The 60,948-nt window shown below is 41.6% G+C and overlaps 4 protein-coding genes across 8 annotated transcripts; 2 read left to right on the top strand and 2 right to left on the bottom strand.

The window, feature by feature from the left end:
• Window positions 1-26,903: 26,903 nt before the first annotated feature.
• Window positions 26,904-29,952, bottom strand: LSM3 (LSM3 homolog, U6 small nuclear RNA and mRNA degradation associated). 2 transcript variants are annotated; one of them, XM_042016651.1, is made up of 4 exons: window positions 29,841-29,952; window positions 28,790-28,900; window positions 27,606-27,701; window positions 26,904-27,318 (listed from the first exon to the last, which is right to left on the bottom strand). In XM_042016651.1, exons 1-4 carry the CDS (start codon window positions 29,859-29,861, stop codon window positions 27,238-27,240), a joined length of 309 nt encoding a protein of 102 aa, XP_041872585.1. In that variant the 5' UTR covers window positions 29,862-29,952; the 3' UTR covers window positions 26,904-27,237. The 2 variants fall into 2 exon arrangements, with proteins under 2 accessions (XP_041872585.1, XP_041872593.1); XM_042016659.1 differs by lacking the exon at window positions 29,841-29,952 and adding an exon at window positions 29,080-29,109.
• XPC (XPC complex subunit, DNA damage recognition and repair factor) lies at window positions 29,899-39,414 on the top strand. Of its 3 annotated transcripts, none has more exons than XR_006014121.1 (16): window positions 29,899-30,082; window positions 30,682-30,883; window positions 31,074-31,204; window positions 31,492-31,615; window positions 32,118-32,202; window positions 32,691-32,848; window positions 33,059-33,179; window positions 33,365-33,454; window positions 33,886-34,818; window positions 35,252-35,412; window positions 35,640-35,721; window positions 36,102-36,297; window positions 36,790-36,959; window positions 37,177-37,270; window positions 37,483-37,572; window positions 38,123-39,414. XR_006014121.1 is itself a non-coding variant. In XM_042016590.1 (16 exons), the coding sequence occupies exons 1-16, from the start codon at window positions 29,899-29,901 to the stop codon at window positions 38,330-38,332; spliced, it is 2,970 nt and encodes a 989-aa protein (XP_041872524.1). In that variant the 3' UTR covers window positions 38,333-39,414. The 3 variants fall into 3 exon arrangements, 2 of the variants coding, with proteins under 2 accessions (XP_041872524.1, XP_041872514.1); XM_042016590.1 differs by having other exon boundaries at window positions 36,163-36,297; XM_042016580.1 differs by having other exon boundaries at window positions 29,974-30,076; window positions 36,163-36,297.
• Window positions 39,415-39,796: 382 nt separating this feature from the next.
• On the bottom strand, window positions 39,797-50,927 carry TMEM43 (transmembrane protein 43). 2 transcript variants are annotated; one of them, XM_042016628.1, is made up of 12 exons: window positions 50,811-50,927; window positions 49,957-50,106; window positions 48,859-48,993; window positions 48,056-48,150; window positions 47,269-47,318; window positions 45,701-45,770; window positions 45,252-45,322; window positions 44,965-45,086; window positions 44,290-44,364; window positions 44,107-44,208; window positions 42,650-42,767; window positions 39,797-41,703 (listed from the first exon to the last, which is right to left on the bottom strand). In XM_042016628.1, the coding sequence occupies exons 1-12, from the start codon at window positions 50,820-50,822 to the stop codon at window positions 41,501-41,503; spliced, it is 1,203 nt and encodes a 400-aa protein (XP_041872562.1). In that variant the 5' UTR covers window positions 50,823-50,927; the 3' UTR covers window positions 39,797-41,500. The 2 variants fall into 2 exon arrangements, with proteins under 2 accessions (XP_041872562.1, XP_041872552.1); XM_042016618.1 differs by having other exon boundaries at window positions 49,957-50,109.
• Window positions 50,928-51,060: 133 nt separating this feature from the next.
• Window positions 51,061-60,100, top strand: CHCHD4 (coiled-coil-helix-coiled-coil-helix domain containing 4). Its single transcript, XM_042016641.1, has 3 exons — window positions 51,061-51,290; window positions 53,192-53,290; window positions 58,941-60,100. The coding sequence occupies exons 1-3, from the start codon at window positions 51,269-51,271 to the stop codon at window positions 59,228-59,230; spliced, it is 411 nt and encodes a 136-aa protein (XP_041872575.1). The 5' UTR covers window positions 51,061-51,268; the 3' UTR covers window positions 59,231-60,100.
• Window positions 60,101-60,948: the final 848 nt, after the last annotated feature.

Consider the following 60,948-nt stretch of genomic DNA (forward strand, 5'->3'; position numbering starts at 1 on the left):
ATGGTTTGGTGAATACAGTGGGACCACACAGAGCTGTAATTTCAGAAAAGGTTGTACTTTGACTAGCAAGCCAATAATGCTTTAGATCATTGTTCTATTAGTAACTATTTTCTTCATATTAGTAAAACAATTACTACATTTTCCAACAGCTTCTTACAGTTGTATCATGGAAATTATTGCCTGTAAATTATATAAATATGGCTTATCGTATTCTCAAAACATATAACTGAATCAGGCAACTCATTCACACCTCCTGTTCCCACCTATGGATGGTATTTCTTGGACGCTGATGACCTTGGCAATTAAAACCCATTTCTATATACATGATACATAGGAAACACAGAAACATGTTCAAGTTGTGTCATCATAACCTCATCTGCTGAAGATGTTACTTAATGCTGTATTCCAAGGATTTGTGCTTGCGGGACTCAAGGTGAATCATTTGCCTGGAATTGTCCTTCTTTTCTTAAAATGGGAGTTTTGTTTTGGTGCAACTGGGATAGTTACACTGAGGTAGTTTGGCTGGAACTGGGAAATTTAGATTTGAATGCAAACCCCAACTACATTATAAGCTGTTGAAATCCCAAGGTTAGTAGACAGACAGGATGACTTGAGCTCAAATTTCCCTAAACTGTGATTATGTTTGGACACAGGGAGAGTAACAGACTTGTGTAATAAGAGCAGGAGTTGTTGAAACAAATCTGGATCGACCATGCCTCCCTGGGCCTGCTACAACTGTACCTCCAGGAAGTGAGTAAGAGAAAACAATTTCCCTGACATGATGCTTGCTGCTGTGCCCCCATTTGGGACTGTTTCAGGATGAGCTTTGCAGAGCAAAGCAGATCAGTGACTGCCTAGGAGCACAGGTGTGAATCTTTGAAATTGGTCCTTACACTCCTCATCACAGTGGCAGTGTCTGGGGAGCAGGCAGGCCAGGGGAGAAAAGTAAAAGGCAATGTCCAGTACTGTGCCTTCTCCTCAGCCATCCCAGAGGCCTGGTGACATCACCAAGAACTAAAACACTGCTCGCTTCCTTTGGGAGCTGAAGCTGAGCCTCCATTTCTTAAGGAACAGGAAAGGCTGGGTATCTTTGCTGCCTCAAATGGAAGCTCACTGATGCTGATGATCTGCTCTGTGGCTATTGTTTGAGCCTTCAACAAATAATTTTCTCATCATCATCTAATGACCTTATTCGACCTAACAGAATGGTACTGAAACTAATTTCCCATAGAATCTCACACCCAAACTGTATTGTTACAGGTCTCTGTGGACTTGCACTGAAATTACTTTTCCATGTAAAGGGACATGGTTCCTTCTCCCTGCAGACTTGAAGCAATTTTCTTGTTACATCTCACATATCATAGTGTCCATAGGCCACCTCTCTTCAGAACAGTTTTCCACAGAATTTCACATTTAAAATGCTATAATCAATAACCTTAGTCTAGCACAACGTTTTTCCCCCCTAAAATTGCACATTCAAACAGCATCACTTCTGTTCCCTCCAGACTTGCATTTACAATCCATTTTCCACCCTAATGACATTGAAAAGGAGATGTTTCAGTTGGTGCTGCATTAATGTTGCAGGCAATTTACACTCCTATGACTAGAAACTGCCATTCAGAAGCTTGTGCCCTTTATAAATGCCAGTCCAAATGGGCAAAACACTGCCATTAGAAAACAACATTCAAAACAATATGCCATGTAGCTTACACAATAGAGCTGCAACAACCTCACTGATGGTATAGTAATGTCAGGCTGTTAACTCGAAATGATCTCATTTTTATCATGCTAGAATTTGCCCTCTTTTTTATGTTGTTATTCTTTCAGTTTTCTCAAATCCTTTCCCTCACTATGAAGCCTTCGGTCCCTCATTCTTTTCCCTCCTGTGCTGTTTACAATTGGTGCTTTCTCTGAATATAATTTTGCATTTCTCTGCTGGAATGTAATTTTAAAGACACTTGCTGATGGCCTTCTCATTTGCCTCTTTGGCCTCTTGCTTTTCAAAAAGAAGGCTCAAATTCATAGTCTATCCTACAGTACAATCAATTCTCACCTGTCAAAACTAATCACATGGGTTAGAAATCAGGAGCTCTCAGATTTGCTTGCATGCTTTGTGTTTGTTTATTCCTCCTCTTCAATCTGCTGTTACCTGAGCCATTGAGGAGATTTAATTTCTAGACTTTTCTCTGCAAACTTGGGCCCAGAAACTTTATTTTTATGAAAGTCAAATGACAGAAATCGCATGAGTTGAGGGGCTGTGACTTTAAGAACATTAAATATCTTGAAAAGTGGAGCCTGAAGTTGTCATGAGAAGTGACTATGTAGAGACCATAGCAGGCAGAGCTAGGAAGTTTCTGTCTGTTTCAAACCCAAAGAGCACATCAAGAATTGGGCTGGCTCCAGTATTTCTACATCTTATCTTCAAGTCCGTGAAACCCTGGATTTAACAATCCTGTATTAGGAAAAAAGCCTCAGATTCCTGGAGAGCAGAAAACAGCAGAATGGCTCAAAATATGAAATATATGTCAGAGAGGTGAAAAGTCTGATAAAACCTGCTTTTCTTCCCTAGAATCAACAGATTTCTCTTGAAGTGGACAAGAGAACAATTTCCCTTTGGAGTTCATTTGGACAGAAAAACTTGCCATTGCCTCAGCTGTACAGATACTACTACAGGGGGTCCTGTATTGAGCACACATCCTGTGAGCACTGGAACCTGCACAGCTGTTTCAGGGTTTTGTCAGCCTTACTCTGTCAGCTCCTAAGGGTGGTGTTTGGGTCCACACTCAAACACTTCTTGAGATGCCATCAACTCCATGGCACTGAAAGTACAGGTGCAAGTCCCTTGCTTATGGCAGGGGGGTGTTTGCTCGTCCCAGAGGGCGATGACATATTTTGCCAATGAGCTAATTTCCAGACAGAGGTCCTGGTCAGCGTCAGGGTCTCCCTGTACCTGGCACCCTACAAAGGGAGTAGAGCAAAGCCATTGCCTCCAAGAGCCTGCTCTGTAAAAAAATCAAGCTGTAAAAGCCAGGGCTAGGGGCCAAGAGTAGGAAAACACCAATGAGCAGAGAGCTCCACCTGCTCAGTGTTCTGTGTGCTCACAAAGAACAGGGAAAACACAAACTCAAGCCCTTGTTCTGCCTGAGTCAGGCCTTGGACTTGCCCTTGGGTCATTCAACTCAGATATCCCAACTATTATTGTTTCATCATTTTCTGACCCAGTCTTTCTAGTTGAGAATTTCTATTTTGTATAACTAATTAAAAGAAAATTGAGCCAAAAACTATGACAGCATGTGTGTACATGTGAGAACATGGATTTCAGCCTGGCAGAAATAAGCTGAAGTCCTTCATGGTGATTGGATTTGAGTTCTATCTCAGTCCTCTTGCAGGTGAGGTCTGTAGCACTTTTTCTTCCAGCAAAGCTGGTGTAGTGCTGACTTCCATACCTGCTCCAGCTGATTCTTGATAAACTAGCATTTTAGAAAGAAAAGAATCTTGTCAAAAAGCTCCTGAGGCATCCCTTAATGTAAAGCCTGCAGAACCAGACAGTTTAGCTACTGTCCACCTGAATGACTCTGAGTCATCTTATCTCCAAATGCTGCTCAACTCAGCACCATTATTGGTCGATTTCTCTCAGGCATCACAGCAAGAGCATAGCTCAGGCTTGGATTTTGATAAATCAAGGCAGGTCTTATTTTTAAAAGCAAGATAATCAGTGTAATACATCTGGTGGGAGAAATACTTTTGCCGTCATTCAGAGACACGAGTCAAAGTTTTCCAAATCCAAAAGATGTGCTTTAGGTAACCTTTTGTTTCATCCTGACCTATGTATTGAATGCAGCAGTTGGACCCTTTGATTTGCCCTTTCTTCCTTCAGGCATTCAATTTGTCTCTTGGCACAAAGTGCACCTTAGGCAGTTCTAAAATATCACAGCACTGCAGTGAACTCTTCAAGATGTACACGTGAATGCCTGGTCCCCTTCACTAAGATCCCAGTTCAGATCATGGCTTCCCAAAACCTCATGCTGATCACACACTTAGTAGGGAGAAATTCTAAAGATAATGTTATGCAGATGAACATCTTAGCTAAGAGTATCTGAAGTTATTCTATGAGAAGCCCTAAGGAGTATGAATTAACAGGAGAAGCAGAGCATGTGAAAAAACCCCTCTCAATGTCACTTTGTGCCGAGTATTCAAAAACCACACACAAACTGCATATAAACTTGGTAAGTGCTCCAAGGGGCACAATCATCATAAATCTGGGCTAACACTCCAGTCTATTCAAAATGATTTTTAAAGCACTGTTCTGTTGATGATGTCTTTGTTTTATTTCATCCAGCTTAGGCCATTCTAGACTGGCTGTGTTTTTCTTTTGTTTACAGACAGTGTCTCAAAGCCATAAGTCTCTGAAAGTCATCAGGATTATTATTTCTGGGGAGACACAGCTCAAATGTGGACAGGCTGAGTATACAAGTGTAAGCTGCAAGTGATGCACATGTATCCCTCAGCAGCTACAGGACTCAGTTCTCACACTTGCACTCCTGGAAAACTCTCCGGGTTTAGACTCTGTTCCTCATGTATTAAAATGGGTTATAGGTTGGCCATATTGCTACCTTCACTTTCTGCCTAGAAAGGTGCATCATTCATTTGTTCTTGAAATAAGACAAACAAACCACTCAAAGCCATCTAAAGCAGATTCAAAACAAAACAAAACACAACAAGACACAGCACAACAAAACAACTTAGTTACCAAAGCTAAATACTACTCTCAAACCCTTTCCAGCAGTGTGTTTCCAGGTGACATTATACTGTGGCTACAGTTTAGGATCAAATCAAGCATGGACACACTATGACATAACACTACACAGTGTCAAGTGTCCAACCCCAGATTCTGCAGCTGATGGCTTGGGGAGGATATTAGAAAGGATGAGAGTGACAAGCCATATGTAGGGAATGAATCATGGTTTCAAGGTTGTTTATGGCCATGCAGAAAATTAAACATTAAAAGTGTCCCATGGACTGCACTCAAAAGTCAGTTTAGAAGAAGAAAATATAGTGTTTGTCTGTTTTAAAAATAAGAGTATTTATGGCTTGGACTGCCCCTAAATGTACTTAACTGTACCATCTGCAACAACTACCACTCAAGAGCTGAGTCTCTCAGTGAGAGAGGAAGAAAGGAAGAACATTAGTGTTTTCTTTTCCTCCTTATTAAGAGTTAGTAAACAATTTTCTGATCTTCTTTAACGACAAGAATATTACTTTTTGGAAAATGCAGATCGAATGAAGAAAGTTATGTATTTCAGTTGCATAAGTCCTTCCCCTGCTTGTGGATAAATGGTTTGGGTTAAATACTAAATACTTCTTCTGATATCAAACACATAAAAACTGGGCTACAATTATCCTACCCACCAGCAGCTCACTGACAGCTCAAATGTTGTGTCTTATGCCAATCAAAGGGAGCAACATAGGAGGTGCAACATATATTTAAGAACATGTGCATGCCTCAGAACACAGACAAGTGAAGAAGGTAAAACAAGAGGGAAGAGGTATCTCACAAATAGATTAATATGGTACAGAACATGTCCAGTAAAAGCATTTGCTGTCTCTCCTACCCAAAGAGAACAAACATTAGCACAGTGCTGCAGCAAGATCACAAGTGATTTAGAGGAGCTGGCACTGTCCCTGCAATACCCTGTGTACTGAGGCAACAGAAGAAACAGTGTGAGGAAAAGGAGAGATATATCTGGAGGCATCGAGAGCAATTTGAACAGATACTTGGTGAAGCAAATGATTCCCAGGACTGATTGCCCCTCATTGGGCATGCTACCATTGTACTCTGGGAGAATAGAATGCTTTGCACCACTGAAAAGGAGATGTAATCTCCTCTAGCACAAAATGTAGCCTTCGGAGTTTTTTATTGACCAACTGTCAGCCAGCACAGCCAACTGGAAAAGGGACTAAAGAAGGGTCAGGAACCTTCCATTTTACCCACCTGTAAGGAATAGCTGAAGGTCAGTGAGTGAAAAGTCATTCCAGGTATGATCTATGTGAGAGAAGAGAAATCTTTCTAACAGGAAAACTTTTACGGAGACACATTCCTGATTCTTATTTAACCTATGAAGTCCTGAAAACTTCCCTGATTTTTTTTTTAACTACTGTTTCCCTAGATTGAAATAATCATCATTGCTATGTGGTGAAAAGGAGTTGGATCAACTCTTTGAGACAGTACACTTAAAATGCTGGAGTGATGAGAAAAATGTCAGGGGAGTACAGCTCAGGGACAAAGATAGTGTTTGAAGTCAATATTTTGTTAAGATCACACAAAATTGGTAGGTAGAGACAACAAAGCCACCATTTGTAGAGTTTAAATCGGTTTAAAGCAGTATTTACATGAAATCTTTCTGCCAGCTGCTGGCAAACAGTGTAGAAAACAGACAGTTATTTAGGAGAATAGTCTCCTTACTTCCTGAAATCATTCTCCAGCCCAAAACTCCTGCTGTCCACTGCTACTATCTAAAAAAAAAAAAAAAAAAAAAAAAAAGAAAAAAAAAGGAAAAAAAGAAAAAAAAGAAAATCAGCTGCTCACAGGGAAAACCAGGAGGTATTCTATTCTATTCTATTCTATTCTATTCTATTCTATATTGGCTAGTCACTATTATTGAAATCTTACATCAATCATAAATTGAACCGTAAAGAAGGGTTTTAACCCCTCTAAAGATTAATCTGAGCCATGAAATTAATTCCTATATGCATTTCCACAAATTTTAAGCTTGTCAGATAAAAGTTCGTTTGATTTCAAATATGTACTGAAATAGTCCTAAATTGCAGATCTGAGTTTGAGAAGGAGCGTGAATTTTCCTTAAATCTGAAGAAAAGTATGGCTTGAATCTACATTTATGTCCAGAAATCAGTTGAGGGGGAAGATCCCATTCTGACAAACCCCTTTGCAAGACAAAGCTGCATTTTAACCAAATAGAGCTCCTGCCTCTAATTTGTAATTCCTTGCAGTTGGTCTGTAATTTATATCTGAAAAACCAATCTCAGAACATATCATCACCTACACATGTACAAACACACCCTCAAAATTAAGATAGGCTCAGCTTTCAATAACCTTTACCCACAGATAGATTGTGCTCATTTTCACTGCTGATATTCTTAACACCAGATTAATGTTATTTAAGACTGGAGAGTGACATTTTGTTTCTGTAGAAAACACTGCACAGGTAAGAGCAGTGCCAGTTACCTCACCTCCCTACCATCTCTGCTGATTTTGATCTCGATTGGATTGCTCTAATTGACGAATATATTCCTGTTATGCTGGGAAAATGCATTAACTGTGCCATCTATTCCATGGGTTTTACTACAGACACTGTTGCCAGCAATACAACACACACAAACAGTGCCTCTACAGGTGCACTCAAAGTTCAGACTAGTCATGAATTACACCTATGAATGAGAATTAAGTAGAACATTCCTTTCTAAGTACTTAGAGGTTGGCAGTACAGGCTTCTTTAGCAACGACGATATTAAACCTGAAGGATTTGGCACTAAAATAGAATCTCTTTCTGGGACAGAGATGATTTTACTGAAACATTTGGTAATTGTAGTTACTATAAGGAAGGGTTGGTAGAATCAATTATTACAAAGGTTGCTTGACACTTCCCATTCATTATAAAATCCTCTTTTCAATTGCTGCAAACATTGCCAACCTTTAACTAGGCAGTCTAAAATCTTCCATGCTGAGTCTCTCTTTTAGGCTGACTTATTTATCTAAAGGAAGATTTTAGCCACAACAGTCTGCCTTTACCAAGAATGAAACTGGATAAAAATACATCATTTTGGCCATATTTAACGAAAGAAAGTGAACTGGAAATCCATATACTTCAGACAAGATCCTGAAGGAGAAGAGAGAGTTTTTATCATTGAAGTGTCTTGTGCTGTTCTTGTGAAACTCAGAAATTGTGTTGCATGGACTTTTATCAATATTTCTTGAAGGAGAAAATATCTGCAATACTAGGTAAAGGTTTGTGAAAAACGCAGTATCTGTTTTCACTGCAGATCTTTGTTCCTCTGCAGCACCTACATGGGAAAGGGGTGTATGTGTGTGCCAGCATACCTAAACCCCTAAACTGAGCTTGCAGAATTCAGGACTGTTGGCGGACCTGATTTTCTTTTCCCTGCACACTCTTATTCCTATCCCATCCTGGCGTCAAAAGGCAGGGAAGATCCTCAGCTGCCCTATGCTTCTAATGACCCCCTCTCTGCTAAACCAGTAGCACTGATGGGGAAACTGTCCTGACACAGAGGGTAAAAAGTACACGAAAAGCAGGAAAGGAAAGAAGGTGGCTGAAACTCTTTGGAGAGGCAAGAACTAGAAGATGGTCAAAAACTGAGTACAGTTCAGGATGAGTGTGAATGGAGGGAGGGGGAAGAAGACAAAACAGCTATTGGGACTTGGAGCCTGGAAATGCACTGAGTGGGACCTAAGGGCTGCTGGCAGACATGGAAATGGAGGTCATTTACACTAAGTTCCACCTAGTGAGGATGGTGTCCTTCGGACACCTCTAAGGCCAATCGGGAAAGCCCTTGTGCCACTAGGTTGCTGGTAATGGTGACCAAATTAAGGTCCTAATTTGAATTGCCTTCTGGAGAAACATTTCTCACCAGGGAAATGAGTCTTCAGAGGGGAAAGTTAGATTGTAAATGAAAAGCTGTGACAAAGGCAAAGGGATGAGAAGATTCATTGCCAGGTTTCAGCTAGAGAGAGGGGTTTGGGAATTCATTTGGGGGTAGAGAAATTCAGTTTCTTCTCCTGCTTATCAGTCCAGGTATCTCCTACAGATGTGTGAGTGCTGATCCTGCAAGACTAGACTCCACCTTGCCCTCCACCACAGTGTTTTTGCGTGTTGCTAAGCAAATGGATTATTCCACATTTCCACAGCTTGTCAGTTGTCCTCTTAGGGATCCAGCAGGAGACCCTAGAGTCTGATCTGCAAAACTGTTGAATATTCACAGCAAGAACCGAAATTGGTAGGAACTATTATTTAAATATATAAAATATTCTGTGGTGTCATGAAGTCAGAGAAAAAAAATCAAATCCCAGACAATCAAAAACCTTTGTCAATGTTTACTCTTCATATATCTATTTTTCATCTGTCCAAATAGAGGTGCAGTATCCCCTCATTTCATTGAGGCATTGTGAAAATAGATTATTTCATGTCTGTGAAGCATGCAGATACAGTAACAATGACTGCTGAAGAAAAGCTCCCAAGGAAATTAAGAATTCTGTATTCAGAACAGACTTTGAATGGTGTGCAGTAAATAAGCCATGGGGTACACATTGAACAATGAAGATAAAAGGAAATATTAAATAGCTACTCATTAAGTGAGCAATATCCATCCTGCACTTTAAACAGAGCAGAGATTTGACAGTATGTGAGCCTGTGATTAAAGACAATGCCCTAATGCATGTGACACAAAGGCTCTAGTGAATTTGGAACAACAACCAAGTACTCTTAATTTAGCCCCCCACAAAAACCAGGACATAGATCAATAAATATTAGAAGGGGGGTGGGTTCCAAAACTGGCCCAACACAAAGTCCGTGGGTGTCTGGATTTAGTTCACATTAGAGAAGAAAACTGACCACAGCTTTTTATCTGGATCCAGATGTCCTCAAATTTCAAGACTAAACAAGACTTGATTCTGCTTTGGCATCCTCTGTACTGATTTGTCCTCCCTAAGCTGGGAGAGTGTTTCTGTGGACCTCTTCATTATCTTGGCCTTCAGAAATGTTGCAGTACTAATCCTGACATTAAATTGTACTTACTCTTGTAACATTTAGAGGATCTTGTCTAGCAACATCATTACAGAAGTGTAAGGTGGGTATAGGTCTTCCTAAGCAACTTGGGTAATGCAGGACAAAACATGCATTGTTCACCGTGAGATTCAAAAGGACAGGACAGAGGAGATACCACATCAGGGGCACAGGGCATCCCACCGGGGTCAGGATGGAGCAGGAATGGATGCAGCCCTGTTGGAACTGGGAATCTCTGAAGCCTTGCAGGCATTCTCATGTCACACCTCCTGGAGCTCTCCAGCCACACCAAAACAGGGGACAAGAGGAAACCCAGGAAAAAGCAGTGAGAGCCACAGGGAAAGGTACAGGAGTATCATAAAAATGTCTTGAGAAGCTGAGTGCCATAAACTGCCATCCAACTGCCCACAGGGAATATTGGAAAAGCAGAGGCTTAAAGAATAGGAAATCAGAGAATGCACATAGAAGGTCTCATTTCCAAGGCAGACAAATCGTACAGCTGCACCTGCTACTACAGCCTGCAGCACCACCTTGAAATTTGCTTCAGCTCTACCACGTGAATCCATAGACAAACAAGAGACCATGTGCCATTTCGCATAACAAACATTTATATTTGTCCTGTCCTCCAGGCTGTTGGCTTCTGAGCTTACAGGTACACAAACGACAGAACCCACACTCAGGTCGTTGTGCACCTGGAGTTACACAGAGGTCAGAAAGTGCTCATTTCAGAGACAGAATCACACCATTCCACATAAACATGCTCCTGAAGGACCGCTTTTTTCAAAGTCTTTACTCTTAAAAACTTACACAAAATGTAAAGCATCTGTAAAATTTTCTTTTATACAATAATTTATGCCAAAATTCTTGAAAAGAATGTCAACAAGAATGATAAATTGCAACACTGTATATTAAAGGGCTTTGTTTTATGGTGGCTAAAAGCATTTGCTTTTATCCAGTATGAAACTGTCAACAGTCAGGAAATGATATGGATGTTTATTCTTAAGTTCTGAGAGAGAGGTTAGAAGCTCTTGATCCTCTTCTCTTGTTTTATTCACTATTACATAAAACCTTCACTATCTGTCCAGGAATGATAGAAACAGCACATCAGAGGACAAAACTATTGACATAACTGAAAAAAAAATGCCCAGCAAAATCAATTCTAATCCATCCTTCTTGCCCCTGGACTGGCAGCCAGAATGTTCAATATTCTAATCTTTGCTACTGAATCCCATTTCCCATATGGGAACATGGGCAATAGTGCTTTCTAATATCCGGAGTGCCACATCTGCTTAAGACCTAATTCCTGCTCCAAGGAAGAAAATTTCTATGTTTTCAAAACTACAGACAACTCCCGCTGGCCTCTGGACCATGAGTAAGCAATAATCACATTATATATGTGCACGGGGATGTCAAGAGTTACACAGCCCTGCACCCTGACCTGCTACTGCAGGTATCACAGCAGAGGTGGCACTCCACCCTTATCATAGGGACGTTTCCATTGTCATGTGGGATCTGAGTCCTGTCTGTAGCCCCACATCAGCCAGCCAATACTTTTGCAGCACTTTGCAGTGTCTTTTCATTCTCAGCTTTCGGCTATGCAGTTATACAGCAAATCCAGCACCTGCTAAGTGCCCAAGTCCTGCTACTGCTCCGTGTCCCGAGCGCAGCTGCCAAGGCTGCAGCGGGATCGGCACGGACTTTCCCCAGCTAACCTGGTACAACACCGGCATCTAGTGGAGGCCAGCCTGGAGCAAGCAGCTCCGTGCCGAGGACCTGCAGTGAGGAGTGGGAACTCCTGAGCATCAACTTGCTTCTTCTCACTCATAAACTGCTGTGACTATCAAACTGGAATCCCGTGCTGTTCATTCTTTCTTGTTCTCATCCTCCCCATAAACCCATTTTGAAAAGGGTACTAGAAAGAAACATGTTTACTGCTGCCTTACTGGAAGGTTCTTCAAAGCAAGTGCTAGAGGTCTGTGATTCAACATGTTTGAGCACAAACTCTTTCCAGTGCTGGAATTTGGTACATTATGAACAGGCAGGTACCAGGCTTTGCAAGGCAGAACAGTCCTGTTCAGACAAACTCTGCAGAAACAAAACCTGATTTTGTGTGGAGACCATAAAATGGCTTGGGTTGGAGGGGAACTTAAAGATCATCCAGTGCCACCCCCTGCCATGGGCAGGGACATCTTCCCCTACCCCAGGTTGCTCCAAGCCCCGTCCAACCTGGCCTTGGACACTTCTAGGGATGGAGCAGCCACAGCTTCTCTGGGCAACCTGTGCCAGCATCTCACCACCCTCACAGGGAATAATTTCTTCGTAATATCTAAGCTGAACTGACTCTCTATCAGTTTGGAGCTATTCCCCCTTGCTGGATGCAGCACTGCAAGTGGGGCCTCACCAGAGCAAAGCAGAGCAGAGGGGCAGAATCCCCTCCCTCAATCGATGTGAGACCAGTAGAACATTTTGAAAGTCTTAAGCAGGTCTGTCTTCTCCCCAGACGGCAAAAAGGAGTATTAGCACCCACTCACAGGTGGTGAAATCCTGTTGCTTGGATCCCACTCCAGCTTCTTTAGATTTGTTGTTTAACAACACACGCAAGTTCGTCTCTTCAGTTTTCTGATTTGAGTGGCTCACTCAAGAATTTTCATAACACACCTTGAGATTGCTCATTTTCCCCAACCCAACTGAACATAATAAAGAATTTGGTGCTTGCTACACTTGAGAGATTCGTGAGCAGGTGTTTCATGGGGGCAAACCCAAAAAGCAGAAGCAATGCATGTCAGAGTCCAGCAGTGGCTCATCAATTTGCTAAAACAGTGGCACTATTAGCAGAGTGGGTCTGACTTCTTCCTTCTGCTATAGTGAATGGAGCCATAGCTAGGTTTGTGCTAACCTACGAACCTCAGTACACAAACATTGTGACTCCTGGTAAAATTAACTGTCCAGGATTATCTCAAGTGAAAAGAAAACTTCATTATCATATCCCTTATTTGGGTTACAAAGTTCCTTTTTCTCTAAATACATAATCTAGTTTTCCAATGCCAGTTTTATTATGCTGATTCCTCAAGTTTAAAGCAGAGGATATCTCAGAAGGAACATCACAAAAATACAGCTTGCTCTCAGAATTTAGGTGTCTCCTGTAGCCTTTACACAGCTTTTTTTAACAATGGAAGCTCAAGAGGATTTTGTGTTCTTCCCTCCCCTGCTTTTAACCCAGGGAAGGCAGCATTGCTAATAAAACCCACAAAGATCAACCCTAAAAATAAATATCTGCTGTTGGTCTAGACAGCTCTGGCTCTTGAAAGAATTTGATCTGGGTGGTAATTACACTTCACTTTCGCTCCATATATGAATTCAGTACTGGTAAGATATGTCAGACTTTTATCTTTCTATCCTCCCCTGATCCATCCATCAGCATTTACAAAGCATTCATCATAGCAGAAAAAGTGCTGGAGATTGAAGCCTTTTGTTCATTCACACAGCAAACAGCACAGACAACAATACTGGAAGCTTCTTCTTTACATTTCCCATCCATCATTCTTGCACCATGACCAGAGAGAACAAGTTTAAGGGTGAGAAAGCATCCCTTTTATTAATCAGCTTATGTTATAAATTTGCCTGTCCTTAAGGTGTCTCAGGGAAGGCAGACTGCACACACAAATATCTAATAAAAGATCTCATCTCCCACTGAATGCTGAGCTTCCATTCCATCCCCAGACCACTGGCTATTACATTACTGGTAAGTAGAGGACTGGGAGGTATCGATTTTACAAGAGAATGCATGCCTGATGATAACAACACCAAAATCTGGTGAGCTCTCTGTTTAGACACAAGAAAGAGAAAGCAAACCCTTTTACCATTCATCTCCTCTGCTATTCCAGACACTGTCTCTATGTTTACCTTCTGGCCTCGAAGAATCAGCAGAGCAGCTTACTTGGTGGTGAACAGATTTTTGTTCTTTCAGCTGATGGCCTTTAGAAAATTCTGTCCTCAAGCTCCCAGATCTTGGTGCAAAAATAGGTGAACAATGACTAATCAAGCATCAGAGACTGGGGAAGTATTTTTGTGATGACTGGATTTCTCATTTGGAGCACAATGACTCTCCTAAGGTCACTTCACTAGCTTCTAATTTGTCAGTTGCCAGATGATAAGGGTTTTTTGATAGTTAAATAATTCTTTTCCTTTTCTCATTGTTTCTGTAGCTATTTCCACCACCTCCATTTTAAAAACAATTGAAAATCGGAAAAACCAATCTAAGTCTAAATGCCTGCCTTTGCCTCTCCACAAAGCCAGATTCTTCTCTTTCATGGTAAAGATCTTCATTAATTTCACTTCAAGGAAAGAATTTAAAGGGAGGAATAGTATTACTCATTTGCCTGCTGTTCTTGGCAGGCAGCGACATGTACGGAGCAAAGCCACAGGTCCTGTTATTGCCTTTGAGTTAAAGGAAAAGAGAGAGAGAAACAAAGGCATTACTGTTTCACAGAAAGAGAAATGAGTAATGGATATTTCGTGGGTCACATTAACCTGTATGGGCACTTCTGAGTAATTCTTTGAATCCTGAGGTCTTCAGGAGGTCATTTGTTTCTTAAACATCCATTTACAGTAAACTTAGAAAACATATAGCTCTGGATAAAGTGGATCTCAATTCTCTTCTACTTTCTGTTGAAAATTGTTTGCAATCATGTCAGGATCACTTGTCTAGTTTCAGGTTCAGTTGTGGGGCTTTATACCAATATCAGGCATTACAGATAAAAAATCACGTCTAAAGTTGTTTCATAAAGTGAAGAGAATGTTTTCAATCTTCAAGAAAATGTATCTTTGGGCAAAAGCTGAACTTGAGAACGTCCACTGTTTTCAGTGAAGCTGTGACAATTCCTACCAGTAATCCTTTACATTTAATTCCCAATTTTGTTTTGATGCTCCTTGCTGAACTCAAGACAGACTGAAGACAGAAACATGGTGAGTGTGTTAGCACAGCACCTAACACAATGGAATCCCAATCTCAGTTTGAGCTTTCAAGCACTACCAAAATATGCACAAGAATAATTAACAAAAAGTAATCATGTTTAAGGGCCTTCTGACTAGACGTGAATACCATGGCTGTCTAGATGAGACAGTGACAGCCTACAGACCATATCTGACCTATGGGATGACTTTATCCCAGTCCCAAAGGACTTTGCACCATATATTTGCTAATATATTAGCCTGGGAACTGTGACAGTGCAAGAAAAGAAAAGGGCAAGGATATGCAGCAAAACCCACCTGAGAGTGTAAAGCTGATCCTTGATATATTACAGGGTTTAGAAGCCCTCCAAAAGTGGCCAGAAACTAAACATTGTGTACCAGGTAACCCTAATTCTGGTTCACAATTCCTTCACTTGTACCTTAAGTAAATCACTTAGTAGCCAGACTTCAACTTTGCACATCAAAATTGCTTATTGACAAAACATTTAGGAGAGAGCTGGAAGGGAGATGTGAAGGTCAGTCAGCATTCATTTGCTGCTGAAGCTGAGCAATCTCCAAGCGATCCATGACTGCAGTGAATGAATCTCCAGTCCCTCTGAAGGTTTGTGGTTGATTCGGGGGGGTCAGAATTCTGTGTGCAGAATTGATAGCAGCTACAAACCAGCCTTTCTCGAGAATTCAGCCCTAGACATGTTGAGACAGGGGTGAGGGAGTTTTGGAAGGGTTGTGTGGCTATGAATACAATACAAGGAGGACTAATAATGCTATGAGCCACACCACTAGAGTCTGAAATCAAAAGTTTCCAAGAACTTGTGACATGTGAGAATGTAAGAACAATCACACCGAGCCAGCCGACAGCTCTCTTTAGCCCAGTGCATTGTTTTCAACATAAGGTAAAGAACACATGAAACAAGGTGTGTGTGTAGAGCAATTCTTCCCCAGGGACAGCCTCCTACTCTCTAGCAATCAACAGTTTATCGCTGAGAGGTCACACCAGAACTACTGTGTTTAACAGTCACAAACGGACCAACCCTCCATAAACTATCCTAATACCATTTTTAACCTACACTCACTTCTGACCTACACACCATCTCATGGCAACAAGTTTCTAAATGTAACTAGGAGTTGCACAAAGGTGTAGTTCTGTGTTATCAGCTGTAAACACAAAACTGGTCAGTGCCATGTAGCTAGTGGCCAGAGCAATGCTCACTTCAGCACAAAGTACTAGACTTCATTAACTTCCTGGGTAATTATGACACCTTAGAGTGCTTTCAAATAATAATGATTCAACATAGCCTTGAAAGAAAAAAAAAAGGTATTTTCAAGAGCAGGCAATGTTGGGTATCATCCAAAATGCCTCCTCTAGCAATGCTCCCTACCCACTGTCTAGACCAACAATATTCAGATAAGAATCTGAATCCTGGTCACTACACTGGAATCTTAGGCATGTAGATCATCACACATCCCTAGCCACTCTCTCCCTGCTACATGCCACTGCTCTGAGAGCAATAGGACAGCCTGCTGCAAAAAGTTATATTAAAATCCTGTAACAGATGGAGGGGAAAAAGCCTCCTTTGCCTTCTGCACACAATTGCCTCAATCTCTCCCCACCAGAACTGTTATGTCTCAAAGATAGAAGCCAAGAGATGGCTGCACAAGCTGTGTTCACTTCTGTGTCTGCCTGCAGCAACCCAGTGGATAAACAACAGCCACTTCAGCTGAAGAATTAGGAAAGCTATCTAAGTGAATTGCTCATTGGTGGCATTTCCAGGGGAGCGCAAAGCAGCACAGGGTGAAACAAAGAGAAGCAGAACCTTCTGCAAACAGAGATTTCAGCATCTGCATAGCTCACAGGAGTATTTCACATTCAGCATCTGTCTTTGAAGGTGAAACTTTCTATACTGGTCACTGAGGGAGCAACTACATGCAAATAAATTGACACCGTTCACTCAACAGGGTGTGAAACATATGGGGACAAGTCAGTGGACTTTTTTCTTCCAGAAATAAGCTACTTCTATCATGGAAATAATGTTTGCTGACACTGTAATTAAGAATTAAAGCTGCAGAAATATGTGAGGTTTGCTAAAACACAATAGATATCTTTTATCCATACAATATATGGCACCAAAATATGCACTGTTCTGGGGAGGATAATTAATCAGTGTTCTCTTGCCGAAGTTCTTTTAATTGTCTATGATGGTCTGTGTTGGGGAAGGCTATTGAGTTTTAACAGGGAACAAGATCAGGCACCATGGGGAATACTTACATGAATAAAGATTGCATGATCAAGATTTTTGATCTGGGAATTGCTATTCTGTAATCATCCTTAAAGCACCAGGAGTGCCCCTGGCACTGTATATATAATCATAAACTATTAACAATAAATCATGTAATTAAATCTTCACTTCGAACATTCTTTTCATAATTCTTGCTTCAGATTTAAGTTCCCACATCAAACATGTTAGGTCCTCATAATATTATTAAAGCTCCTACACTTCAGCTTTTAAAATTCCCCTAGGGATCTATTGTTTCTTTGTTTAATGTGTTTATGAGCCAAAGGCCCCATTAAATACAATAGGGAAACTCCCAGACCTTTAAAAACTTTGCCACCAGAGACATTTCTTAGGAAACAGGACCATTTTTGTCATTCCATCATGTAACTATTGGAAAGTCGATTGATCAGCGAAGTTCTAGGAGAAAAACAAAAAAAATATTCCACTTCCATGGATCACCAGGTCCTTAAGGCCACAAAACTATACAAAGCAGAACTGCTGCACTCAGACAGTTTTCTCTCCTCCATTGCATCTGGTCAGTCACACAATCCCATATTAAGAATATTTTCTATTATGATTGCTCTTTGTGCCTCATTGCCTTTGTAGATGCTGTCTGTAAGGATAAGACCAAGCCCACTTGTATTTCCTTGGTCTGGAAGGTAAGGAAAGGGGCAGATGCTTATGTTCCTCTAAACCCACACAGTACATTGTCCTCTACAGATTTGAATAGGACATTTGGTCTGAGACAGGATATGCTGCCAAAACCAGTAGAAATTTCAATGATCAAACACTGACTTTTAAAAGTGAATGTCCATCTACCTCCAATGGGACTGAAACATGGAGAGAGATCTACAGAGAGCAGAGGAGAAGGATGAAGCCACTATCAGTGTGCTGAAAAAGCTGATGTTCACCAGAGACATACTGCATGGGCTGAAGCCCTGTTGAAATTTTTTGACACTGTAATCCAGTGTGTGTTCTGGTTTATTTTAGAGGGGTTATCTTACTGAGTTGCCAGATTCTCCTCAATTGCTTGCCTCATTTCTCTATAAGGTAAAACTCATTCAGAATTTATTTAAGTCTCTTTGGTGAAGCTACAAAGGACAAGCTGAGGTGCTGTGACTTATCAATCACAATTCAAAGAAGGCACAAAGCTAAGTGGAGAGTTCACACTTGTGAAAAATACACTCAAGGGACATGCAGGGTTCCTGTGTAACAGCCTAAGCCTACAATGAAAAATGCCTGGCAACACCATGCCCGTGAAGACGGTTCATCTGTAGTCGAGTTGACAGCTTCTCAACATAAAAGAGCTTAGAATGAGGTTAGTGTGAGCCATGGGTGAAATGGAAATTCCTTTCGCCTTGACTAATGCATTTTAAGTGACTCCCACTTAGGGTCAGAAAATTACAAGTTCTATTTTGTTAAACAGTTAAAAAACCAAACATAATCTGCGTTAGGCTGGAGAGTTCTACATTCCAGTGAACATGAGGGATGGTGAACATAGCCTGTGGGCCAAACACAGCCCACGCAGAGCTTCACACTGTTGAAGCTTTCATCTTCAGCACCCTGAGGTCCAGCCCACAGACACTACAGGATCTCAACATGCAGTGCTCCATCTTGCTCCAACCTAATGTATTCCACATGCCAGGACCTGTATCTCCCATGAGCTGCACTGTCACACCAGAACTGAAGAGGCTGACAGCTCACTGTGCAAGCATTCAGGAGGTGGGGGGCTTCATTTGGAACTTCAAGAGGGTGAGACCAAGGTGCAAGTTCTGTGACCAGCACAACTCCCACAGGGCTGCTTCTTATTCAAGAGTTACTAAAGGACAGTGAATATATTCACCCATCAGTTTGCTGATTCCTCATAAACTACATTCTCATGTAACGTATGTCCCATGCTAATATTTACAAGTCACTAAAAAATACAAACCAAGTGTGTTTTTCTCCTGCATATCCCTCCTATCTCTCCAAATTCATACAGAAATCTAGTATATGCTTGATTGTGAAGATATCTGAAGGAATAAGGTCATGCAAAAATTCACATAACCAAAGGAATTTTCATGGTAGGTAATTTATATCTCACGACTGAGTGTTAAATAAGGAGGAGTGTTAGAAAAATGAAGCTTGGACAAATGAAGTTGCAGCTGTATCTCTGTAATACCTTTACAGGAGTTCATGGTATTAATGTAATGAAGAGACCTGGTATCATAATCTACTTTCCCAGATTGCTAGTGGAAAGCTATTACTATAATTAATACAGATATGGTGTCTTACTAAAAAAAAAGTTGCAGACAAATTCTCCATACACTTGTGAAATGGCTACAAACAGGGTTTGCACGCCAAGAGTTTCAATCGAGTCAGTTGACTGCCTCCAAAGCTACCAGTACAAAAACCCTTCTAGAAGGAGCAGTTGTGTTCATGACATCCAAGTTATTTAGCTGTGGTAACAGAATAAGAAAGGACTAGAATAAATTTGTAATTTCTGATTCCCAAATCTTGGAACAAATCTGAGGATCACATTTTGTTTCTTAACCTAGTATTCTAATCTGTCTTTTGAGTCACCTTTTGTTGAGTTGAGCTTTATAGCAGTCTGATCAACCATCAGCTCCCTCTCTAGAGGGAAAGATTAGAGATTGAGTTATTCAGGATTGATCCTTTTTTGTTTGTGAGACTTAAGGAAAAAAAAAAAACCAACAGTCTCACACTCAAAAATATATTTTCATCTTTTTACTATTAAACCCACATGGAAACTGAAACTTATACTCTACTGACATTAATCACTTTTGTTTGCTTTATGTATTGAAGGAAACTAAATTTTACCACGTAGGTTCAGTTAAATTCCTCCTCCAATGACTTCAGTATTGGAGGTTCCAGCGTTCTCCATGTTAGCAGTTAACAGTGGAAACAATGATCCATGTACTCATGGCCCAGGCTGCATTCCTGGCCTCTATAGGGTTTAAGAGACCCTTTACAGAGGACAGGGGTGTACCCTGTTTGCAGTTCTGCCATGGGCTCAGCATGCAGCCTTGGACAAAATGTTTAATTGTAATATCCTGCTTTCTTTTCTTCAGATGAAAGAAATTAGACAATAATTTATAGTCTCCTTTTTAAATGCTCTCAGATTTATGAATGAAGCAATTCTCCTTCCCTTTCTACTGCATTCCTGTGATGGCTTTCTGTTGGAAACAAAGGATGTTGGGTTAGGAGGGTGACTAATAAGCAATCTAAAAACAAAAGGAGTCTAGTACTAGGACGGCATGACCTGCAGTACAGACACACACCAAGGATTAGCAGTCACCCCACACAACTCCCTCGACCATCAGAACAGTAAAAAAAAGGAAAAAAGAAGAAAAAAAAAAGATAAGATAAAGCCTCTTGTCCCAAGCTTACAGCTCAAAGGACACAAAATACTAAGTTCATTCCTAACTTATAGAGTATTTATTTGGAGGAAACTCTGGGAAGGAATCCTATGGAAATGAACACTCGCTTCTCTGGATGCTATTACTACATGCAGAACTTCCACAATTCTCTAAAAATTCCCAGTCCTTAGAAGCAGAAACTGCCCTGATTGGTTTCTCATGTAACCTCCAGCCCATAAACACCAGAGCCAGGCTGGAGGGAACAGTTATGCAACAGAGCCCATGAAAGAGAAAAAACTGCTTGAGGCCAATTGGCTGCTTACATCATATATTTTCATGCTCTGTTTACAACCTCTCTGTATAGGCATCTCATGTTCTGCTGTATAAGTTGTGGGTGAATATCTCTTGATAAAGTAAGAAAAAAAACCAAACAAGTTATTGAATGTTCACCTCAAATTTCAACTCAACAATCTTTTAAGTGTCACATGTTTAATGAAGGGTTTGTTTCATTAATAGGCTGAGTATGATGAGTAGGGATACCTTCCACATAACTCCTGGGAATTATTCTTTGAGACCACAAATCACATCACATTTAGTTCTTCTTAACTCTTTTGTATATATTCCTGCTTGACCAAGAACCAGCAGATCTCTGTTGCAAGTGTGATGATGGGACTGTTTCTCTGTGTGATTCCTCTCTGTGCAGCTGAGCCAGTTGAAGAACACTTCTCCCCTGCTTCTCAGAGCTGTGTATCAAGGCTGGCACCAGAGTGAGATGGAGAAATGTCTGTTGGGGAAGCTTCATCCCGGCTATGTCAGAGTCCTTCAAAAGAATGAAACCTTTCACCCTGTTTGTAGGACAACAGTACTAAAATAAAATCCAGAGGAAAACAAACATAATGGAAATTTAAAGTGTACTTCATATTCAGCACCTGAAACACCACATATAAAATATTTCTCCTTAACTCATGAGACTGCACATGAGAGAGGAGGAAAAAAAAAAAAAAAAATCACTGTATGGACATCACAGTGCCTCAAGAATGCAAAAATAGCACCAACAGCTGGCTTTAGGATTGAGTACAGAGGACAGAGATCTTGTGTTACCCACAGGATGTTGCAAACCTGGAAGCTCCAAGCAAACAGCGTTGCTGGGTTTAGATTGGTTTTCAGGAAATGAATGCAGGGCAAGTAAGATCTAAAGGCCTAACATTTAAACATGAAAATAGTCTCCATTATACTAGAAAATCTCCACTGAGATTAGAGCCTGTGATTTATGGACAGGACCACACTAATTCAGAAACAATCCTGAATATTTGAATTACACCCACAGGCAGCAATAACGATCCGAAGGTTTGGTAGAAGAAAGTTGTTAAGAATTGTGTTCAGTTTAACTATAGTGTATCCTCCTGGGTTGCAGTGGAGCTTTGGATCTCATCTTTTATAAGCAGCACGTCAGTCAACAAGAATTTAGCTTGGAGGAATGCATTACAAATGTAGAACAAATCAAATTAGCTCTCAGATGCTATCTGTTGATATCTCATTTCTTCCTCAGACTTTTAACCACTGGAACACAACATCTGGGCAGTTGGGGGAGGCAACTGTTTTACTAAAACATACTAAATATAGGTGTTATAGAACAAATTACAACATGCTGCATTGCCACACCACCTACAGCACAGGATGAACCAAGAACAGCTACCTGCTGTGAAAATGGTAATTCAGTCTAGCGAATGTTGTCACCTTTACAGCATAAAAAGCCAGCTTAATCATTGCAATTATGTGCTAAGGATGAGTGACAAAGTCATCTGTTGCAGCAATTATTTAAAGAAATCATGATTTGGAGCACCATTTACTTGTTTAAAATTTTCCCTGCCACTGAAATTTGAAGGCTCCTGAAGAATTCAATAATACATTCCATGATGACAATTACAGGCTTTCCACTTAATATTCTAAATACTTTAACATAATAAATTTAGAGCAGCATTCTTTCTTCTTTTTAAATGTAAATAGTTTGCTTACCTGAAAGTTCTTTGCAATGTCCATGGAATAGACTGGGGAAGGAATTATGCAAACTGCTTGGCCAAAGTTTTACACAGCATTTCATCCCGATCAGCATTTAGTGACAAGCTCCAGTGACACACATACTTGATGCCATGACGTGCATCACACTGGAGGTTTTACTGCCCAACACTTAAGTGGATTCAAGAAGAGCAAATGAAAATTTACTGTAGCAGAAGTGCCACATCTCTAAGTTCTGTTACGTAGCAATTAGACTACGAATCACATAATAAACTGCTGTTGATAGCAGAGGCTTTTGCAGGCTCCCTTACCCACAAAGATGATAACTTTTCTGTGCCACAGCTGAGTGCTATGAGAAAGGAACATGAGTAAGTGACCTGCAGCACTAAGGTTTCCTTTAGAGGCTAAAATGGATCCAGTATTGCAATAGAGTTTAGGAAATTCAGGCTTTGACTTTTCTAACAGTTTAAAGCCCCTGGTAAAGGTTCCTTGCTCAAATCACCCAGAAATAGGCTAGAGCACTACATCATCTACTGCGGAGAGCAACTGTGCACTGGCATGGGCTTTGGGTGACATGAACCAACAGACTGTGACCCAAGAGCACCATGTTTAGACAGCACAGGTGCATAAAACGTAAGTCGTTACCAAAAAATTAATTAAACATCTAGTTCCAAAAATCTACAGCAATTTTCATCATTAAAACCAAAGAGAAAGTCGCTAAATGTGCCTACATTTGAATATCCTGATGCCTTCCATGTGCACCTTGAGGAGGCAAATCTCCATGTTTACCATGTGCCACCCAGAGGAAAACTTTGCTAAAACCCCTCTTTGTGATCAGGCATTACCCAACTCTTCCTAAGGTTTGTGCAGTGCTTTCTACAACAGTCTGTCCACCCAGCCAGCCAGTGAGCACGCCTGCCTCATCCCCTGCTGGTGCAGGCAGTCACATCATAAACTGATCAAATGCCATTGTACAACTCAATAGGCTTTTTGGACTAAGCTTCCAAAATTTGGGAGTGGGCCTTTCTTCCATTCAGACTAATTTGGGCAACAATGAAAAAATTCACTCATGAACAGGGTTTCTGACTACATCTTTTTCCGTCAGTGGTTCTTGTTTTCCGCTCCAACCCACATCATCTATTCTCTTCCTTCCACCCATTCTTCCCCCCAAAAAAGGCTGGCTTGGACACTGTGCTTCAATTTTCTGTAGAACTTTCTATTTTTCTTTCCCATTCTTTTTGTTTAGTATATGAAAGGAGCTTCCTGTTTAGAAACATGGGAGCCCTACACCCTCAGTAATGATGTATTCAGCCCATCAATGATCTTGGCATGAATGCCTTAAACCTTAATATGCCTGATGGAATTTTCTGTACATGTCATTATCATCATCAGATCAAAAAACAATGCACAGCATTTGTCATCTCCCACTCAATCAGCTCCCTTCCCAGTACTATGGTTCTAGTAAGAAAAATCTAGTAAGAAGGCTTAGAAGTTTCCTTCTCTTAAATATTTCAAATTATAGATTTCCAGTGAAACCTGTTCTACAGAACAGAAACAGAAGCACCAAGAGGAGACAGTGTTGTTGCAGAACTCCCAATGTGATCAATACTGTCTTACTTTTCCAACTTTAAATCCCTGTTGCAGCCTGCCAATGCTCACACTGCTCAAGGCTTACTATAACTGCATTATCCAATTCCTGGGCTTGTCCTGTGCTAGGGAATAGGAACGAAACACGTAACGTAATCCCTGTTCAACTTCATAAAAAACCAAACAAAACACATCCCCCCCAAACCCTACATGGCCTACAATAAAACTCTATTTTGTTCAAATATGTAGGATGGATTCAAAATCTATTTATACAGGTTCAAAAAATTGTAGCAGCGGGACGGTGACTTGAAATAAACTGCAATATTTGTCTCTTCAGGAGTTTTATGTACAGAAACACCTAAGCACAGGCTGGTCCCCTCTGCTGAATTTTAACTGCAGTGAAGTTCTCCAGTGAAGGTAGTGGACAGCACTTGAACCAGTGGGTGCAGCAGCAGCCTTGTGAACCAACACAACAAGGGCTGTTCTTCTCCAAGCAGGGCCCAGCAGCACAGTGGTCAACCACAATTTATTCTATATGGTGCAATTCTTCAGCTAATTCTTCTCTGAGAAAAGCTGCCAGTCTGAAGCTTGTGCATCTTAACCTCTGACAAAGCAAGGCACATACACTGCTTCACTTTAACTCTTGTGGGGACTTGCTCTGTGCCTACATAAACATCAAAACATATTTTGATTTTTACTTATGGGTGAGCAGCAGAGTTAATTTACCACTGTTGGCAAGTGCCATCCTAATTAAAAACAAATGACTAATTATACAAGTACAGGGCCTGTTGACACAGGCTACACATATCAGTCAAAGCCAACCAAGCTTGAATTTGAGGAAAAGCAGCACCATCTAGTGCCCTACAGTAGTCAGAGATCCAAAAATCAATTTCACAAGCCCACACAGAAGTTTCAAGATAGCCAACACTCACAAAAGCAGTAGGACACCAGAGGTTTAACTCTATCAGCACTTCTGATAAAGGGAATTACATAATAAAATTCTTGTTAAAAAAGAGCTGCAGAGAATGAGATGTTTTCAGGCAGAACAGAAATTCTTTAAAAGACAAACTGAGAAGTTATTCTGCCATCTATAAAAAAGATGCAGTAAAATGGCTAAAACTTACCAGAAGGCTACTACTGTCTATAAAAAGCTACTAGAAATAGAAAGCCAAGCTTCAATAAGTTCAATAATATTAAAAGTTCTAGCAGACTCACAACATAAGACAATATGAAAAGGGATTTGAGAAACCTTGAAAAAACATATGAGAAATATAGGAGACTATATATATTATAAATTCTTCTTCAAACTCATCAGGAACAGAAATGGTTAGTACAGAAAACATGATCAAAAAGTAGAAAGAACAGTAAGAAAGAGAGCAGACTGCAAAAAGACTTTTCAAATGTTTTGGGGTCTGGGGTTTGGTTTGTTTGGGATTTTGTTTTGGATTTGGCGGGGGGGTGTTGTTTGGCTTTTTAGGAGTCCATTTAGGGTGTGTTCTTTTGCTGTTGTTTGTTTTGTTGGGGGTTGAGTTTGTTTGGGAGGGGGTGTTTGTTTGTTTTCTGTTGTTTTTTAATCCACATTCATCATGGAGAGTCTTAAACTGGCTCCTGCTCTAGACAGCTCATTTCAAATTAGAGGATCAAGGATGCTACTGGACATTTCAATGACACAAAACAGTAACAGATGTTTGTAATTACACAGTAAATACCCAAGAAATCAATTAGACAATAATTGAGCTACCAACCACCATAATCTCTCACTTAAAACTTCAAAAGAAGCAGGTGACAAATGGGACAATTTTTAATAGAGCTTTCCAGGGATTTATGCAGGTGAGTTGACCTCTTTCAACTGTGCTGATACCCTGTGATATAAAAATACTGTACAGATAAATGTATTATGCTGGCAAAAATGGCTCAAGTAAAGGGTATGTGGGACTCACATTCATTATCATTCTCAGAGTCTACAAGTGTTATTAACAGATGTGAATTATAAAACTTATCAAGGTAGAACTTCCTGATTTGCCAGCATTTTGAGCATCATGTCAGTCCTCCCATACAAAAATTCAAGTACAAAAAGGAATGGAGAAAAAAAACTACTGGCAGACCTTGCATTCCTCACCACTGTTTCAAGCTATGGGCTAAGTTATGAAGATTTTTAACTGTAGGAAAAAGTGCCAGAGCAAGTTGCTTTTGCTAACCCTACAGAGAACCTAGATAACTAAGTTTATTAAGTCAAAAGCCAAGCTTTGTAAGAAGTGCAGACCTACATGACTCTACAACATAATTACAGCAGAAGTGTCTTTTTTCACACAAAAATGAAAGTAAATTACAAACAAGGTGGGCCTGAGAAAGCATATATTAAAAAGGAGATTTGTTCAGGTTCTAGTGTACCTTCCCTGCAGAAAACTTACGAACATCTTAAAGCATCCAGAAGAATTCAATGTATTCCATAACTGAAACATGCCACAAACAGTGGGAAATGAATGCAGGAAGCAACTCAACAGCATGTGAGCAACAACCTCAGTCTCTACTTACTGCCTTTCAAACCATAACTGTTAACAAAGCCACAATGAAAATATCTGAAAACACTGCAAAGAAGCCCATCTTCTTCATCTTAAGTGGAAGATTCATATAAACACCATTTCCGTACAATGAGGATATGCATCACAAATTTGAACACAGAGCCGTAATTTACAGCACCATTGATTGATGTAGTGTTGTCCTCAAAACCAGTCATCTGCAAAACTTGGGTATTAGTAAGAAGTTAAAACAACAAACTAAAGATACCACTTTCTCTGACAGAGAGGCTAACTAGAACTTAATTAAGCACTAGCTCTACAGAAGAACATATACCCTCATCACAAGAAACATGACAAGTCAAATTTCAAAGATAAACCAAAATTTATTTAAAACAACAAAAATAAGACATTGCTACTGTCAAGATAGAAAAAAAAGGAGGATTCTTTTACTGAATGTGACAAGACAGCCAATTTACAGCAGTTTACATTAATTCTGAGATCAGGTTGGGTTTTACACTGCTTCAATTGACTATATGTACTTTCTGCAAGACAAACTGGTTCCCCTTCCCTCCCCTTTCCGAAAGAACTGACAAAAATATCCTATAAAAAACATATACAGAATTTTGAGACATGATTGAAACATGAACCACTGTCCAAAAGTCTGGAACTTTCCAAGAAGGTTGGGTCCTTTGTGGCTTCAACCAACCCTCAACGGGGGAGCTACAAGCACAACACCATCCCCTCTGACAAAGAGCATTGGAATATTCCTTTTGGTAGACTGTGAAGAAGGAAAGAAAAGTTTACATTTACAAAACATTCATTTCAACCATAAAAACACACCTGAAACAACTCCAACAAACATGCAATGCTCTGGCATACTGAAGAGATCAGTACAATTAACACCAAGTCTCTAGATACCCTGTGTACTTTCATAACAATTTGTCCAAAACCTCTGTTAGAGCTTGATTCAAAAAACAGTCAGCAATTAACTACTTTAACAGTATAACAGAGTGTAGTTTTAAAAAAAATCTCTGACAATAAATAAACTACTTTTCTAGTCCTTACTTTATAAATTTCTTCATAGGTTTCTTCATCAATTTCTATTGTAGTCACAGTTTCTTCCACATCACCCAAAATCATATTTAAGTGCTGATCATATGCCTGTAGGAATTAAGTTAGTTTATTATGTTTTCCAAAATACAAACATGAGCTTATTAAAATGAGAATTTTAGAAAGACTTTCAGACATAAATAGCTTAGTCTGATTTTGACCAAAGCACAATAATATCAGTTCTAGTTATAACTCAACACAAACATAAACAAATGAGAACTCTGCAGCAAGAAAAAAGGCACAACATTTAGATTACTGGAACACTCTTGCAGGAAATAGCTCTGAAGCATTCTGTGAGAGCACTGACAAGACCTCAGAGACTAAACCAGGTACAGACGCTCTGCTGCCAGTCTGGCCTCCTGGAATTGATTGCCTGGGGCCAACTTAAAGGATATGAAAGCTGCTTCTCCTACAGTGCTACAAAACCTCAAACATATTCCAAAAACCTTACAAAGCACGTTGCAAACCACACATGTTCCTCACGGATCTCTCATTACCTCTGTGTTTTCAAAGGAGCTGAGGTCCAGATAACACATGGTGCAACTGGTTCTCTTCCCCAGCAGAGCACAGCACTCAGGGAGGATGACTGACTTAACAAAAAGCAAAAAATCTGAGAACCCAGCTGAGTACATATCCCATCACACCTGCCAGGGTGTGCCTTAAGGGATTCTTGCTTGATAACGATGACCCCAGTCTTGAAGAGGCCTCAGGGTACATCACAAGAAGAGGCTGACAGCATTATTACTTATTTCACAGATACAGAAATGGAAGCCAAAAAGCAATGAAATGAGTTGCTTAGTATCATTCAGGAGACAAGAAAAACAAAGTACATCTCTTGACTTTCTAGGGAAGCTGTTAATAGCAGACAAAGCACTGAACAAATTAGATTTTTCCAGCAATCACATTACACTTCTGGTACCTAAGACAATTCTTAGTGAATTCACTATTCTTAACCTACTTTCTCTAACCACTTCTGCACTTTCAACCAGGAAATGCAATTACTCATGTTTTAAAACTAATTTTTTCAACAAGCAGTGGAATGCTACAGGTAAACTTGTTTAACAGTCTGTTGTACATAAACAAAGGCTACCCAGTGCTTCACTGAGTGAGTGTGGCAACATTCTGAAAGCTTTACTTACGTGTAATCTGCCTCTAAGCTCTCTGTCATTTCTCATTTTGACATAGATTCGCTCATCTAGACTGAGTCTGATGAGATCAAGTGGCTCCTCTACAGTATTTGTTGTTTGTTGCTAAAAAACAAAACAAAAGCATTATTTGTACAGAAGAAGCCGGTGAACTTTTCCATTCCTCAGTGTTTGTGAGACACAGAAAACAAAGGAGTGAGAACACAGATGTAAATACTTTAAATCATTCCTTCACATCCTGGTGAACCTGAATGCAGCTGATTTACCACTCTACTGATACTCACCAGCCTGAGCAGCATGAGTCAAAATATTTCAGTTTATTCTTGCAGTAAATCATTCCTCACACACAGGGGGATTAGAACTAGATGATCCTCAGGGTCCCTTCTAACACAAACCATTCTATGACTCTGAACTGTTTTTCTTATCAGCAGCCACAGTTTACACCGCAGCACAGAGCCCTCACTGCGTGAACCAGCACCACACCTGTGCCATGGCAGGCTGGAACAGCCGAACTCACGCTGACACCGGTGCCAGCACAGGGAGTTACCCGGGCACACCCTTGGGTGACCTCAGGCACCCGGGCACACGCTGCCCCCACACACTCACCGCTCCCGAGCTCTTGCTGGGCCACACACAGCCAGGCCGGGCCCCGAGGCTGGCGTGAAACCCCAACACACACTGGCCTGAGGCTCCCTTCTGTGAGAAAGGCGCACTTTGAGGATCGTAACTTAGAAAGGCTGAAGACCTCCGTGCATATCCCACATCTTCCCTATCTCATATATATCCCATATCTCCGTTCCAGCTACCTCCTACCTTCAGAGCCAAGAGCACTGCCCTCGGCAGCTTTCCCCCTTCCCCTCCTGCGGCAGCGCCCGGGACCAGCCGGCCGACTGCGGGCCCGCCACAAGCTCCGAGGCCGAGCAGGGATTTAATCTCGCACGGAAAGCGCTCCCTGGGAGCTGCGCCTCACGGGGGGCCCGGGCGCACCCGGCCCAGCCGCGCAGCCCAGAGCCGGCAGCCGCTGGAAGAGGCGAAAGCCGCTCACCTGGTCCACCTCATCCGCCATCTTTCAAACCGCCTCCCGCGCCCTCCCGCGAGACTTTATGGCCCGGCCCCTTCCCTTCCCTTCCCTTCGGCCGCGCGGGGCCGGGCCGGGACCTGCCCGCGCCGGCAGCAGCATGGGTAGAAAGCGCAGAGCAGCGCCCTGGCCCGTGGCCGGCAAAAAGAGGCGCTCCGGGGGGCTGCGGGAGGAAGATGAAGATGAGGAGGACGAGGAGGAGGGTGCGTGTGAGTGCGACAGGGAGGCCGTAGTGGGCCGGGCTCTGCGCCGCCGCCGCGGCTCGGGCCGCTCCAGGCCGCGGGGGTCGGGGAGCAGCGGTGCCAGCGCGCCCTTGGGAAGGACGGCCACGCCGGGCTGGAGGGGATGGTTATCGGCTGTGTTATCGGCTGTGCTGTGTTATCGGCTGTGTTATCGGCGGTGGGATCAGTGCCCCAAATCCCGGGCGTTAAACCCGTGTGTGACGCCGACGAAGGCTGAGCGAGTCCATGCGGGGTTGTTTTATCTCGGCCGCGCTCTCCAGAGCAGTTTCACGTGGTAATAAGTTGTTGTGAGTGGCAAGCACAATGCTTGGTTTCCCGCCGATCCCTTCGGTAGGACTATAGGAATCTTTAAGTCATTTCTGTGAGTTACATGAGTATTTTCCTCAAACAAGTCTCGCTGTTCAAATCTTCCCTATTTATAAACAGTGACATGCTCAGCATTGTCAGTGCCCACATTCTTCTGTAGCTGCCTCTAATGAAATCCGTGGAGGTGTTGTTTCACATGGGGATGAAACTCCATTCTCTAACATTAGTTTAATAACATTCATTTCTTTTGTCACATGCAGATGATTTTGAAAAGAAAAAACCCAGTGTAAAGAAGAACTCAAAGGCTCCAGCTAGGAAAAAGGAAGAAGATTGTGATACTGGAGTTTCCAACTCAGCAAAAACTTCCAAACCTTCAAAACAAAAAGAGGCAAAATCACAAATAAAAGAAAGTAAAAGAAATGGTAGGAATAAAGAGAATTGTATCGAAGAGGAAACATGCAGGTAAATTTATTTATCATTCAAGTCTGTGGAGCTTTTTCTTCATCTTACTTCTTTGTGTGGTTTGATTGTCAGTTACTCAGTGTGTTGTTACTGATGCAGAGGTCACGCTTCATTTATTTCCCTATTTTTAGTATTTGATAAACAAGCACCTGCATTTCATGGTGATGGTATGTTTTGATGATTTTAACAGTGACTCACTGAAGTGTCCTCAGAAGGAAATGAAGACAGAATCTCCTGTTAAAAAAGAGATGGATGAAGACAATACTGATGATGGTGGTGATGATGATGATGAAAGTGAAGATGAATGGGAGGATGTGGAAGGTAACAATTGCACAATATTCATTTTAAGCACTTTTTAAGAGCTTGTGTATCACAATGATTCTTCAACAGAAGGCAACCAGCATCCCACAGTTATTTGAAATAACTTAGCACACACAGTGTTATGGAAGATCCAGGAACTGGTAGTTAATGGAGATGTTCTGTTTAAAGGTTGTTTGAACACTTCAGAAGGAAACACTTTAGAACATTTCAGAAGGATCTCATCATCAGTCCTCCATGGGAATCTATTCCATGTTTACTTATAATTTAGTAATATTTTGTTTTTCCAGAACTCCAGGAACCTGCTACAGATAAGTTAGAAGAAGCTGCTGTTCTTCCATCAGTGGGGCTGCCAAGAAATCCCGTCGAGATTGAGATTGAAACCCCAGAGCAGATGAAGAAAAGAGAGAGGAGGTAAGAACAAGGAGGTGGTGGAGGGCTGGAAAAGGCTGAAGTTAAAAATACCATAAGTCTTGACTGTCATTGACTTGCTGTGTTCTGGTTGAAAATGCCCACTTGATGCAGGCCATTGAGTTGGAATGTTGCAGGGTTGTGGGATGAAGAACAGTTTACATACTGACAATTCTACCAAAAATCTTCAGTGTAAGTTGGCAGGAATTGAGGAGGTTTTTCAGCTTCCTTGAAAATCAAGTGTGTAACTTCATTGTGTTTTACTATCTCCATTTCCAGTGAAGGGACAGCAGTAGATCTCTGCAAGGAGAGCTGTGGGTGAATGGCACTGTGTTAACTGCAAAATCGTAACAGCCTGTTCACATAGCCAGTCACTAAACCTTTCCTTAAGTGTGCACAGAAGATTCTCTGGGATGGGTTCTGTTCGTGAGCTGACCCAGTTCAGGAATCTAGAAAGGCAGGTCCACAGAAATCCCACAACATCCATTTCTTTTGTAATCTGCAGAGAAAAAAGAAAAGCTGAGTTTGAGATGTACCTTCGGAGAATGATGAAACGTTTCAGCAAGGAGGTTCGTGAGGACACACATAAGGTATTTGTCACAGGGAACCATGGCAGAGAAGAAACTGAGCATAAAGATGTCTGAACTGATTTGTAATCAAAAGGAGCTAATTTTTATCAAATAACACGGGGCCATGGCTAGAAGTGAAAAAAACAGAGAGGCTGTAGTCCTGACAGATGCTTGTTAAGATTCCTCCTAAACTGTGAGTTGGAAACACCAGTGCCTGTGTTAGTAAAATTCTAACTCAAAGCCTGTGTGAGTAGGATGTATATTTCTCTGTGGAGGGATATCTTCTCATTCTGTCACAATTAAACTGTCAGTCATGTAGAGCAGGAGACATTTGCAAGGACTTCAGTGCTTTACTGTCTTCTGAAGACAGCACTGTGAATGCTTGGGAGGCTTCAGTGTTGCCTGTCTCAGTTAAAAGGAGCAGTGAAGTATTCCTTGTCTTTACCATGGACAGTAGTTCCAATAAGGAAAATCTCTTGTGAACTCACTTTTAAACTTTTCTGTCTCAGGTTCACCTGCTGTGTTTGTTAGCAAATGGTTTCTATAGGAACAGGATCTGCAGCCAGCCAGATCTCCTCGCTGTTGGTCTGTCCATCGTCCCCGCCCGCTTCACCCAAGTGCCCGCAGGCCACATGGGCCTCGTTTACCTTTCCAACTTGGTGAAATGGTAAAACTCTCTTCTGATCATGCTGTCACATAGAATGTAGAGCTACGGTTCAGGGAGAGGGGTAACTGTAACTTAACCATTTTCTGTGGTTTTTTGGATTTTATATACAAGGGTGAGAGGCTGTCTTTTTTACAGAAGGAGAGGGTGAACTCTGAAGTTTAAGAATACAGTCACAAACACTGGACAGTAAGCAAGTGTCTTGTATTTCAGGTTTGTTGGAACCTTCACTGTCAATGATGAGCTTTCCACTGAAAAAGGAGAGTCCCTTCAGTCAACACTGGAGAGGAGGTTTGCCATCTATGCTGCACAGGATGATGAGGAGCTGGTTCATGTAAGAGACTGGGAAGTACAGGGTTGGTGAGTGTGGATGTTGTGTGTCAGGTCATACACAAAGTGGTGGGAGGGTGGATTTGAAGAAAGATCAGTGAATTAAGTGATTCTGTAGCTTTTTATTTTCTTGTATTTTTATCTGGAGAGCTCCTGTGATTAATTTATTGAATTTAAACTGTTTTGCAGATATTTTTAATTATTCTGCGAGCATTACAGCTGCTGTGTCGCCTTGTGCTGTCTTTTCAGCCTATTCCTCTCAAGGAGACGAGACCAAAGGTAGTTTTTGTTGTTTGTGTGGAATAAGGAATAGGTTACTGATTTAGTAGGATTAAAAAAACTTTCTGGCTGTTACAACTTGCAGTGAATCGCTTACTGCGGGAACCAGGGTTCTCTCTACATTGCAGGAAATGCACTCCCTTAATTTTTAATTTTCTTCTTTAAGAAAAGCCACTCATTTCTGTGTTTCAGCGAGGATTTCTTAATGTTTCAGTGGGTTTACATTTCTTTAAAACTTAGACAGCAACTCTTGCTGCATGAGTACACCTCTCTTCAGCCAGTTGCCTGAAGTTTTCAAGTCCCTAAGACATGAATTGACTGCCTGCCAGCCTTTGGTCTGCATGAACCTTGGGCTCATTTCAGTCTTTTTTTTTTTTTTTACCATATTCTTAGCTGCAGTGATAAAAGTAACCTAGCCTGTGTCTTTGCAGGGAAAGAGCTCATCCAAGAGGCTGTCTCACAGCAGCACCTCTGAGGGGCAGGAGAGTTCTGCCACAACACCCAAAGCTGGGGCAAAAAAATGTCCCTGCGAAAAAACCAAGCAGGACGAGAAATCCTCAGAGAGCAAAAAAGACAAGAAGGAGCCAAAGAAACCCAAAACTGCGCAGACTGAAAGGACACACAGGTCAAAGCTGACTAAAGGCAGCCAGGAACAGAAGGAATCAAATAATGAGAGCAGTTTAGCAGAAAAGGATGTGCCAGTCAGGCCCAAGAACGACTGCCGGAGACGAGTGGCCTCCAAGGTGTGTTACAAGGAAGAGAGTGGAAGTGATGATGGCAGTGGTTCAAACTTTGAGATTTCAGAGGAGGAGAGTGAACTCTCTGATGAGGATTTTGAAACTGTCCCTAAAAGGCGGAGGAGCTCACTGGCCCCCCAGAATTCAAAGGTGACAACTATAAAAAGCCCAAAAACTGAGACTTCAGAATCAAGGCTGTCAAAAAGTTCGTGTGGAGCTGAGCCTAAGCCAGCAAAAAGTACAACTCCAGCCTTGCCTCAAGCACAGAGGAAGAGAAGCAAAATAATTTCTAGTGATGAGGATGATGGACAGCAGGAGGTGAGGAAAGCAATGGGCACAGACCAGTGGCTGGAGGTTTTCCTTGAGCCTGAGGACAAATGGGTTTGTGTAGACTGTGTTCATGGCAATGTGGGCCAGCCCCAGCTGTGCTTCGCACATGCCACAAAGCCGCTGTTCTACGTTGTGGGGTTTGACAACAATGGGAGTGTCAGGGATGTGACACAAAGATATGATCCAGCGTGGATGACCTCAACAAGGAAGAGCCGTGTGGACCCTGAGTGGTGGGAAGAGACACTGCAGCCATATGAAAGTCCTGATGTGGAGAGAGACAAGAAGGAAGAAAATGAGGTAAATGGCAAATAGGTTGTTCAAGGCATGTAGTGCCAGGAGTCCAGTCCCTGGATTCTCATTCAGGCAAAAGCATTAGAAATCTCTTTCCATGAGGAAGGAGGTTTGTATTTGAACTTGGAATGTTGAGATTGAACATGTTTTAAAGAGAATATACAGTGATAAATTTAAGTAATAAATGATGGAGTTTCTTCAGAGAAATTTGTATAGCAGAGGTACTGCACTTACCCTTCTCAGAGAGAGTTTTTGAAACACATAGGCTAGGGTGCACATCTCAGTACTTATTTGCAGCAAGAATGCTTTGGTCTGTTGGCTCATCTGATTAGTTTCTGGTGTTTTTTCTCTTTGGTCCATATTACTGTCATTCTTAATTTCTTACAAAGGGTAGTGCAAGAAAGTTATGAAATTACTCTGTTCTGTAAAATTCTTACAGTTTCAAGTGAAGCTTCAAGATCAGCCTCTACCAACAGCAATTGGAGAGTACAAAAACCACCCTCTCTATGCACTGAAGAGGCACCTCTTGAAATACCAGGCCATCTATCCTGAGACAGCTGCTATCTTGGGCTACTGCAGAGGAGAGGCTGTCTACTCCAGGTGAGTTGTGCACCTGTTATCATCTGCATCTTTGATCTTTGTAATAAATTAAAGAGCTAATTTGCATGATGGTATCAGCAGTAACAGGTGAGGCATGTAGCTGCTCTGACAGCATTTCTGTATCAGTAGGATACAGCTTTTTATTATTTCTACTGTGATAAGCTTTCTGTGGATCTGTTACAGATCACTTGAAAACTTTTACATTTGCTGTTTTCTGGCCTTTTCAGAGACTGCATACACACACTGCACTCCAGGGACACTTGGCTGAAGCAAGCTCGAGTGGTGAGGGTTGGAGAAATGCCTTACAAGGTAAGAAGGTTTGACTTCCTCCTGTGTAATCCACCTGCTCTCTAAAGCTCAAGCCTAGTTCTGTTTTGGTTTTTGTCTTTTGTCAGCGGATGTAGATTTCACACTTGCTTGTGTGGTTTGTGGTAGCTGTAGTGTCCACCTGCTGTGCCTGTAGTTCCTACATGCTACCCAAAGCCCAGCTTCGTCTTTTTCCCACCCCAAGGCTATCTGGCAGAACTGGCTCCTTTTCACCTTCTCCAAAGGCATCCCAGTGTTTAGTGCACTGCTGGATCTCTACCTGTTGCATACAGGTGCTGTGGGTTGGCATTTATAGGCAGTGGATATTGAAGCAAGGAAATGGCATTTCTGTTCTCCCTGACCCTTCTCCTTCGGTGTCCTAGGAAAACCTGAAACCACTGTCAGCTTGTTGTGATGTTCCAGGCCTGGTTGTCGTATTTGCAGATGGTGAAGGGATTTTCCAACCGGGCGAGGAAGGCACGCCTGGCAGAGCCGGCGAACCGGGACCGGGAGGACCTGGCGCTGTTCGGCCACTGGCAGACAGAGGAGTATCAGCCTCCCATAGCAGTGGATGGAAAGGTAGCTGGGAAGGCAGAGGGCTGGTGCTAAAGGAAGTGGTTTGTGTGGAGCTCTGGGCTTTATTTTTCCAGAATTTGCATGTTTCAGAGGTGAGATCACTCAAACATCTGGATTCAGGATTAAGAGTTCCGAGGTGAATGTTCACAGGAGGAAGTAGTAAAAACTCTACCGAGGTCTTTCTTTCACAAGTACAGGTAGTGAGTGCAGACTGCTAAAGTCAGAATTTCATTGATTGGATCTTCCTAGCCCATGTTTGCCTTGCTAGTTCTCTGCATTACAGTCTGAGTAACAAAGCTTGGGCAGAGGACATAGCTGGGCAATATAACCATGCAGCTAAAAACTAGGCTTGTACCTTGTCATGTGAATATTAATTGAATACTGGAGTGGAATGTAGGAGGTCAGGAGGGGAGAGTCCCTGAGTTGCAGCAGGTATTTTCAGCTCTCTCCAGAAAGCAGGATTATCAGCATCTCTCTTTAATTTTGCCATAACAGGTTCCTCGGAATGAATATGGAAATGTGTATCTCTTCCTGCCATCCATGTTACCTGTTGGCTGCGTGCAGCTGAAACTTCCAAACCTGAACAGAGTGGCACGGAAGTTGAACATTGACTGTGCTCAAGCCATCACTGGATTTGATTTTCACGGTGGCTACTCACACCCAGTGTATGTGAAAGCTGCTTTGTTGCACCTGTCAGATCTTGATGTCCTGCAGAGGTTGTGTATCTTGTGTTAAGTGGAGCATGTGACCAGTTCCACACTTGGATCGTTTGAGACAGACGGTTCTAGCAGTATTCAGTAGCTTTTGGGCTGGGTCAGCAGGCATTTGCTCCCTTTCTTTTTCCTTCTCGTAGCTGACAGAGGATTGTGTTCTCCTTCCTAGTACTGATGGGTATGTGGTGTGTGAAGAGTATAGAGAGGTCCTTGTTGCTGCCTGGGAGAATGAACAAGCAGAAATAGAAAAGAAGGAGAAGGAGGTAAGAATTATTTTTGCAACTTCCTTATTGTTATATTTATGAAGTAAATTTCATTGAAACTGGGCAGTGAACAGGGTCGGCTGTGTAAGCGACAAGCATGAGGCTTTTTTGATGGCAGTTTAAAAATCTTAAAGCTTTCCTTTTCCACAGGCATAAATACATTGAAACTCACAGTAGTAAATTTTTCTCTTTCCAATAACAATCCCCCACAGAAGCGTGAGAAAAGAGCTTTAGGGAATTGGAAGCTGCTGACAAAAGGACTTCTCATCAGAGAGAGACTGAAGCAACGCTACTCCATCAAGGTATCCTGCATTTCTCTTAGTATTTTCTTTTTCTGCATGTTATTTTAACCATAGAATAGAATTTCCAGAGTGTAGTTGCTCAGAAGTCTTCAGGTAGTCAAAAAAACTACACCAGAAGTTCAATGTAGTCATGTTCTTCAAAGATTCATTACTGTTTAACAAGGGATGAATGTTTCTATTTTTATTACTATTTTCTGTTTTGACATACCCCCTTCCTAGATTTATTCCTCCAAGCCAAGCATGTAGCTAACAGGATGAGAGTGGGGCACTTTTCCTTGTAAGTTAGATATTTTAGTTGTTAATTTTTTCCCCAAGGAGAAAGGGGAAAGCCTGATCTTTTTAAAACAGGTTGGTTTTATTCTTCTATTGTCAAAAATGTTTTGCTTGTGTTGAAGTGTTCAGAAATAGAAGCACTTTGGGTGAGAAGCCCGAACCAGAGCAACCAACCTCTCTAAGGTCACTCAGTGTCACTGTGACCAAAGACAAGCCCTTTTAGAAACAGGCAGTTATCTTAGAGTGACTTTCTGATTTTCACACCTGTGTTTTCCAGACTGAGCCATCAGCACCTGAGACAGACAAAGGAGGGGGATTCTCTTCTGATGAAGAAGGAGCTCCAAGCTCCGAGAGCGCAGTGGGGAACACAGCCATTTATTGGCCCCAAAATCGCCAGCTAGAGAAACAAGAAGAGAAAACAACCAAAAAGAGCAAGCGAGAAAAGAGAGGAGAAGCAGCTCAGTTGTTCCCATTTGAGAAATTGTGATGACAAGCTTTTCTTGGCTGTTTTCAGATGCAGGAAAAACAGCCATGATAAAAGTATCCTTTGCCAGTTAGGGCCTTAGGTCTTCCTGTGCACTTGTGTTTCTGAGCTGTCAGGGACCAACCTAATTCAGTATCCAGTTTCCTTTGATATCACAAGGATCACTTAGATCTCAATTAGATTCTTCCTTTATCCTTGGACTTGGGAGAAGTAGACATGGAGCTGCACTTTCTGAGATCACTTTGCTTTGTTGGGGTTTTTGCTCTCTTTTGTATCACTCAGCACTGATAGTTGAGTTTCCTGTGGCACTCCTGTCAGTAGCAGTCTCCCATTTTTCCCTGCTTGCTCAGAACTAAAGCATCCAGCTGCTTTTTACCTGTCTGCAGAGAGGTGGCCAAAGGAATGCTGATGCCTACTTCGATCCATACCCAAATCAGCGGTGAGGTAGAGTCTGGCATTTGTGTCTCAAGGGGAAATACTTCCTCTAAGGTCTAAAAAAAACCCCCACAATCAGAATATGGAGGAACTAATACTTTCTAAAGAATACTTGCATTTGTAATGTAAGTTTGGCTTTTCAGCCTACCATCTTCCTTTACTCTCAGAAATCTTGTGCTTTGGAAGGGAGAAGCCCTGTCCTTGTTACAAACTTAAGGTTCAGTATGCTTTCTTAAGTAATGTCAATATATACATACTTGCTTCTGTTGCTTATCAAGATCCTGTTCTGAAGCAAAACATGTAAAACTGGCTAAATCTCACTGTTGGAACAAAATTCACTAAAACCACAGAATTCTTGTTATCCAGTACCATAGCATTAAAAAACTGTTGAGAGAGGAATGTTAAATCTACACAAGCTTTTCCTGCACTTTTGTAGTAGAAATACTGATCTGTCTTTGGCAGTATTATGTATCTAAATTCCGCTGACACAGTCTCTTCAAAAATGGAGGGGAAAACAATTTAGTCATTGCTGGACATTGTCACAGAGGAAAGACTGGATTGTTAGAAAATGGCTTTCATGTAATTATGTTCAGAAAAAAATCTATTTTTGTACTGTATTTGTAGATCAAAATAAAGTTGGAAAAAAAGAATACATTGTTTGTTTTCTGAATGCACAGGTAACACCCAGTCTCCTTAAAATACAAGAGGCTGTAGCAGTCGGGTTGAACCATCATGTTTTTCAAATAATCTTAGAGAGGCAAGGACGCCACTGACTTCAGTGGTCGGTACTGGGAGTAAACCCATGGCAGGCTGCTGGAGCCTGGCATCACACACAGCACACAGATCCGAGAGCAGCTGTGCTGTTAGGGGGAACTCACTTCCCAAAACAGGGAAGTATCTGCAGGACAAACAAAAACCAACAGTAGAAAACTCTCGTGGAAGCTACAAACTAACCCTCCACCTACCTGGACAGTATTCCTGGATATAAAATATGTAATACTTGAATTTAACAAAAAAGCCTACAGACCAACCTTCTGAAAACTATTTTATTACATATACAAAAGCTGAGCACTTCTGTAGAAAATTGTCTCTTCATCTCCAATAAGTAATGCTGGTTGGTGTTCTGCATCATGGGTAAACACAGCAGCAGTTCAAACCCAGTTTCTCTGCCCTGTGGAGCACAATTCCTGACACAGCTTGGTGTTGGTGCGCAGCAGGAAGACTGTGCAGTGTCACTCCATGTGCCAGCTGCATGCACAAGGCCCTCCTGTACCCACCCTTTCACTCACTGCTCCTGCTTTTACCAGCAGGATGAAGCCATGAGACCAAACAGACAACATTCAAATACCAAAAGAATGACAGTAATTAGGACTAATACAGTAATTAGAAATTTTCAAAAAATTTATGATTTCTAACTCAGATTTCTATTTCAATACCATTTCTAGCAAACGTTTGCTTCTATGTATGTTCAAGTCAAGTTCCTTTGGTACAAAGAACACTCTTCTGATGGTCATAAATAGATTTCTTATTGAAAACATTATTTTTGTACTGAATTATGTATAGTTACAAAAACCCCCAAAACACAGTAGCGTAGGAGGGGCTCATCTGGAAGCCAGATTACAGCTTGGTGGAGAGACTTAAAGAGTGTCTCTAACCTCACATACTCATTACAGCAGAAGTTTGTAAACATGAGCCATCACAACACTACAAGGCATTCCTCTAACATGATACAAAATCAACAATTTAGGCTACTAAAATCTATGAAAACTAAACAGGCAAAAATGTTTCCATTGCTTCATTTCATGGGGTATGTTCATTGTCCTTATTAAGAGAAATTAAAGAAAGGAAAAGTATACACAGCAAAAAAACCCCGACTATTTTAAAGACAACACATTCAATTATGAAAGTCACTGTTGTTTCAAGGCAGTAGGTTCTATATTTACAGGTAAATGACCTCTGAGTATCCCTTTAAGTGCAATTTGAAGTGAAATTTTTGAAACAGTTCTGCAATGATATAGTCCAGGCTATCATTCTGGATGCTTAACCAAGAACAATTTCAGAGATTTTAAAAATCTGGGGGAAATCAGTGTTCCCTGATAAATCTGCCCAACCTCAGAGCACTGCTAACACGGCCACTCATTACACCAATGAGTTTGAAAATCCTCAGTCCAAAACCAGAGGGTTTAAATGAGTATTGTGTGGAATTTACCTAAGCTAGGTTTTCCCTTTGAACACATACACTGCCAAACACATCAGCCAAAGGAGTGTTCCTGACTGTGCAAACAAGAAAAGGCAGCAGAGGGAGGGTTTGTCAGAGACAGGCAGGCACACGAATTTCCTAAGGACATCTAACCACGGTCCATGGGATGCAGCTGGCACTTTCTCCAAAACACACGAGGTGCTCCACCCAGCCAGTTGGCAAGGACTTGCCAGTTCTCAAACCAGGGGGAATTACTAAGCAGTAAGAGTATCAAATCTGCTTGTTCATTACCTTACCATCAATACACACACCCAAAATGCTTTTTTTCCCCAAAGCTGGAGTCACTGACTTCCCGCAAACAGCACCCCATAGGCCTTTGGATAACATGTAGCAATAACCACATTCAAGCCCCCTCCCCAGCTCTCCATGCTCGCTGCTGAGCTGTGATTTGCTGTAAGCTTGCTGCAGGAACCAGGTAGAAATGCACTTGAGAAGGTTCTAACCAGGACTCCGTTCAAGACCCGACCACCTCCTTGTCACTGCTGCTTCTTGGGCGGAACACGGGATCTGGCCACCGCGATGGGGACTATGGAGAGCAGCGCGAGGAGCAGGGCCCAGAGCGGGCGGTAGAAGAGCCAGCCCACGGAGATGGTCAGCAGGGACAGCGAGCTGGCCACGCACAGGGCAAACGCCTTCAGTCCAACGTTCACCAGGTCCCTCACAACAGGAAACCAGTCCACTGCAGAGAGAATTCAACATGGCATGAAGCAGTTGGCAAGACGACAGTTTAAAAGAAAGTCTGATTCATGCCTAGGATCTGCACGCTAATGACTGCAATCAAAAGACAGATTCAAACTATTTATCAAGAGCACTGGATTAGGTGTTTCAGCAGAGCAGCATCAAGACACTTGATCACTAAGCTACAGCTAAACATATAAGACAATGCTATCCTCATCTCTTCAGACAGGAAGTAATCCAAAATGAACTGTGAAGATTTGTCCAAGGCTTGAGATGCAGAGGAGACAGATAGCCCCTCAGTTATGCAACACGTTTTGGGCAACTGATACAAGCTGCTAGCACCAAGTTTCCTTTCTGGCAACAATACATCTTGGAGCAGCATGTATATGGATAAATAAATCAGAAAAAAAAGTTCACAGCTACAAAGCGAATATCTTTGATGTCTGAAGTTTATACAAGTTTGAGGTGTCTTGCTTGTCTGTTTTTAATCCAGCATTTTTCCTTATTAAAAGGATAAACAAAAACTTTCTTTGCTGTTTGTTTACAGTAGTGTAGAATAACCAGAGACAAAACTGTATTCCTATACTACAGGCAATTAGGACCTGTTGGGAGACCAATTATGTGTGGGAGCAGAAAGAAATTGTATTGCAGCACGCTGAGTTAGATTTGAAAGAACCAGCCCAACATGTGCTTCAGCTTTTTATTTTGGCAAGCACTGGGCTGGGATCTTCTGAGACTGGCAGAAGATATTTTTGGGGGGTTTTTTAATGTTCACAAAGCAACCACTTGGTTTAGGGGTCCTGTTTACCTGAAGTTGCCTACAGTGACTTTTCAGATCAAATCAAGTCTGAGTTCAAACCAGATTTCTCCTTGTCTCCAAATGAATTAACTCTCTAGAGGTTACGATCTTATTTCTAGATCATTTTACCTTTCTGTGAAAAACTTACCTAACGTGTAAAAGATTCGGGTCATCAGGCTGATGCCCACAAACATTGAGAGCCAGCCTGCTGCACGGAGAGCCCAGGTCTTCACGGTGTTACTCTCATGCTCCTTCTGAAACACCTCCTGAAAGCAAACACCAAGACATGCAGCCTGTTTCTTGTTCTTTTTCAAGATCCTCTTAATTCCAGTATATTATGAGCCAATCAGAGCCAAGAGCATTTTAGGAGTACAATTTCTCTCGTAGAAGATACATTGCAGCTCATTCTGCAGGGTCTGTGCACTGTGGCAGTACACTGCAACAGACTGAACAGTGCAGCACAGGAAAAAATTGCCCTCCTCTTAATTAAAACAACCTAAAAAGCACCATTCAACACCACCCACAGGCAGGAAGCACACAGGTTTTGCTGCAATTGGATACATTCAACATTACTGTGGAAAATAAGAAACTGTAATAAAGAAGGAAGAGTCTGACTTCACTCTGAAGGAAGAGAGAAAAGGCAACAATATCCACTGATGGCTGAAGGAAAGGTGTGTGAAAGAGAGCAAGCTGGATGCAAGGAAGAAAAGCTAAAAGGTATGTGTGCATTTCATCAGGCAAAGCAAAGCATCTCTTTGCGAGAATTCTGAGTGAGATTTTTTTCAAAATGGGTGGTGTGACCCTCTGGCTCAACAAAACGTTCACATGAAGACAGCTGGGACATTAGAAAGCACTAAATGGTAAGAGATGTTTAAGACTGATTGATTACTTGTATACACAAGTACTCAATTAATTACTTATTTGTAACCAGTTAATTTTCAATACAACAAAATTCTATCTAATGAAGATTCAGATCTTACAGCAGAGGGTTGATTCTATTGCTACTCTTTCAAGTCAAAACAAAGCCTTTTTAACTACTTTTGGAAGCCCCTGTGAACTTTTGACATCTGGGTTTTTTTACAGCAGGGCATGAAACAATCATTAATGGAAGCAAACCTACTAAAAGGAGTAAAGGAATCACCAAATTGCTGGAGCATGCAGGATTTATTGAAGCATAATGCTCTGCCTGAAGGTTCTTTCTCAGCCAGAACAGTAATAAACATTTCAAACAAGCCTAAACTCCTGTTATTAGGAGCTGAAGAGAGAATAACTCTTATGGTTTATTTAATTAAACCCTGATTTTTACTATTTTTACATGTGACCTGTTCAAAAGCATGTGCTTGCATGTGTAAGTGGGAAACAACCAAGGAGTAAATAAAAACAAAACAGGAAGGCGCAGAAACAATCTTTAAAGCAAACAGACAGAATGCGCAGAAACCTGGAAGGGAATGCAGGCTGTTGTCCAAGGAGAGAGAAAAGCCAGTGCTTGTATGAGTATCTCCTCCTCTAGAGCAGGTCTGAAGGAGAGTAGGAATTTCCTCTTCTGCTGCTTCTGCACTACCACCTCGAGTTTTAACCCTTCACTAGTAGAGTGTGGTATCTCACCTCCACAGAGAGGTCCCCAGGGTACAGAATCTCCAGAACATCTCCAGACTTGGTATGATATGGAACCAGCTGATCACCTCGCTGCCGAGCAATCACAGTCACCTTGAAAGAAAGGGAAAAATATTTACTGGTTACTGAGTTGGGAACAGAGCTTGCAAAATACAGAAACAGCAGAAGACTCACCTTAGCAGCAGTGCCCAAATAGGGATCATCTCCACTCAGACCTGCATAGAAGAAAGAGACACGAAGGTCTCCCACCTACAAACAAGAGAAGATTGGAAGTCAAGAAAGATTGTTTTACAAAGGGGAGTCACAGAAAAGACAACTCAGCACAGGAACATCCTTATTCATCAACACTTTTTCTGAACATTAATGTCAAGCAAGAGGATAGCCAGAATGATTTCCAAGCTGTCCTTTTTTCAGGGCTAGCTGGCAGCTGAAACAGGAGAGCTCAAATGTTGTTTTGTAATATCCCCTCTGATTATGCTGTAGGAGCACATGATATGCTTTGTTCATTCCTTGTCATTTCATCTTTTGGCAAAACAGGGTGGGCAGCACAATCTGGCAGCAAGCTGTTTGACTGTACTCCTCACTACAGCAAGGCAGAGGTGGAACCCACCTCCCAGCACCATCCCTTTCCACTTAAAAGCACAACAGACTCAAAAAAACAGAGAACAAAGGAGCAGGACTGGAAGCTGTCTGCAAGAGCAGCGCTCATTCTGAAGGGCTGCACTAAGGGAGTCATCCTATGTGATGGTCTGCACTCCATTTTCTATACATTTAGATTGAAATGGGACATACCCCAATTCCTTTTCACACCCAAGTAATCACTGCTTTAGTTTATCTTTCCCATCTTACTTCTGGACGCCTGGGGTTGTCACTGTGATAAAAGTAATCTCCTCCTCGGGTAACGTCAGCATGGGGATCCTCCAGGTGTGACAAGCTCAACTGCTTGAAATCATCAATTTTATCCACGAGACCTAAGCAGAATAAAGCATCAAGCTGAGGCCCAGTGTCTAACCTGGAACAGCCAATTTGCTGGCTGGCTTCCTGATTATCACTTGACAAGACAGCTATTGTGGAAAGAACCAAAGTCCGCTGCTGATGCAACAGCAGACACAAAGCCAGTACAAAACAATCCTTACCCTTGGAAAGAACAAAGCTGCCAACCTGGACGTTAGGAGAAACAGCAGTGAAAGACTCCACAGCCATGGCACTGAGGAACAGAGAGAGTCCCTGATTAGTCCCAGAATTATGATCAAACTCTTGATTTGTAGTGTGTAATACACAGCACAGAAAAGGTACTATGGCAAACATGAGGAGAGACTCAAAGAGCTAAATGACTGTCATGATGTGAGAACAAATCCATCAAGAAACTGTCCACAGTGCATACTGTTGGAGTCATTAAAATACGTTAAGACAAGGCATGACTGCTCTGAACTGCTGTAATTTCTTTATGCCTTTGTCCTCCCAACTACCAAAAGAACAACAGTTTCCATCTACTGCACTCTGTTATGAAATTAGTCATTTAGCTTTCATCTTTGATCAGATCCAGTGACAGAATTCAGAGAGACTGTGCCAGATGGTACCTTACCTCGGGTTTTTGTGTCCAATTTCTCGATCAAAGTTTCTGCTGTTCACAACTTCTGATTTCCACTCTGTATCTAAACAGAATAAGAAGGTTGAAGAAAAGACACTCGGATCTCAGTTACCGAAGACACCTCTCAATCAATCAGTTCTAGGTTACACTTCTAGTAATATTGTCTACATAAATATCTATGATAGTCTCTACTGTTACTTAGATCCATCCTCCTAGCATATTAACAGGGAATAGCAGGATCTAGGGTGAAAAAAGGTATTTTAGGGATAAAATTATAATTCAATTTTTCAGCTTTGCTGTTGGCATCTTCCATGATCAGGCTTTGATTCCTGGCTCCACTCTTTGGGAATAAGCTGGTTTTGTGATAACAAGGGGAAGGGGGCAAAGGGAGAGGAGTCTGGAGTGAACTTGAGCCTTGGAAAGGGTTAGTCCAAATGTGTTTTGCCAACACCCAAATCACTGATTAAATATTTAATTGACAATAAACTTTCCATAAGGTGAGTCTGTTTTGCCCGTGGTGGTAATTGGAAAGCCATCTCCCTCTCTTTCTTTCAATCTGTCCTTCACTCCTGTCGTTTCCAGTTTCTTCCCCAGGGGAGAGTAATCAAGCAGCTGTGTGGGACCATGGCTGGCAGCCAAGGATAACCCACCACAGCTAATAATACGTAGACATTTACAGGACAGAATCCATCAATCTTGAGAGGACAGCTGTTTTTTCAGATGGCATTTCTTTTTGTTCCCTGTCACTGTGAAGCTGTTTTTCGTGGCTCACAACCACCAGCTTTGCCCCTTAGGTACCTTCACACTACAGGGTCCCCATGCTTCACTCAGCTGAGTACTTTTATATGATCACACCCAGAAACTGCTGTACGCCAACATTACACACCTATGTGCTTTAATCAGAGATAAATGAAGCACAGAGACCAATCTCCAAATACACGATGACTCAGAGTACTCTTCTGCCACTGGGTAGATCAGAATAACATGCCCAGTTCTGCTCCTGCCAAAAAGAGCACTTGGCAAAAGCCACAGTGCACATCAGAAGGTGCTGGTGGTTTTCACTGGCTGGTATCAACATCTGAACAGGTTCTCAACAGGCTCCCTTACAGGCTGGAACTACACTGCTTTTCCCTGTCTACTCTCTTCTGCTCACAGCTGACATACTCCCAATTACTGCATATCTGAAATGTAATCTCAGGTATAGCTTTGAACACACTCCCATCTCTGCCCATCTCCATTCACTGAGAACCTTATGGGCCCTATCTCTGGAGCATCCTTTCCCTGGAAGTTCCTCTGAACTTTTAGGGGTTGCAAAACAAGACTCGGATTTTCTGTAGCCCTTGCTTGCTGACAGCACATCTCCTTTCACCTCAGTTACTTCAGGAAAGGGAGGTTCTGTCATTTATTTAAGAAAGATAATTTTTGCTTGTTTCTTCACATTCCTTTCCTTTTTTTCCCAAGGAGAAAACACAGGTTTTACAACAAAAATCAAAATACACACACACATGAAAGTCCAAAGTTACATGCATAAAAGGAAAGGGACTTTCTGATGATCAACTTACTGTATGAATACTTTGTCTCTTTCTTAATCTCCCCATTCTCTTCATATTCCCTGCAGAGGAAAAGGACTGGGATGAGAACCAAAACAGTGCACACACACCCCTGCTCAGGGCAGAATACACTTCACCAATGAAATGCACAGACAGATCTCTGGCAACACAGACTTATCTTTATACATAACCTAACTCTTCTCTGAACTACCTGTTCTGAAGATGCAGATTCTCTGTACCAGGAGTAAACTATACACAAACGCTCAACAGCCACAACCCTTTTATTCCCATGCTTCAAACAAGGAGGTGTTGACTAGATTGATGAGGAACAACCAGAATTAAATACAATGAGACAAGCTGGCCCAAATCAAGTCTCTAACAGATGCTGCACCATAAGCATGCTAAAACTGAGAAATTATTTTTCACACCTTCAGAGGTGACTTCACAACCTCTGACTTTTTTTTTAATGACATGAAAGACATTTGGAGTATGAATTCTGGGCAGTCACACCTACATAATAGCTAATAACATTCATACTACCATCAGTGGAATTATTAGAAATAGCATAGTTTTTCCCTATTTGAGTTGCAACTATTAGCAGAGCAGTTAACATCTCCCAAGGAAACTAAAGTGATTGTCTAAAAGAAAAAAAAAAATCCAACAGCTCTAGAATTCCCTTGCTATAAAGAGGTTTGTTTTGTTTTTTTCCTTAGGTCTAAGGAGAGAAAAAAAAAATTGTGATAGGATCCTGGTAATACAACAGCCTTATAAACAACTTCTAAAGATTACTTTCACTTACTTGGAATCTTCATATTCTACCCACTGGTACATTTCCACGTTACGCTTAAGTTTGACAGCCTGAATGGAGAGCCCATAGCTGGGGTCAAACAAAGGCTGTGCAAAAATTAAAGAAAATACAAGTCAGTCTAAATGCTATACCTCACAACCTCAAACAATGTACTTTTATTACTGAACCCATTTACGTACCCCACTGTACAGCTAGCACTATCTTACACACAGGTGAACACAGTATAAATGTTATGAAAAACAAAAAGGAATGTCTCTTTACTGGCAAATCTGACCCTGAAGAATCATAATCAAAAGTTACTGCTATAGTAAAGAATGAAACCAGAACTGCTGACTATGGGTTTACAGGTTTCAGTGCTTAAACCAGGAGATTCTGTTTTGCTGGAAGGTGCTGTGTTACCTTCTGCAATGTGGGTGGACCATGGAAAATGTCACCACTACTGAAAAGTAAGAACTTGCAAAGCTCCTGTGCTGCAAGAGCCTGAAGACTTTACAATATCATGAACACACAACAGGTTCCCTACATAAATGGCAATTGAAATGAGCCACAAAGGCAGTGTGAGGGTAAACACAGCTAGAGCTGGCACGTGGCTTGGGAGAGGGGAGTCCAAGGCCATTCAGCATCTCCCTGATTCCAGGCCAAGAACCAAAGCTTGAGTGGTAGCTGGCAATGCTTAGAGGAGGAGAAAAGCCACGTGTCTTTTCCTGGATATCAAACAAAACTTCAGTTGGCAAAGACTTTTCCTTCCCTTCAAGCTTGAAATACTCTTATCTCCAAGGTACTATTTTATTTACCTTAGATGTACTCAGAGCACCAGCCAAGTGCACCAGCCTCCCCTCATTCTGCTGAGAGATACTGTGGATGCTGTCAAGACGAACCACAAGAGAAAGCCCCTCATCGAGAGACTTGGCTGTCCTTAAAGCTCGTCCCTGCAATGAAGAAAACAGAAATCCAGTTGTGGACAATCAACATCACAGCAGTATTTTGTGAACAAGATTAGCAGACAAGTGAGCTGATGACCCAAAGGAATGCTTGCATATTCAGCTCAAGGCATATTTTTGAAACACACTTGTACTTCTCCATTCCCTGTGATCCAGTTTGGGGCAGTACTTCTCACCCAGGCAGCAGGACCATTAACACTGACTAAGCTTCTCAAACAGACAGAAATTCTTCCTACAAGGCTCCAAACTTACTGCTCTTCACCTCTTACCTTGTTCATCATTCCTGAATAACTGCAAAAATGATACAAATTACGGTTCATTTTTCCACATAGCTATATTGACTCCTTGGCAGAAGTTTTCCCTGCCTTACCATCATATCCTGGTGAAGTCATCAAAGTTGGGAGTAGTTATTTTTCCTCTTATAGAGGTATGAAAGGTAGCCTCTAAGTGAAAAATCCACAGAATTCTGCTCTCCACTCCAAAATTGCCAAAACACATATGTTTTCAATGGTAGAGTGTTAAGATTCCTGGCTAACTTTTTTTTTTTTTTTAAATCTAAAACCAAGACATAAAATAATACTGAGAAAAAAAGAATAAATAACATCCCCAATTTTGCAACATGGGGGATGAATTTCTTTAATGTAATTATAACAAGACTAGAAATGAGAACCTTTTGCTATCTCAAGAAAAAAGGGAAGGCAGGAACGTGGCTGGCTCATGCAACCATCTTACCACCGATTGTTTCTTCATCAGTTTACAAGTTTTGGATATTATCTCTCATCACACACTGCTACTGTCTCTACTACACCTAGTTCTAGAGAAATACTACCTGTGGCCTGTGGTTTCACTTTTCTATTATATCCTGAGCATAAGCACCAGGTCCCCAGACAAAACTTCCTCTTCTCATGGATCAATAAAGCTGTGTACAAACACTGACAGTATTGCACTTACTTCATTGGTGAAAAGAAGGTAGAAAGACAGAAGAAATGCCGCAAGTCCAATCAACATGCCTCCAGAAGTCTCACTGAGCCGCTCCAGGAACCCTGGTTTGGGTTCACTTGTAATTTTAACATGCTCTTTTCTGCTGCCCGTGTCAGAGAACTGTTGGAAATAAACCAAAAATGCCATATTGGCGTGAAAGGGGAAAGCATTCAGTTTCAAAACAAGTCTTCCAGCTCTGTTAGCACTGCTGCTCTACAGAGCAGAATCGCTTGCCTTGGACCAAAACTTTCCCATACTTATTAGATGCCTCATCACACTTTTGATACCAGAAATGCATTCCATAAATAAAACTCCAGCCTGATAGAAAAAAACCCAATTTTTTTTATAGTGGTTCTACATTTTCAACCTTCCTTCAGTCTGTCTCCAGGTTCTGTATTTGGTGTCCACACCCTGCATTCAGGCCATGACAAATTGAGTAATAGCCCTGAATTCCTGACCGACTAAAACATCGCTATAAATAACAAATTATGATTCACCTCACCAGTAAAAAGAGTGCCTGCACACTCTAAAATAATTATATCCATAGTAACAACACCTTAAAACAAGGCAGTGACACGGGACAAACACGAGAGTCCAGGGGTTTATCTGTGCGTACACGGGTTGTGAGGAGTCACCAAATCCAACTTCAGCACACGCACACGGCCAAGGCAGGGCATGGCGCTTCCCTGGCTCATCTGGAGATGCCCGGCGGGCTGTGACCGGCACAGGGCTCTGGCCACAGCCCGGGCACCTCGGGGGCGAACGGGCCGACCCAGGCGGCCGCCACACGGAGCAGCAGCGGGGCCGCAGCGAGCAGCACTTACGTTCCTCGACATCCTGAGCCTCTCACGCCCTCCGGGATCCACAACTCAGGGGCCGCCAGAGCCGCACACCACCAGCCGCGCCCTCCTCCGCCTCAGGGCTCCCCCGCCCCGAGCCGCTCCCCGCCCGCAGCGGCGCACGCCGGGACGCGTAGTTCCCGCCGCGGATAGGAAGCCCTTCCTTCCTCCTTCCCTTCCTGCCTCCCTCTCTCGCCCCGTGCGGCCAGGCGCGGGGCAGGCGGGAGCTGTAGTGCGGCGGGGCCGGGCCTGGCGGAGCCCCGCGGCCGGCAGGAGGTGCGTCAGCGGCCGCCGGCGGGCCGGGAAGGCGCTTCCGGAGGCGGGAGGTCGCGGCGTGGAGCAGCGGCGCGGCGCTGCCCGAGCGGTGCCGGCGGGACGGCAGGAGCGGAGCGGCGGGGCCTGTGTGCGGCGCGCTGCGGGGGAAGGCACCGGCCGGCTCCGCCATGTCCTACTGCAGGCAGGAAGGTGCGCGCGGGTGTCCTCCCAATGTCACCCCGCCAGGCGGGCTCGCCGTGAGGCGGCCGGGGGTGGGTGCGCCGCGGGGCGACCGCCCGCTCCCCGCAGCCCGTGAGGGGGGAAGGCGCAGTCGGAGTGAAGAAGAGGTGCGGCAGCCGCCCGCGGTCTGCGTGTGGCGGTGGCAGCGCTGTTTCACCTCCCGCCGCCGACCTTTCTCCTCACGGAGGGCGGGAAGGGCGGCGGGGCCATGAGGCGGCAGCGCGGCCTCGGGCGCGGGGGGCGGTGCGGCTTCGGAGCGGGACGGGAGCGGCCGGAGCGGGCCGGGGGTGCCCCGCAGGGACCGTGTTTGGCTGCGGAGCGGCTGAGCCGTGTGGGCAGGGCAGCCGGCCGCGGAGCGCCTTCTGCCCGCAGGGGTTAAATTTATCTCAGCCTAGCTGAGTGGCCAGAGGTGTGGGATTTTGCCTTTTTAAGGTTGATGGACAGGGTGGGTAGAGTGCGAGCTTTACTTTTCTGTATCTGTACTATGTTGTACAGGTTGTGGTATTTATGAGGCTTGATTACTTAAAGTGGGAGATATATAGATAGATAGATAGATGCATGTCCACATCTATATAGATATATAAATAAATATCCTTGCCCTCTTAAGTGATGTGAAGTTGCTGAATGTAAGGTTTCAGACTGGGAAAAAAGTGCCAATAGTTCTAAATGCCATTTTTAAGTTACAAACTTGGGCACAGACTACTGATTATAAAGTGTATTGAGGTAGTCATAACCTATGGACCTCTTTTATGCTCTATGCTGTGCTTTAATTTTGCGAGATCCGTAAGTTGCCTTATGCAACTCTACAGAGTTGCAGTGAAGAGGTTAGAGTTCATGTGTTTCTAGCTTCTTTTATTTAAGAAATGATGAACTTTCCACATTGTAAAGTTTGCTGGAGTACAATGCAGAGTTGTCAGAAAACTGTTTCCCTTAAAAAAAAGTTTTAGATTTATCTGCTTTTCAGACATGTTTAAATGTATGGTTACTGAGCAAAGTTAAGTTACTGAACAACTGCTGGCTGAGGTCACACTGAGGGGCCAGAAGATTCAGTTTCTAATATGCCAAGTCACTGTAGTGGCCTTTATGAATTCAGAGAATTCTTGGGGACTTTACCATTCGTTTTCCACTCAAGGAGTACTTAGCTGTGTGCTCAGAAGAGTTTCAGCTAGCTATTCTCTACTTGTGAGTGCCTCAGAGTGGGTGTTAGAGCTTTGCAGGGTTGTTAGAAAGTTAGAAATACTGAAGTTTCCAGCCAAGCTTCCCCCGATCCTGCTACAGAATGTTTTGGGTAAATGAAGAGCAGGAAGTTAGCTTTGTTGGATTTCTATCCCTTGTAATTTTCTCAGCACCTTTCAATGTAGTTAATTCTATATGGTGACTGTTCTCTTCAGTTTTTAATTCAGATGATTAGAGTAAAATACTACACTAGTCTTTAGTGAAGAGCAGTGTTATTAATAAGTTCCTATTAAACACTTTATTGTTATTTATTGTAGTTTGTCTTTCACTCTTCCTTTTTTTTTAAGTCTAATCCCTTCACCTGTGTGAGTCCTGGTATTGGAATAATTTGAGTTTGTTTTGAATTAGCTTTTTAACTTAACTGTTCAATGAACTGTACTGTGACCTGCAGCCATGACAGGACATTGCTATGAAAATTGGAGCTTTAGAATAACAGAATTTCAATGTGTATGTGTTCCTCTGAACTAGTAACTGTTCTTGTTGAAGGTGATTGTTAAGTACAACAATTCATTCACTATTAACATTAGTGCATCACATTGAATATCTCATTACCCTGTGGTGTTCAGCAGTTTTGTAAATGACTCTTTCTGTCTCAGATCTCTCTGAACTTTTGCTTCTTGTCTCCTCCATGGTAGGAAAAGACAGAATAATATTTGCAACCAAGGAGGACCATGAGACACCGAGCAGTGCTGAGCTGGTTGCAGATGACCCAGATGACCCTTATGAAGAACAAGGTCAGTAGTGAGCAGAAGAATGGAAGTAAGGGGTGTTACATAATATATAAAACCAACAGAAAACAAACCCTGTATGAATTAGAAAAACTTAGGCATATTTAAATACTGACGGCAGCTGGTTATGCAGTAAATACCCAAACTCATGGCAGTTTTAACTGCCTGATTAGGACATCACTAATCATACCCTTTCTTACAGTATTTCTTTTTCTACACTTGTAATGATTTCTCTTAGTGGGCTCTTCAAATAATCAGTTGATGGCTTTTAGTTTTGGTTAGTAGCCAGGGATATGCAGAAAAACCTTTTCCTTTTATTAATAAAGTTAGAGCCTAATCAAGTGAAAATTATGGTTGGTTGTTCTCTGTCTTAAGTAACACCATGTAATTTTCAGAGAAGCTGGAGTGAGTTGCATGTCACTGTCATTGATGTGAGTTGCTCACCTGGCTGTGTGCAGCTGAAATTGCCTAATTTGGTGATCTCTGCATATTTGATTTAATATCAATTTATATCTGGCTAATCCTATACTATACTGGTAGCAATATAATCAGTATCTTTCAGTGGCACATGATAGGTAAATTCAAATTATTGAGTTTTCAACTGTAATCACCTCTTTTCATGAAGATTGCAGGTTCTTGTATGAAGTACGTCTAACCTGCAAATAGAGATTTAAGAGAGCAGAATATTTCTGAGACCAAGACTTATAATATTCTGGTTGCACAGAGTGTATTTTAAATTGTTTCTAATGTGTAAGTGAAATAATGTTCTGATCATGATGATTTAATAAATTTTGCCCTAGGTTAATAATTATCATGAAAGTCTGTGAGTTTAGGTTAATTTTTTTATAATTGCCTCTACGTTTACAGGTCTTTTGGCCTCTTCACTTTGTGTGAAGTGATTTTATTGGTTTCAGCTCAGCTGAGATTGAAGTAAATTCTTAAGACTGAAATTTAGTTAGAAAGTGAAAGTTACACTTTCTGAAGTGGTTCTGAGACCTTTAGAGGGCAGCATTTAGGCAGTTTACCAGCTGGAGCTCACAGGGTCTCTTAGTTAGCTGATATGGTGTGTAGTGTAATTTGAACCACACCTTCCTCATGTCATTAAAATAACTTTTTTTGTACATAGATTTGTGTTGAAATGCTACTGCATTTATCTGCCTATTTTGGCTTCATTACAGCTGTATGTAGTCAGTTCTATAGCTAAAAATTTTGCTCACCTGCACTGGTAAGTCTGTTGATGATCCAGTGTGACATACATTTGGGTAATAAACTAGTCAAAATTAAAAGAACCACTTTCTTCTTGTTTAAATGTCATATCAGTTGATTGCTCTTGTGTGCATTTTGCTGGATATGGAAAGGCTGTGGTGAGGATGAGAGGTGATGGGGTTGGTTTCCTAGCAATCCTGCATTTCCAGAATGTTAGGTCACTTTCTTCTCAACAGTAGATCGGAGAAGAAAGGGGGAAAGCCAGGAGCTTTTTATGTCACCTTACAGTGACAGTGTGTGTCTGTGGGATTCAAAATGAGAAGCTCTATAAACTATGTTTAAATACTGTCAATAAGTTTGGGTGGGGGTTTCTTGTTTGGCTTTCTTTGTTAGTTTGTTGGGTTTTTTCCTTAGTATGTGGTAAGTTACTGCCATGTTTAAAGTCTGAAAAACCACTTGAATGACCCAGGGCTACCATGCATTAGATCAGAACAGAGAAAATGGACATATCACAGAATACAGCTGCATCTAGTGGGAGTGAAGCTTATGGGCATGAAAGACATGGGTGAAATAGTTTGGAATGTGTTGAAATGCTGAAGCTCTGGCTTGCATGGCTTTTATTTAAAAGAAAATTGGGAAGGGTTTTGCTGTACCTAATGTAACATGCAGGCTTTTCTAGTTTAGATTCTACTTGGAATAGAAGACTTGGTTTCCAGTGTTCAAATTCTGTTGTATAATTAATTATAAGGACTCTTTTCATCTTTTCTGCTGCGCCAAAGAGACCAGTCATATCTGGGAAAGAATAGATGCATTAGCTAGACCTACCATAATCTGCATTGTTTTCTAATACACCTGAAACTTGTGTTTGAGGTTTTGGTTTTTTGTAGGGGCCTTTTTCATACTTGAGATAAACATCTAGTTTGGTATTTGGTACTTTTTGATAGTTGTTATTTTGTCCCAGACATTAACACACATTAGTCTTTGAGCAGTCTATTTAATTGAGTCAGTAGATTGTTCAGCAAAACTTGTGTTCTGTTTCCCTTAGGATAAAAAAAAGTTGTATACTACTCTTATTTCTGTCAATATTTTGTTGTTTTATCAGCTGGGACATTTTGGTAGGCAAAATGTTAGTGACTCACTTCAAACTAAAAACATTGAAAGAAAAAAGCCACGTGAAATGGCAAGGCAGACAAACTGGAGTAAGTTCAGGTTAGCATTCCATACTGCAGTGAATATCACAGTTCACTGTCTGTGCCTTTTGACAGCTGTGGCCGATGGAAACAAATTGAGAATTCATTTGCCGTGGTTTTGAAATAGTATCATTACTAGCTTCTTTCTAGTCCTATGTGTTGCAGATGGTGGAATTTAAACATGAAAGATTCCTGGTTTTCACTGACATCTTGGCTGCCATCAGTTTGAATAATTTTTTATTTTATTAAGCTTATATGAAGAAGAAGGCACTGATGAGTTTTATGCATGCAAAGTGATTTTTATTAGTGTTACAGCTGTGATGGGAAAGTTGGATAAAAGTACTTATGGAATTGGACTTCAAACACAGATTTTTGCTGGTCTTTCCCTTCTGGTTTTCCAGACTTGTTCCTGTCATCTTATTTTAGAGACAGTTTTAAAGTGGTTTCTATAGGGGACTGATGGAGCAAAACCCCACATTCTTTTAAGAAAGAACTTGATGAATGATCAGATGTACAGGACTGTTTCTGTGACTGATGATGTGCCTTTCAGTCCTGCTTCCTGTCATCTTACACTGTGAATCCCTGGCAGATAAACTTGTTGTTGGGATGTTTGTCATGTAACAGTGAAGAAACTCTTCTCAGAACAACAGTGGGACTTCATCACAGCAAGACCAAAGACAAGCGTTGACACAGATGCAGATGGGCCTGCCTTTGTCCATGACATGAACAGATTCCATGAGCCACGAGGCATTAGGTTGTGTGATGCCAGCAATCAATTGCTCACACAAATCTTGATCTGCTATGATGTAAACAGGGTTGCTTTTTCTTCCACAAGTGCAGGTTCAAGTAGATTGTGACTCACTGGATCAGTGAGGTTCAGGCTGCATTTGAAATTTTAATTCAATTTTAATTAAAAATAGTAATCCCATCTATTGCAGGCTTCCAGCTCAGGAAGAGCAATGGATGAAATCTGTTTCTGATTTAATAGTGTTCTAAGCTTGCTGATGGACTTACTCATTGATGTGTGAATTCTGCTGTGATTATGAATGAGGAAATGCTTGCTTTATTCATCTGTATTTTTGTTTTGTTTTTCTAAAGCATGGTTTCTGTGCACAGAATATCTGAAACTGATGCTATTTCAGCGATAAAATAGGTGTATGTCAATGATCTTGTGATGCCACAGAATATATCATTTATAGGATAACTCGCATAGTTACTAAGATTTGCATGTTTACAAGGCAGGTCTGGTTCTAAAAGGAGCAATCTATTTTAAGAGAATTATTTTACAAGTGGTTTTATTGCTGTAGTGTCTTCAGGAACATTTCAAAATCTTTTTTTAAATTTCTTTTTAAAGTGCTAGGAAAATGACTTTAAAATGACTGGTTGATATTAGTGAGGAGGAATAGAGGACTTCAAAATCTAGTTTACAAAGCAAACTGTGTTTCTTCTATACTGTATGATTAACATCTTTCTGCTTTGTGTCATCCCTGGCAGTGAGGAATCTGGCACCAGCCACCCATTTTCTTGTCTCAGAAGTCCTGCTTTTCCTCCCAGTAGCTGGAGATGCTGTGATGCACTGGACTAGGTGTATCTTATCAGTACAGTGAATATTACAGATACTTTTCAAAACCATCTTGCCAAATAAAGCATGGTCCATGGAAAATGACAGTATTACTGTAGTTGACTGAATCGTGCTAAGGACACTGTTACTTTCTGTAATGAAAAAGAGTCTGATCAATGCCGAGATTTGACTGATTCAGTGTAATTTTCTGCTGAACTGTGTTGGCTGAGTTAGAGCACATCACTGATGAATTGCAAATCACAGTAAAATACTCCTTTTAATATAGCAGTAAATGATTGAGCTGCTTTTGCTGTACCAGTCAAAATTCATGATATTGCAGCCTGGTGTCCAAGGAGTTGCACCTGGGAGTGAAATGTCATGTCTGGAACTTTGTGATCCTACAGGACAAAGACAAGAAATAAGTTTATTGAATTCTATGACAGTATTTTAGATAATGTCAAGTTGTATCAGGTCCTAAATATAATTTCATGTTTGAACCAGAATTAATTCAACCTTTTTGTCTGCCAATGGTATTTTCATATCCCCTTCTAAAGGGAAAGTGTTGAAATTTAAGGTTTATGCATATGCTGTCAGCTTCTGCAGAAACTCAGCCCGAAGATGAAGTTAGGAAAGTCTGTTAAAGAGGAGGAGAGCAAAGTGTTCAAGTGGAGAAGAAACCAGCTTGGATCATAGCACAGTAGTTCTCTTGTTCTTCATAGATGAACATACCTGTGTGTGTTCATAGCAGCTAGAGAAAGGAAATGGAGGTGTATTTATTGCCTTAGAGAAATACAATAGAGACTCTAGAAGCCCAAGGGACCAAATCTGTTATACTGAATTTCTAAAATCAGAGGAAAGGAATTCTTTAGCTTGCTGTTTGACCTTCATTGTGTAAATCAGTTGCCATCTCGAAGAACATATGCCCTTAAATCTTCACCTTGCCAGTCCACCAGTGAAGTATTTCTGTTATGACTTTAACTGTTCCAGAGCAGTTGTTTACAGCTATTCCAGTTTAGAGTCTGAAGTGATACTTAACTCCTTTCAGTTGTGTTCTAAAGTACAATTTGGTTTCTGGCAAACAGACAGGCAGGCTTGCTCTCACTGTTCCTTGTGTTCTGTGGCACGTGACTTAATCTGTGCTTTACAAATACTCTGATTTTTTTCTTTTTTTCTTTCCTTTTTTTTTTTTTTTTTCAGTTCTGGTCTTCCAGTTAAAATTTGAAGGGGGAAAGTTGTGGGTTATTATTCCAGAGTTTATTTAAAACAAGAAGAAAAATGCATCCGTTCGATTTGATTTAAAAGATTTCTAGTCTTAATACTGGATTTAAACTCTAATTATTTGTATGGCATGATTTTAATGCTTGCTTGTTCCCCTGACAGAGTCTGGCAAATCGATTGACTTGATTTCTATCTGTTTTGCAGTTCCCTTAGAATATTCTCAGTGGTCTGTAGTCCAGGGAGAAGGACTTAATTTAGAGATGGATAGAGAACTAATCTCACTTGTGCCCATTAAAGGATTATACAGATCAGAGGGAGAAACAGGCTGGCTGGGAAGTGAAAGGTGTTTATCAGCCTGGAAGCTACAGAGCTAAGATAGCACTGTTGGTACTCGAGGTCACACCTGCAGCCCAGCAGCTGTCACTGAGTGAAATCAATGTTCGGAAGGAGCATTAACTTTTCTTCTCTCTTGTTTGTTCAGGTTTGATATTGCCCAATGGAGATATCAATTGGAATTGCCCATGTCTGGGTGGAATGGCTAGTGGTCCCTGTGGGGAGCAGTTCAAGTCAGCCTTTTCTTGTTTCCACTATAGCACAGAAGAAATAAAGGGATCAGACTGTGTGGACCAATTCCGTGCCATGCAGGAATGCATGCAAAAGTACCCAGATCTTTACCCTCAAGAGGATGAAAATGATGAGAAGTCCAGCAAAGATTTGGAAGCTGCCTCTATGGAGGCTGCTGCTGCCAAAGAGGAGAAGGGATCCAGCTAATGAAGATGCAAGGAGGCTGTCGTCTCCATTTCTCATTTTCAGAGACATGGACTTTTGCAGTGTGTCTGTCTTCTGAGTAGTGAGGAAATGTTTCACCATGTTCTGTGCACTGTATCATAATAAATAACTTATTGCTGAAGGAGAAATCTCAGAGCTACAGCCTTGCAAATAAGTACTGCAGAAAGAGTGAGTGTGTGTATGCACTGTGTAACCTGCTTTTGGACACAGTTAAAACTTTAACAGCTGTTCTTTACCCTCAAGTTTTCCTTGAGTTTTGACTTGAATAATGTCTTGAAGAACATAGCTTTCAACTAAATTCCACTGGCACACCAGGTCTGTCTTCATTTCATTATGTTCTGATCAGTAGCTGCTTTTTTTTTTAATGTATTCCGTTCTGTCAATAGAAGTTGCATTAAATGATTGTTTTTCCTTAAAGATTTTTTTATTTTTTTGCCAAAGTGATGCTAGACATTGAAAATGGCCTAGATCTAGAATTTCTAAAATAATTTCAAATGGTCTTATTAGATTATGGTTGCATTTTACTACTGGCATCAGATCAGGACTGCCAGGAAAATGTTGAAATGCACATCTTCTTTGATTTCATTTACTTACTGTGATGGCTTTTGCATTTTTAAAATTGGTGTGTTGTGCAAATGATGATTAAGATGAACGAAAAGAATGTTGGTCACTGGCTTTATTTTTGCAATGAAAATACAGCTTTTGGGTTTGGTTATTACCTTCTCCTTCAATGTATAGATGGGCACTTGTAAAATACTTTGAGAATACAATAAATTGTTACCTGGTGTAATGATCTCAAAACAGATACTGTGACTGAAGTGCATATTAAAAAGCAAATACTTTTTACCCTCACTGGAAGCTTCTGTGTCTTTATGGTGTGGTGTTTTGTTTGGTTGGTTTTTTTTGTTAATACTGCTTGGATTTGAGAACTGTTCTATGCTGTAAGCAGACCTTGAATCAGTTTGTGAGTTGTGAGGATCAGTTGCTGCAGCTTGTCAGATTTTTATTCTTATGTTGTTCTTTTCTCCCCAGCCCAGGCAGGAAGACATAAAAAACCTAAAGCATTTTCAGTAGCTGTAGTGGACAGCAAATAACTGAACAACTATTAAAATATTTGAAAGTTACTTAAGAGGTTCAAATAATTTAATACTTCACCATAGTTTAATAGCTGTAGATAAGGGAATACTGCATTGTTTGTCTTTCCTAGCAAAACATAGGCTGTGAGAATTTTTCTTTTACAAAAGAAATTGTGGCTGTGGCTTCAGTAACTTCATTGCAGATTGGTTTGGGTTTTTTTTTCTCTCCTTATGCGTTGGTTACCTCACCCAAAGCAGAAAAAGTAGTAGTGTCAGTAATGCAGCCCACGAAGTCCAGCGATGTTTAAGCACTTGCCTTTCTCTGTGGGCAGCTCTCTGGAGTGCTCAGGAGCATTAATTTGATACAGCACTTTGGTATCTTGTTTGCATAAGTGAATTCGGTGCTACTGATGTTTCTGAATGTTTGAGGGGAATTTGTCAAGTTTTACAGCGTGTTTGAGGTGTTTGTATTTCGGTGCAGCTGTTGGATCCTCAGAAAAAAATTTGTAGGCAATTAAGTGGCTGACAACTACTGTGTTCTGACAGCAGTGATAGCGGGGACTGCATCTCTGCTTTTTAAGGAAACAAAGTGACACAGAACTTCTCAGTGGGACTCTTTCAGGC

The sequence above is a fragment of the Corvus kubaryi genome, unplaced genomic scaffold, assembly GCF_017639235.1.
Source record: "Corvus kubaryi isolate FWS band 111438036 unplaced genomic scaffold, C.kubaryi_AGA036_p1.0 136, whole genome shotgun sequence".
NCBI lineage: Eukaryota > Metazoa > Chordata > Aves > Passeriformes > Corvidae > Corvus > Corvus kubaryi.

Excerpts from the sequence above, each read along its gene's own strand:
- LSM3 (XM_042016651.1), bottom strand. The coding sequence starts at position 29,861 with ATGGCGGATGAGGTGGACCAG. Across the intron at positions 27,702-28,789 it reads AGCTTAGAGGCAGATTACAC|GCATATGATCAGCACTTAAA; the intron begins GTAAGTAAAGCT and ends TAATTCCTACAG. Across the intron at positions 27,319-27,605 it reads CCTATGAAGAAATTTATAAA|TCTACCAAAAGGAATATTCC; the intron begins GTAAGGACTAGA and ends CCTTCTTCACAG.
- XPC (XM_042016590.1), top strand. The coding sequence starts at position 29,899 with ATGGCCCGGCCCCTTCCCTTCCCTTCCCTTCGGCCGCGCGGGGCCGGG. Across the intron at positions 35,413-35,639 it reads GGAGAGGCTGTCTACTCCAG|AGACTGCATACACACACTGC; the intron begins GTGAGTTGTGCA and ends TGGCCTTTTCAG. Across the intron at positions 35,722-36,162 it reads TTGGAGAAATGCCTTACAAG|ATGGTGAAGGGATTTTCCAA; the intron begins GTAAGAAGGTTT and ends TCGTATTTGCAG.
- TMEM43 (XM_042016618.1), bottom strand. Across the intron at positions 45,771-47,268 it reads AGAGACAAAGTATTCATACA|ATACAGAGTGGAAATCAGAA; the intron begins GTAAGTTGATCA and ends TATTCTGTTTAG. Across the intron at positions 44,209-44,289 it reads ATTTGGGCACTGCTGCTAAG|GTGACTGTGATTGCTCGGCA; the intron begins GTGAGTCTTCTG and ends CTTTCTTTCAAG.
- CHCHD4 (XM_042016641.1), top strand. The coding sequence starts at position 51,269 with ATGTCCTACTGCAGGCAGGAAG. Across the intron at positions 51,291-53,191 it reads GTCCTACTGCAGGCAGGAAG|GAAAAGACAGAATAATATTT; the intron begins GTGCGCGCGGGT and ends CCTCCATGGTAG. Across the intron at positions 53,291-58,940 it reads TGACCCTTATGAAGAACAAG|GTTTGATATTGCCCAATGGA; the intron begins GTCAGTAGTGAG and ends TTGTTTGTTCAG.